This window comes from Saccostrea cucullata, unplaced genomic scaffold, assembly GCF_032062105.1.
Source record: "Saccostrea cucullata isolate Sc308-1 unplaced genomic scaffold, CSIRO_AGI_Scuc_v1 ctg7767, whole genome shotgun sequence".
NCBI lineage: Eukaryota > Metazoa > Mollusca > Bivalvia > Ostreida > Ostreidae > Saccostrea > Saccostrea cuccullata.
The window spans coordinates 1-55,318 of record NW_026933049.1 but is presented as its reverse complement, the minus strand read 5'-3'; the positions used below and the strand labels follow the sequence as shown (position 1 = coordinate 55,318).

The window sequence follows — 55,318 nt, the reverse complement described above, 5'->3', positions numbered from 1 at the left end:
ACAGCTAGCGTCCAAACTCGCACGGCCCGAAGAGTAAAGGGGTTTTCGTGCTAAACAGAAAGTTAATATATTTAATATCATTAACAATATTCACCAAATTTTTTACCTTTTGACTTGTTTCTATTTCTAAACTTGAAAAAAAACACCTTTCTGAGAAAGAAAGAAGTCCATGAAATCATTCTAAATGATCTGCCATTTTCCAGTACACTAAGGGTCATACCCAAAAATGAGTTGTAAAAACAATCAGAAATTGGATAAAAAATGTTAAGGACATGTGTTTCAATTAAAAGAGATTAATAGACTAAATCATTGAAAATCCTCTTTTGCTTCTTTCCGAGCACCGATGACATAATTTATTGAACAGCCCTCGTATACTCGTAGAACCCGTTTGATTAGTTAAGTTTGGTTAGTGTTTGTCAGATGAGGTCTTTATATAACCCATGCTGTGTGAACCTGGATGTGTTGAACTGTCTCCCCTGCTGCGTGATCTTGGGATTCAGGGATGTTTGTAGCGGCGTTGAGAGCAAGACCGTGGGGTACGGCAGTATAATTTTTATGTAAAAATGCTGCAGATAACTAACCAAAATTGTATATAAAGCTTTTGTTTTAGACGGGAGTAATTGTTTACGTGGAGACTGGCTAAATGTAGGGACATGGTTGACCGGTGGGGACAATTTGAACAATCTGGTGGACCGTGGATGACGTTAGGACGTGGTGTTAAGCATTCGTGATAACTATGATTGAATTTTTGGCCGATTTGATATTCATTGTACATATGTAAATAAATTGATTGTTAATTTTATAAATCTTTTTGTTTTTTTTAGGTCTTCCAACATATTATTTGTTTTGGTTTGTAAATTTTAATTTAAAGAATCCATCACAACACTTTGTAAGCGGGACAGTTGAAACGCGAGAACTGTTCGATAAAAATTAACATTTAAGGTCTTAGATCTAGTAAATGAAAGGTGCCTTTCAGATCCATCAAATGAAAGATATGGAAAAAACGAACGGTATTTAATATCAAAGTCCATAAAACAATACAAAATAAGAGCAGAGCAAACTCGGAATTGCGAAACATCAGAGGTGGGATCAGTTGCCACGGAGGAGTGAGCATCCCATGCTGACAGGTCACACCTGCCGTGTGCTCTTTGTCATGATCGGGCAATAAGGGAAAAATCAGTCGTCAAATCACTGTATAAATAATGGTCTAACAATTAGTAAGAAAAGTCAGTGAGCATTTGAATCAGTAATAAATTTAATTTGCTGACAAGGTCATTGTATCGACCATAAAACTTACAAATGATCACTTTAAACGAGACTGCTGATATTCTTGTTTCATCAACTCGCTTGTCAATGATTTACCTCGTTTTAGACATTTTATACGTAGAACATGTTCTTGCATATCGAATCAACTGAAACAACTCCGAATTCACGTGATGAAGATATATTGCCTGAATAAGGGAAGTTGACGATTGTTAATTTAGTCATCACGTTTATCATAAACCTTGGTTGTTAGATTACCATTAACGTCTTTTACAAGTAAAATATCCAAGTATGAAACAGATGTGTCAGATTTTGTGATATCTTTTATCTCAAATTCACTAGAATATATCGTATCGACGTAGTCCGGAATGGAAATTACCATTGTTAATTGACAATACGTCGTCGATATACATGTATCTATTTGTCGTGTTAAAAGCGATGGAAAGTGTTTTCTTCTTTTCATGCATAAGATTTTGCAAAATTTCTGCATCATATGAATACGAAAATAAGTTTGCTAATAACGGAGCGCAATATAAGAAGTAAATTCCTTTAAGGCTTTGATATTGAATACTGTTCATTATCTCCATATCCTTCTTTAATGATGCTTGATAACTTTAGCGTGGTCTACTACTTAAGGTGTTTTGGGCCACAATCTGAAGATTAGTAAGAATTGAAAAATTATATTTTAACCTGTCATTTCTTATAAGAAAATATTAAGAAAACCTGTCGTGAATATGGAAGTTTTATCCATTTCAGACGACGAAAATATATCCAGTTTGTCTACAGTCTTTCAGAAAACGGTAATTTTAAAGTTCTATGTCTCAACTTGAAAATATTGTTAAATTGAATAGTTTTCCTGTGTTTTCACGTCGAATTCCTTTAAAATACTTTATTTTCAACATAATTCTATTGTAGCTGCAAAGTACAGGAAAAAGGAAGTTCTAATGGATCTAGCATCAAAGAATCTTGACCTTAATATTTTGAGTTCGGAATCATTGGAAAGATCAGAAAAATATACACATATTCTGAAGTCTTTTTTTTTTTACCTAATAACTCCTAAAATGGCGTTGCTCATTACATATATGCATGCCAACGGACGCAAATGGCGGTTGGGTGAATGTTTACAAAGACTACAGTCTATCATATAGTGTTTTTGTTCTAAGGGGGGTTAAAACGTACATGTAGCATGTTTTTATCAAATTTCATTCAAAATATTGCATAAAAAAGACAAAGTTGACAATCATGAAGAATACAAAATGATACAAAATTTGTTTTGTGTTACAAAATAATTAACTTCGTTTTAGAAATTGTTCAAACGATACGTAGAGTATGCTCTTGCTCAACCATTTCACACGATAAATCATAGAATTTGTTACTTGTAGAATGTGGACAAATATTTCCTAATCTCTTTCAACAGCACATCAATTTTACTAGTATTATTATTTTACTTACAGCCAAGTGGGTGTTGTCATGATCAAATATTTCCTGTTAACACGATGATTCTATAAAAAGGAAAGAAAATTCCCTTTAACTTTGTTTGAAGTTGGTATAGTAAATTTCAATAAATATTGTATATTGTACAGAAACACATTATATTTGTTTAAATTTCTTTTATGTAACACATTATTTAGACTAGTGGTACTGTGAGTACTGAGCTCACTAAATGATACACCCTTCCTCCCATATTACTTAAAATGGCAAAGTCTATGCTTTGCTCTGGGAGACAAGAAATAAATGTCAGATCAAAAAGGAAAATAGAAGGTGCACAATGGTATTATGTTATAAAGAGTCTGTGAAAGTATCATTTAATTTTATTTACTTGCTTGGGAGAAGTTATGGATAAGAGATGGCTACCCTTCAATATTATAGAAAGAATGGCCATGTTTATGTTTTGCTAAGGGAATCCCAAAATATGTATCGCATCAAAGAAGTGAAAAAGGAGTTCACAATGCAAGTAGATAACAAATATTTTGTGAAAGTCTCATCAAATTTCATTCGGCAGTTTAAGTGGAGTTGTGGAAAAAAAGGTGGATACCTCAAATCGTAACAGACGGACGGACGGGTATACAGACAAACGGACAGCTATACAGACGTAACGACATCCCGATCACTATATATCATCCCAGTTCTTAAGCGAGGGTATAATAAATGCAGATCTACGTGGTATTCTTTTGGGGAGTATGGCAGAAGGGTAAGCGCGGGTAAATTAATACCAAGTAGCCCAGGGGCTGAGTCGGGTTCAGCTGCTAAAACTCTAACGTAATCATAATACATTATTTCAATCTAATGGTTCACCATATCAATCATTAAGTTAAATTTATGGAACATCAAATTACCATATATTTAACTATTGAGTAGATCTTCAAATTATTATACCAATCTTCAAATTACTAATACATATCTTAAAATAAATTAAAAATGGATTGAATTCAATCTTACCAAACTTGATTTCATTTAGATAGGTATGGTCAATTTTATAATAGATATGATTGTAATTGTATTTTTAAAGATAGATACAAATGCCATAAGTGAGATACTGACAATAACAACTACTCCCCATAAAAATGTGTTGCACAGTTTCCTTTCTTGTTCAAAATGCAACGTCAGAGGGAGTTTCATTATTTTTAATAGGAAAAGGAATTGAGCCCATGTATAATGGATTTGTACCTATATTCAAATCTATTGCAGATATGTTTGTGTCTTAAAATCAATAGTAACCATCTTTGATTACATCTAAATGATATTCATGTATAAGTAAATTTTACCTATTTTCAAATTAATGGGAGATAGATATATAATTCAATTGAATTTATCTTTGATTGAATTGAAGAAGTGTAATTTCGTTAAAAATAAGTGCATTTTATTTGAATCTAGTCTTAATCAATTAGAGAAAGGAATGATTATTTACACTTATCTTTAATTCAGTTGTACCTGTCTTTAATTCATTTGTATCTATATTTAATTCATTTTGAGGTTCATTATTATTTTGAAGATATGTTCAATTTTAGGGATATGTGCACCTTTAGTGTTCCGTTTAAAAAAGGGAAAAGGGGTTAAATTTTAGAAGTCATTTAAAGAAGACTATTATCTTAATATCTAAAGACTAATTAATTAAAACATGAAATTTATTAAACAAGGAATTAACTGAAACACGTATGACCCTCCTATAAGTAAAACATATTAAGATAACCTACCTTAACCTTGGTTCCAAATCATACTGCAGTACTTCTACATCAGACTAAGTTTAGAATGATCACTTCGATTACATTGTGTCCCCTTTTATTCTATTGGATTGCCAAAAATAAACTTGAGATACTTTTAGTCACGTGTTATAGAATTAAGAATATTGCATTTTTAACCTAATAAGGAAATCATTAGTTTAACAAGATGCCTTGAAATGCGTTTTTCAAATAATTACCAAATTAGATTATGAAGGCGTACTTAACAATGGTGAGTACATTACACACATGCCTTAATGTCATCTGAGTCCCATGGATTTCTCAGGTTCTGAACACCATGGTCCCCCCAAGAACTAGTCTGTGCTTTTGTGAGTATTCTATGATTACTATACAAAAGAATTTTCAAAATGGTAATTACACTATTCAATAAATGTTAGCAAATGACCAACTTGTACCCACCCTGAGCAGGATGCCTTGTACAACAAAGCAAGGGGTGTAGTATCCGTGGGGGCCTGCCCCTTTTTTCCCAACCTTACTTACACTATAGGAAATGTTAATTGAAAGCCTGGTTGGCCCCCCGAACTTTAGAAATGTACCGAAAATGTAGTATAAGAATTGGTAGTAGTTCACACTGAGAAAAAGTTAACCTACAACCCCCCCCCACCCACCCACCCACGAAATAGGATTTTCGACTTTGGGCAACTTTTTTTTTTTGCTTGTCAACGTAAGGTAAGTGAAAATTTTTCTTATCTCCCTGGCCTCCCCACTTTCAAAAACGATGCTACGCCACTGAAAGCATCAGCCATATTTCCTTTGTAGAGAGCAAGCTGTTTATTACACCATTTCAACAATCTGCCTTCTAGCTGTCCATGAGTAAAGAAAAAGGAATAAGCCACATTGTATTTAAATTTATAGTCAATCGAACTCAACAATGGTATCAAATAGACTGGATTTAAATTTTTCGTTGGGAATGGTTGTGAATAAGTCGTCAGCTTGGTAAAACTTGTGATTTCATATTGTTCAAACGTTTCTTGGAATTTCTAAGTATAAAAATCTGAATATATTGTTGCTCAATACTCTCTATGATTACTACTTTCAATATATGGTTGTCAGAAGATAAATCTACTTTTGAAATAAAACATCTTGTTGTCTTATTTAGGTTTATTCTAGTCTCAATACAGTGTGAATTACTTTTTCGGGGTTGTGGCATTTTTGGAATGTTTTTGGAGTATTTAAGAAGCCACAACTCATTCTATTGAATTATGGTATTGTGCTTTTAGTTTGTTGTATTTTTAACTGTTTAACTTTTTTATTTGTCTTCTTTGCATCATACTTTGTCATTTAAATGACCTTTCCAAATATCTAAACTATTGATTGTGTTTTCTAGTGTCAATCTGAGCACCACCTTAACAGTTCTTCATGAATACTTATTCGATGAATTATAAAAAAAAAAGCACAAACGGAAATACTTAACTTAATATTTGTACGGCGTTCGACAAACCATGGAATTACCAAGATAAGTTCAGGGAAGAATGCAGAGTGGAAAACGATGAAAATGTAAAAACAAAAACTTCATTTGTTTTCAGTGTTTTTTTGTCTTTATCTGAATTTATCACTATAAATTAAATAACTTCTAAGCAGAATGTTAAGCGAGAATTTTAATTTGTTAGAAATTCATTCTGTTTTTGTGTAATAGCTTCTTAAGTAAGCATTTTTAAATCGCTAAAATTAATTCTTGCTTAAAAAATAAAATACTGATTTTTAATGACAACTAGCTAAATTTACGTATCGCTAAAATTTCCACTCAGACATTATTTCTATCATATTATAAAAAAGAATATACCATGGTTATTTGAATTTTGGGTGAGAAGGAAGAGAAAAAATATATTAATGATAGAATACAATAATACAAATATGTGAAGAAGGTAGACCTGGTACTTCCAGAGGTGGGGTTATGTGTGATGTAAGGGTGTGTTCCCCGAATGGCTATTCGGGAAAAACAACAAGTAATTATCACTTTCAATTAAGGGGCCCTCTAAAAGGTACAAGTAGACTTACCTGTGTTTACCTGGATAAGCAATATTTTATAAATCAGATATATTCATTCAATTCTGTTTTAATTAAGAGTTTTTTTTTAATTTTCTGAAATATACTGAATAAAAAAAATTAATAAATATAAATAGATAAAACTAGGATTTCAGAAAAATAAATTTTTATTGTACTTTAATTTTATTTTTTTCCAAACTATTCAATAGTATTGATTATATAGAGAGGGTATTTATAGGCTTAAGCCTGTTGCCCAATCTATTCAGTTTACTGAATAAATATTGTTTAAATTAGTATTGATTGGGAATGTTTTTTACAAACTATTATCCCCTTTTTGTGCTACATTTTCAAACTCTTTTAAATAAATTAAAATAAATGATTTTTTTCTCAAAATAGTATAGATAAATAAAGTGTTTCTATAAAGTTTTTTCTGGTTTAATTCATTTATTTAACATTTTTAATTATTTAAAAAATTCTTTTCAATCATCATAAAACACAGAAGTTTATGTTTCAATTTTATAATAAATATAGACAATTCGAGATAAAAACAGATCACATTGATTTTTAAGAACTTCCTAAGTTAATAAGCTAGTTGATGAAGCACCTGTTCACTTTGAAATTTTTAATAAGCAAAACTATCGTAATAAGTGCCAAAGAAAATGATGTGCTTAACTTGCCTTTAATGATGCAGTCCAAGTTGTAAGTTTTACAAGAAAAACACAAGCTACAGAACAGTATATATACAGATATATGGAGATGGACTAAATGACTTGTAAATATGTGTGATATGAAAGTGAAACTATAAAATGTGAAAATCAGTGCTGCTAAACAATAGAACTTCAAGATAATTTATAGTTTTTAAATATGTTTTGTCCTTGTAAAATTCTTGATTTAAAAAATATGTATACAAAATATTTATTCATCCTAGTGCTCAAATAAAGAAAATTGATTAAAAAATCCAATTGTTTTATTTAAATTCTGGTAGATTATTCATACAAGAAAGTCTACCTGTACCCCTTAGACGGCCCCGTAATTTTCCGAGTAGCCATTCGGGGAATGAACCGAGGTAAGAATCCCTTGTTGACTGGTCACCCCCTCTGTTTGTCCTTATAGATCAGGTAGACAGAACAGGTAGGTTTTAATTTTTTTGCTGGAACGTTTACAAATTGAAGTCATTATGCCCGGAAATAATCTTAAAGGGTAGTGTGTAATTATGCTTTAAAAATTGCGAGGAGGTTATGGTCAGGTAAACTCGAAATATCAGCATAAATAAACAACATAATTTTAAACTTTACAGTTTATTTACAATGATAAATAATTCAGTACAAACTTACAGTAAGAACCAATAAAAATAGAGCAGAAAATGATGAATACATGCAATGTATTAATAAAATATCCAATAAAAAATGTAAATTAAATATTTTAAGTTACTGAAAAAGAGCCATAGCTGCCTTACCGAGGATTCGGCCGACTCAAGTATTTAAAAGGAAATCACCTGTTTCTATTAATAGATACATGTTCCTTTTCAATTCAAAATCAAACTACATGAATGTAATCATTTGTGGACCTCTGTTATATTTTTATAGTTGCAAGTTTGTTACATGACAATAATTCCAATCTTCATTTTATCTATTGATTTCCTGTGTTTTGATTGGACGAGAACACGTTCCAGAAAATTTTTACACATCGATAAACAAATTCTTTCAATCAGAACTACTTTCTTGATGACATTACTAGGTTATCGTATAAACAATGAAAGCAGTTATTTCTGGGTCTGTTCTGGCTAAATAATGAATACAAGTCACAAGAAACTTTAATTTTAATTAGGGCTTAGACAAAACTGGCAACATACTAGACTGCCTAACTGATGGACGCCGTGAAAAAGTTTATGTCTCTGTCCGATCACGAGTGTGAATTTTAAAAATCGCTGTCTCAACGTTCATACGTAGAAAATAAGCTTAGTCTGCATCGTTTTGACAGGAAAAAGAAACGTACCTCAAACTCTTGCTCTATAAGCATCAAATTCATTATAAATTTCTATATTGTTCCTCAATATTTGAATAAACAGGTGCAAATTGAAGGCGTCGTCGGTCTGCAAGTTTCGCTTTGAGAGTTGTTGTTTATGTCAACATGGCCATGGTCAAAGACGAACTATTCTGAAGTAAACTCGTAAATACGATATTTGTTGACTTAAACAACATTCCATTAGTTGTTATAAGTTTATTTATCGATTGTTTTGACAATTTAAGTTGAACTCTATCGAAATCCATCTCGATTACGTTCCTTTGCGGTAAAATGTATTCCTACGCCGTCCAGAAATAACGGATTGTATGGAGGCCTCAAAGAGAAATAATTTAAATATTTTCAAAAATTCGATATTGGAATTATAAGAATTAAACGTTCTTTTTGAAAAATTTATCGATGTGTAAACTCTTGACATTTTACTCACAAACTTAACATAAAAGTGCTTCGCACTTTTATTTAGTTTGTGAGTAAAATGTCAAGAGTTTACACATCGATAAATTTTTCAAAAAGAACGTTTAATCCTATAATAATTTTACTTCTTCAATACCCTTTTTCTGAACAAAATTGTTTGAAAATTAAAAAAGAATAAAACAAGCTAGCAGCTATATGTATAATAACTTTGGGTCATTAGAATAGTTAAAATAGTGAATAGTTTAATTTTACCCCAAATACTTTCAAGGTGTAATGGTGTATAATATATCTCTAACATTATTTATACATAAATTATAAAATAATAAAAGAAAACATGGTAAAAATGCACAGAGAGGAAAAAAATAAAATCGTAGACAAGAAACACATACTGTGAGACTCAAACTCTCGATCATGATGTTTTCAATCAAGCAATTATACCACTACGCCACGAAGTCGTAAGAATGACATGGATAAATTTAAGACAGATTGTTGAATCTTGAAATAATTTTAGAAGAAAAGGAGTCTTTATTACATATATTCAACATTTTTAATATGAAGACCATTTTTAACCAAAAATATCCAAATGTAATGATGTACATTCATATCCAAAAAAAATTACTAGTATTCAGAAGATGTTTTTCTGATTAAGGATGGTCTTTTGCTACAGATTGTCGTAGTTTAGGGGGTTCCTCGGTATTTAATATCTTCTCCATATAAACTGAAAGATTTTTATATCTATATATAATATGAGGGAACTATTGATATTTGAATATTATTTTTGTGTGATTTGCTTTAAGGCATGTATAAGGTAACATGGTATAACAAAATTTTGGTTAAACAATGTATTTAGAAAATTACTACTAGAGTAGGCGAAAGTGACTATCAAATGCGCTATGGCTCTTTTAAAAAATCATCGATAAGTTGAACGAGAAGCAAATAAAATATGATACATAGAATTCATTCAGCAATATTTTTAAGGATTAAATTCCATAATACAAGCACATGTATCTTAGGAGTGAACTAAGAAATCGGACAAATTATTTGAGACATTTGATGAGTGGAGCATATAAAGCAAGGGTTCAGCGTCAGGCAGCATTCTAAACTAAGATACAATTATGCAATGCTTCATGGTAGAATTTTGAAGGTGTTATCAAAAAAAATACTACAACAAAGACATTTTCAAATTTTTGATCATGAATCCTTAAATTTTACATTGATTATTTTATTATTTTTGCAATCAGCTATTGTCTTGATTTTATCAAGGCTGAACCTGTGATTATTCTTTATATGTAGGCTCAGATTTGTACATTTAGAAATTTGAACCCGCAGACCATATGCTTCGTGCTTAGTAAGCCATAAACTGGAACGCTATAGGAATTATTCCTTGTTAATAGTTTAAATATACTTAGCTTTATTAATTTTACTTAAGTAAATTTATCTCTGAACAGGATTTTGTCAATTTCAAATTTGTAAGTGTTATTTCCTTTTTTATACATTCATGAATTGTGAACAATTGGTCAAATCTATTTTTAGTGAAATCCGTGTCGATCTGTGAGAACTGCATACAAGTGACTATATTGTTTAATGCCCTTTTATGTTTTATTTCTTTTATGGCGAATTCATTCATTGATCATGTTGATTATTTATTCTTTATCTGATTCCCAGGGAACTGGGCCCAATGAATAATTGAACCCTACTTGTACCAACTCTGTTGTTCTACATCTATATAACACGGTCACAATACGAAATATATATTCATATTATCAAAATACTATATGTTTTATCTAATTGTATAAGTGGATTGTTTGTTCACATGAGGCTGAAAAGGCAAAGGTGAAACAAAAAAGCAAAATATGGAAACGAGACTTAAACAGCCTGCAATAAAATCGATTTCACCAGATTATCAAAGCTGATAAAAAGATTGAACCAGTTTATAGCAGCTGAAATAAAAATTGAACCAGTCTTTATAAGAGCTGAAATAGTTTGAACCAGTCTATGAACACATATGTAACAGATGAATTATGTCAACGTTTATGTCTACATATAAAACTCGTAAGGAAAATGTTAAGAACAAGTAAGACTGATTCATGTAATTCGTTGATAACACAGTAACATTAACATTGAAGACTTGACTGCTGTTTTCAATAAATTATACTGCTTTGAATCAAGTTTTGTAGAATCTAGATTACCCAGTAAGTTCAGAGGAATTCTCACATTATGGTTCACATACTTAGAGTAAATTAAGGATCGTTAAATCTCTCTGAGCTGGTAAAATCAAATGTCAAATTCTGTACAGACTTCATTTTGAGTTCAATAAACACTGACTTCTTTTCGGTGCATACATTTGGTTTACAAGGCCCTGTACAAGAATTCAATAACCCAATCATTACCCCATCAGCTAGTCCTACCCTCAAAGCGAACTACATGTAAAGTAGACCCTTTGGTGGAGTCCCTGTCCTGCCACCAGGGGGAGCCAGAGGATCGCCCGTTCTGAGGGCAGACTCCCCAGCAGTAAGTTATAGGGTCTTAGTTCTTAATATGTATGAGGATGACTATATGTTATTCTTTGTTAACATTTAGGATTTTAGATGAGAATTGCTCAATTTACTTCTAACGAAATAAAAAGTTGCATTTAATTTAGATTTAAAAGTTATTTTATTTAACTTCATTCAACAACACATTATGACCCCTAATTAATGTATAATTCCTCTGCTATCAGCTGACTACTAATTATTGTATAATTCCTCTGCTATCATCTGCCCCTAATTATTGTATAATTCCTCTGCTATCAGCTGTCCCTTCAGTGGGTTGTGAACCCTGTGGACAAGATGAAGTATGACCAGATGTTTAAGGCGGCTGATGCTGACATGGATGGTTTTATATCAGGGGAAATCCGCAGTATATTTCTACAGAGTGGTCTCCCCAACACAACACTGGCACACATCTGGTGAGTGAGAGATGCTATTTGTTGGGCTGGGTATCAGTTAGGAATTGCAATATATATTTCAATATTTTTATGCGCCCGGATCGACAGATCCGAGACGTATATTGTTTTTGTCCTGTCTGTTTGTTTGTCTGTTTACCTGTTTGTCTTTTTGTCTGTTTGTCTGTCTGACTGTTTTAAATTGTAACCTTCGCCATAACTTTTGAACCTTGAGGGATAGAGACTTCATATTTGGTATGCATACTCTACCGATGAAGTAGCAAAAAGCTCTTTCAAATGACATCAAGGTCAATGACACTGTGACCTTGACTGTGACCTATATGCTAAAAATAGCTTTTTCAAACTTTCACCATAACTTTTGATCCATGAGAGGTAAAGACTTTAAATTTGGTATGTTTACTTCACTAAATTTTTTCTTTCAAATGACACCAAGGTCATTAGGTCTATGATCTTGTGACCTTGACTGTGACTTATCTGCTAAATAGTGTTTCACAAACACATCTTCGTTTAAAATAACATTTAAAATGCACTTATCTTACTTTATAAACATCATATTAATGATAATTAATGCCCCCAATCCATAATCTTAAAGACACCTAAATAATTGCAATCAAAACCAAATCGGAATTTTCATTTCAAGCTAAAACAAACAGTTGCATAATCAACCACCCCAAAATCACACGTGTCACGTGCATTGAGGCGTAATTAATACTGTCAGTTGTATGATTTGGATAAAATTCATGAGACAATCAAGCGGTATGTATACACAAGCAGTTATTTTAATTACGGTCTCAAGACAAAACACAAGATCGAAAAGTGGAAAGAAAGAAAAACTGCCACATTTTGTTTGCAACTATCAGAGTTTCAATGTCACCTTTCAATGTCACCCGAATTTTTTCGCTAACGAAGACACGTCCACGCATGAGTCTGCAGACGCACCACTTATTATACTTGCATGTATAAAATACCTGAAGGCATATTAAAAATATTTTGCGATTGTAAATTTTGCAGATTTGTTGTATCCGCAAAATACCCGTTATACGGAATTTCACATACATGTGTATTCCATGTGACAAGACCTTTCTTTGGATATCAATAATTTTAACCTTTTGACCTTGGAGTTTCACTTGCATTTGAGAAACTTCAACCTTTGCCATCAGCTGCCATACAGGGGCATAAGTGTTTCACAATCACATCTTGTTGGATGATAAAATTTTATTGATTATGTGTTAGATTATAGGAAATGAAAGTGGTAATATACCTGAATTTACTGAAATAAATCATCCCTTCACAAATTTTATTTACAAACAACAAACTCAATTAAAAACAACAAAGTTAACTTAATTAACATAACCATTATAAGAATTTCTCTACAATGGTGTACATAGTAGGTTGTCACAGAAATAGAAAAAAATCCCCATTTCTTTTGATAATAGGCAATAGTTATATCAACACCTTAGCTGCAGCTCTGAAAAAAATTGGGATGGATGACCAGAGAGCTTACAGTGCCACCCACTGAAATAAATTTTATTATTGCGCACAAAATGGTACGTTGATTCTAGATTTTTTCTCAATAAACTGTAGAAGTACATTTTTCCAAACAGTATTAATTTACGCTATGTGCGCGGTCACAATTTTTTTGCGGAAATTTGCCCAAGTGCACTAAGTGTAAGGTATATGATGATAGTCTGAGAAATCCGCGTAATTTTCTACATGCAGATTAAACAGAAATTAAAAAAAATCCACGGAATTATGACCCCGTGGAAAAAAGTACGTCTTCAGTATTTAAGCTGCCTTTTCAAAATATTACAAACCATGTGTTCCCAAGATATTTTTTCACTAATGCCACAACAAAACATTTCTCAAAACCGCAAGTCAATTCAGTCCAATGCATTTCGTACATGAGTTGTACATAGAGTTTTATTGTGGAAGTAATAGAAGAATATGCTAGGAACACACAGTTAAGAATAATTTAATATTTTCTAAAAATTAAATGGAGAAACAGCACACTATTTTGTGTGCAATTATTACACACTTTAGAGCTGAAACGAATACTATGGTTTCATCAGTTTTCGTGGATTTTGTAAAACAAACGTTTTCGAGGATATTTAATTTCATTGACAAAAGCATTGACTATATACAAATCAATGTTATATTTCGTAATTCAGTGAACATTTGATATTGTGGATCTGCACAACAATGAAATCCACGAAAATTGGTGCTCAACGAATATTGATGAAACCACAGTACGTTAAATCAACATTTGAATATAAATGACTTCATTTGATTCGTATTGGAACATTCAGTAATTAAAATTAAAGAGTTATGTTTTTTCATATACATGTACTTGCAAATCCTATTGTTTATTACTATATATCTATGTAATTATAGGTGTTAGAAATAAAGGTCTGTTCAAAGTCGTTTGACATTAAAATGTACATTAGGATTCGTGATTATTTTCAAGAAAAAACTAAATTAGAAAAATTCAGAAATTATCACTTCTTTTTTAATATTTCAATGCCTTTCCAAAGAATCTTTATCAACAATCATAATCTTCTTTACTTCTTTAAATTAGGTCGCTGTAGGATGCTGTATTGCATGCGATTATGTAAAATGCGTAATCATTAAACCAGCATGTGCTCGCCATGTTTTACTGTAATTTTAATGAAACGAAAAAACGGTCTGTTTCCGGAAACTCTGTAATTTTTTTATCTATATATTTAAATTTTAAATATAACATTCTTAAAAAAGTGTAATATAATGTATAATTTTCAGATTTGGTTTCTGCATTTATAAATCTAAACAAACCATTCTGTTTGTTGATCCGAAACATTTTTATCTGCGCAATATAACTGTATAAATCGTTTATTACTTTTGATAGTCATGGCGTTCAATGTCATATATCTGTATAAACTCGGACATACATGAGGTTGAAAGTTTAGCCTAAAAATAATTGAATAAACTTGACATTGTGTCTTTATTGGGCCAGTAGTACCATGTGGACAGAGTTTACAACCTGCCTAATACTTGTATTTGCTTTTGTTTGCTTCTTTTTCCACCGTGATCAGAAACGTAGTGATAAGCCTACAAATTGCATGAAATATGGGTATCAAACATGTGATTGAATATTCGAATACAAGTTTTCCATTCGAATATTCATGAAAAACTATTTTTTTGGAAATGTTCGAGCAACCGTTTCAGCTCTAACACACACATTTCAATGGATAGCACTGTAGCTCTCTGGTTGTCCATCCCAAATTTTTCAAAGCTGCAGCTACATATCAGTACCATGGTAAAAAAAAGAGGAAATTCCAAGGGGGTGGGGAATGAGAGTTTCTTTCTCTGAATTGCTGAACTCTGACAGGTAACAATCTTGATTTATTATTATTGATTTCTGTTCATGAGTGCAATGATTTCTTGTATTCTCATCAATGTAGCAGTTTTGATGTTGTGGTATGGCATTTGATCAAGAGATTGTTGGTAGGAATGCAGAGCAGCTCGATGATTCCCTGTCACCTGTTGACAGATCCCTAGAATCTGCCAGGATATGTCTCTGAGCTGTACATTTATATATTTCCCCTGATCATGGTGGACCAGTACCTGTAGATCATATAGAGCTGTTTGTGCTCTCACTGGGTCTACATGTCTGTAACACAAGATCTCTAACATGTGTATGAAAACATAGGATGGGATAATTAATCCAGGAGTTCCACACTGTAACCCAGACTGCTGTTCTGGCACTAATTCATTGATGTAACAGACTTGATTATCAAGTTCAATATCCCATGCCACAGCATGTCTCATATTTGTAGACCAGGACTGTCCCCCCAAGGACTGATGAAGCATGTACCATACTGCATCCATATTCTTAGATAAATTGTGGACATGTATTACGTATGGTTGTGCTAACTTCACCTTTGTCATTTCTAAAACTGATAGGACTTTTTTATATCTAAGTGTCTTATAGTAAAACATTGCAATGTACAACATATCAGAAATACACCCAAACTTGAATGCTAATTTCAGCATATAACTGGATGTTTTATTAGCTATATACACCTGCTTGTTTACAACTGAGCTTGTATATACCTTGAATGGTGCAAAAACGATTGGAAGCTTGTATAATATAAAAGCAGTGTTCTGGAGTACAGTGACTGTAAGTTTCTGTAATAGGAGAACCTGGTACTGAGTCAGGGGTAAAAATATCAACTTCTCTACAGCACTGAGGTACCTCATACATATGTGTAGGTCTGGTGATAGTATTTTATTTGAATACAATTCATCAAGTAGATCTATTTCAAACAAAATCCTGGAGATTAGCACATGCTTATTTGTATCAACAGATTGTCTGGGATTTTGAAGGACACGTATAACACTGGACCAGATAGATGGAATATGAAGCAGTGATACTAAACCCATCTCGTACAATTTATGAAGCCTAATGAATAATTTCTTTTGTGCTTCACCATGAATATTACTCAGAAACATGTTGTTTTCTGGAATAAAGAAGTTTGGACATACCCCCTCATACACCCATTGAAGGATAAGTTTAAAACAGACCCAGAAACACTGAAGAAGATTTCGTGTATGACATCGAGGTATTGTGTTTTGTTGAATCACCCAGAAAACTGCTGTCTTCATGTGATATGAACACAGTAATTTATCTTCTTCAATTAATCCTTCATTAATAGACTCTTTTAAGAACAGTTTTAGCAGCCCATAGGTTAAGAATTGGCAATGATTCATTGAGTAGACAAGTTTTTGTTCTGCTAAAGAGAAGGAAATTCTCCATTCTTTGTCTGTGTGTTTTCCGAGTTTGTGTCCTATTGCTACAAAGTGGCATCCACTTCTGACTATGTCATTAACAATAAAAGACGGAGGCCATGAGTGACATCTGTTGATCCATTTGGAGGCAGGAGGGGGCCAAACATCACAGACAAAACATAGGGCATGGTCATACTCTACACCCCCGTAAACACCACTACTACACGGACCATGTTCCTTAAAATTAGGCATAACTGTTGAACATGTTATTTGTCTGTATATGGAACTGGATATATAGAATCTGTCATTTATTCTCACACATGCATTCTGTACACATTGACTGTGCGTTGGTGTCAGTAATTCAAGTAAAACAAATCCTGGTGGGCTTTCAGAACAATCACAGAGAATCAGTGTTTTTCTACTTAAGTCATAATTCTGAGCCTGGTCCAAGTCCCAGACTACACAGTGGTCATGTGGCCAAAACATTGCGTCCATATCTGACTCCTCTAGTCTGAATCCTTCTCTGCGACTGCCACTAGTCATCATCCTGTATTCTTTTCTTGTATTAATTACTGGTACTTGAACTCTCATCCTTTCCATGAACTCCTCCATCTCTCTCCTCATGATCACCGTCTCTGAGGACCCCACTTTGTGACTCAGTCCCACAAACACAGACTCTGAGAAATGCTGTAGACCCAAGTCGCTGCATAAAACATTCAAAATAAATATATAAATATGGTTAAAAAATAGTTTTTGATAAGAAAATTGTTTGTTCCACTATTAATACAAGGTATTTTGATTTTAATTCAAGTTTTACAGGTCATTGTTTTTATTGTACAACACCTCAATAAATACATAAATCATACAATGATTTAATTTTGATTGTAGATTTGATTTAAAAAATTAATCTAAATTCTATAATCTGAAGAAATATCGTTTGAAATATGAACAATTTGCGTTTTATATTGTCTTGCATTGAAAATTAAATTAACAGGGTACATGTTATGTAGAAGATGTTTTTTTTCGCGGTTTATAAAGCAGCCATTTGTATAATTTGTCATTTTCACATTATAGAGGTACATGTTCCTGTTTTTTTTACTTACAGCCATTTGTAGAAAGTCATTTTAACATTAAAGTTCTTGTTTCTTTAATTAAAGACTACTGCAAATCACTTTTTATTCACGAGCACTTTGTTTTAGCGTAATTACGCGAGACAGTGGAAAATTTAATTCCGTATGTAATTTTATGATTATATAAAATAACACAATTCGCAAAAAAATTGTCTCGCTAATCAAGAGTCAGTTACTATCTCACTAAAATAAGGTATCGCGAAAATTAAGTGATCTACAGTTTAATTAGAAGTGGAAAATTCCAAATGTATACTTCCAGTTTCACAAACTATAATAAGAAGTGAAAAATTACGGTAATTGATTTTTGAGCCATGAGCACATGCAGTAGTTTTGTGTTAAAACACGTGTATAGGACATAATTAATTAACTGATAATTAAAATTATTGAAATAGGCACCCCCTCCCAAAGTGTAACTCAGGGATCACACTGTAAAATATGCTTCAAGTTGGTCATTAGGGCATGCTACAATAATAAAAAAAATGTATTTTTTCAGCATAAATAAACATTGAAGCTAATGAATACCGGTATGTCAAATGGATTTGGAAATCCCACCAACTTATTTGTTGAATCATACATTACTCTCATTACTCTTACTTTAATCCTCTGGTATAGTTGAGTTTTTTGGCTCACCTGAGCCAAGTTACTAATCTGAGCATTGTGGCCCATAGGCCTATTGTTTTGTCCCGTCAAACATTTGATAATAAGGTTTAACTGTAGTTGGAAAAAAATGAAATGTTTGTCCCAGCCATTTTTTTTTATTTAAATCTTTTTTATTATCCCATCATATATTAAAGTACAATGCTTAGTGCCAGGGTTGGGGCCCTGGATTCACTATGCTTACAGGGTTACAACACAAGCTTATCTTATGATTGGACAATTTTTTTTTGTTAACCCATTCACTCATCATTCACTACAAAGGCATGCATATGTCCATATCAGTAGCTAACAAAGATATTGTCAACAGAAAAAATACACATCTGAAAACTGCAATTCTGTAGGTAATAGCAATTATACAACTTAATCTACATACATGATTTTCGTCTTAAAATGTTATCTCATTCCATCGTTTTTTGAAGCTGTCCATATCTCCAATTTTCTTATAAATATATTTCTCACAATTAGAGTAATATACAATTTCTTGTTTGACTCTCTCAAAAGATAATGTATTTTTCTTTAGTTTGGTTCTATAGATATACTTTTTAATTATGATTTTGCACAAATTCTGCTTCATATGAATTTATTCAATAGGCGCAATTGGTACTCATGGGAATTCTAATAGATTGTTGGAAGACCTGGTCTCCAAAAACCACATAGATATTGTCAATCAGAAACTCAAGCATCTTTTTTATGTCAACTTCAGAGTACTTGTGTGTGCAATCAGAATGTGTTTTAACAAAGTAATTTTGCAAATGAACAATGACCAGGTAAGTATTACTGAAAAAGCAGCTGTTAATGATATCAAAAAGCTTGGACTTTAATTTATCGCGGGGAGTGGTTGTGTATAAACTTAAAAAGTCGTAAGTTTTTAAGCTCTTGATTTTTGTGTATCTTGTGATTCCAAATTGTCCAAAAGTTCTTTGAAATTTTTGAGTATCCACATCTGATTCACACTACTTCTTATATATATATATTGTGGGATTCTGCAAGCCAAAAATAAACCCATACCAGATACACTGATTGTGATGCTACTATTAAGATATGCAATTCAATATATGTTGGAAAAGATTAAAGTACATAAAAAAATCCCCCTACTTAACTTTGAAAGTATGAAAAAATATCAGGAGACACAGATATAAGGTTTTATAGCATAAAAAGGGGGTCATTTTTCAACGTGTGTGGAGTCGTAGAATTAATGGTCTGGAATGTTTTTCTTCAGTCGCAAAATGACCCCACTTGCCGTAGAATATTGACCCAGGGTCATTTTTCTACGTAGAAAAATGACCCCCTGGTCAATATTCTACGAGGGTCACTTTTCGTCGTTACACCGGAATTGATGTTTAGAACTAAAACAAAATCCTTTCTAGGATCAGGAATGGTGTCTTAGAGGACCAAGGCTTCTCATAGGACAATGAAGTTTATAGAGGACTTTCACACTCCGCGTAAAACACATAGTTAATATTTTTATTCAAAATTTATATCAGTCAATAGTGTAACTTGTTTATTTAATAAATTAAAGGTTTCGAATTTTGGTCAATTTGATCAAACAAAACATGAAAGACATCTATAAATATTTCTTAGAAATATCATAACAAAGATTTTTTGCTTTTCTATTCCTGCAATTTTTAACACTGAAAATTACAATAGAGATTTTTTTCGCATAAATACACGAGAATGGAAGTCGGAGAATTAAACTTCTATTATAGTCTTTTTTAGTAAGAGGAACTATAATGTGAAAATGACTTCCTACAAATGGCTGTGAGTAAAAAATAAAATCTTCTACATAGTTACATGTATCTTTATATCAATCAATACAGATAAGCATGTTTTTCTTCAAATTCTAAAAATCCTTATATGATAAAATATTTATTTAGGTGTTGTACAATAAAAACAATGACCTGTAAGATTTTAAAATTAAATACCTTTTGATTTATAGTGAAACAAAATTGTTAAAAAACAACAGTTAAATGTTTTTACACATATTTTTTTTTGTGCAGGGACTTGGGTATACAGCATTTATCAGAGGCTGTGTTTGTGGAACTGTGTCACATAGTTGGGTCCTCACAGACGTGATTATGAGGAGAGAGATGAATCTTCAAATTTATGATAGAACAAGTAATGAAAAAAAATGAAGCAGACAGAGTGATTATAAGTGGGAGTTACAAAGAAGAATTCAGGCTACATGGATCAGATATGGACCTAATGTTTTGGCCAGGTGACCACACAGTAATATGGGACTTAGATCAGGCTCAGAAGTACGACTTATATAGAAAAACACTGGAATTCTCTGTGATTGTATGCCAAAATATTAATAAAACCAGGATTTGCTTTACTTATTATGACATAACACACAGGAAAAGTGTAAAGAATGCTTGTAATGAAATAAATTACAGACTCTATATATCCAGTTCCAAATACAGACAGATTACATGTTCAGCAGTTATGCCTAATTCTAAGGAAAATGGTCCATGTGGTAGTAGAGTTATAAAATGGGAGGAGAGTATGATTTGCCCTATGTTTTGTCTGTGATTTTTTCGCCCCCTTCTGCCTCCAAATGGATAGACCGATGTCACTCTTGGCCCCCATCTTATGTTGTTGAAACATAGTCAGAAATGGATGCCACTTTGTAGCAATAGGACACAAACTAGGAAACACACAGACAAAGAATGGAGACTTTCTTTCTCTTTGGCAGAACAAAAACTTGTATATTCAATGAATCATTGTCAATTTTTAACCTATGAGCTGCTTAAATTGCTCTTAAAAGAATCTATTAATAATGGATTAAGTGATGAGGACAAGCTACTGTGTTCCTATCACATGAAGACAGCCGTTTTTTGGGTGATTCAACAGAAAACAATACCTCATGGGTTTCCACAAAATCTCCTGGAGTGTTTCTGGATTAGTTTTAAACTTATTCTTAAATGGGTGTATGAGGGGCTGTGTCCAAACTTTTTTATTCCAGAAAACAACATGTTTCTGGGTAAAATTCATGATGAATCACAAAAGAATTTATTCAAGAGGCTTCATAAATTGTATAATAAGGGTTTAGTATCACTGCTTCATATTCCATCTATCAGGTCCAGTGTTATAAGTGTCCTTCAAAATCCCAGACAATTTGTTGATACAAACAAACACCTGCTGATCTCAAGGGTTTTGTTTGAACAACATCTACTTAATGAATTGGGTTCAAATAAAACTGCAATATCAGACCTATATCAATGTATGAGGTTCCTCAATGCAGCAGAAAAGATGATATATTTACCCCTGACTCAGTACCAGGTTCTCATGTTACAAAGACATACAGCCAATGTACTCCAGAACACTGCTTTCATGTTATACAAGCTTTTAACCATTTTTGCACCATTTGAGGTATATACTAACTCAGTTGTAAACAAACTGGTGTATATGGCTAAAAAGATATCAACTTATCTTTTTAGCCATATACACTGAAATTAGTAGCCAAGTTTGGGTGTATTTCTGATATGTTGTTTATTGCAATGTTTTACTACAATACACTTAGATTCAAGGAAGCTATATCAGTTATAGAGATTATAGAGATGACAAAGGGCAAGTTAGCACAACCATATGTATTGTATGTCCATCATTTATCTATGGATGGAATACGTTACATGGTTTATCAGTGCTTAGGGGGGCATTCCTTGTCTACAAAGATGAGACATGTTGTAGCATGGGATTTTAGTCTTGAAAGTGGAGTCTGTTACATGAATGAATTAGTGCCAGAACAACAGTGTTCGTTACAGAATGGACACCATATATTAAATATCCCCCTCTATGTGATGTTACACATGTTAGAGACATTGTGTTACAGACATGTAGACCCACTGAGAGCACAAACAGCTCTAGATAATCTACAGGACCTGGTTTACCATGATCAGGGGAAATATGCACCTGTTAAGTACAGAGACATATGCTGGGAGATTCTAGGGATCTGTCAACAGATGACAGGGAACCATCAAGCTGCTCTGTACTCCTACCAACAATCTCTCAGACATACATCAAATTACATACAAACTGCTACATTGATGAGGATACAAGAAATCATGACACTCATGTACAGAAATCAATAATTCTCACGATAATATATCAAGATAGTTACCTGTCAAAGTTCAGCACCTCAGAACTTTTCTTTTAAGAATGAAAGAAAATCTCACCCCCTCTGCCCCTTGGAATTTCTTTTTTTTTTCATTTTTAGCATGGTATTGATATAGCTGCAGGTCTGTAGCTCGCTTGTCTGAAAAAATTGGGACTAATGACAAAAGAGCTACAGTGCCATCCATTGAAATAAGTGTGTATTTAATGCGCACGAAAAACTGCTCTGTTTTTCAATTTATTTTTTCGAATATAATAAAACTATTGCTGTTTCTTAGGACAATATAATGATTTAGTCACCTAGAGTATAATATTGTTCTTCAGAGGTGGCTAAATTGTCGTATTGACTGAAAAAAACAGCAGCTGCTATAATTGTTGTATTAAATGATTCAATGAATAAATGATACAGCTCATTACTCGTTTGCATTTGTTGAAGTCCAAACCAACTAAGTATAAAGAGAGAAGCAGAGTTACAATGAAATAAACCTCACCAGTCGTATTAAATTCAAATGTTTTAATCTATTTTTGTGACCATGAAAGAAAAAAATAATGTCAGGCTCTTTTATGATAGATTTAAAAGGATGGGGGATTACATGTATTGGGAAGAACTGACAGCTTTAAAAAGTCAAACATTTTGTTTAGAAAAAGTATCAGAGGGAGGAGGAGGGTCAAGAAACAACCACCACAAATTATATATCCACTTAATATTAGTATTATGTTTACATGAGTTAAAGTCGACAGCAGGTGTAAAAGCATTTCAAAAATATTTGTATCAATTTGGAATTTCCCAATCTTTTTTAGATCAATGTAGAGAAAATAAATCCTTATATTCACCTGGAACGTCACATAAAGGTAATAAGGTAGTATTTTTTCTACACAGTTGGATCTCAGCTATTCAGAATGATAGAAATTATGCAATTTTATATAATATATATAAATATTCCTAACTGTGGGTACCTTACATATTATTCTTCTTCTACTTACACAATAACACTCTATGTACAAGTCATGAACGAAATGTGTTGGACTGAATTTACTTGCAGTTTTAGGAAATGTTTTGTTGTGGAAGTAGTGAAAACATATCTTGGAAACACACAATTTGTAATATATTTTTAATGATGGCAGCTAAAATATATTGAGAAAAAATCGAGCAACAGCGCACTTTTTGGTGTGAAATAAATACACTCTTTTTCAATGGGTGGCACTGTGGGTCGTCCATCCCAATTTTTTTTTAAACCAGCATGCTACAGACCAGCAACTAGCTATTAATATTACGTTTGCTTATTATCAAAAGAAATGGGATTTTTTTTATTCCTATGAAAACCCACTATGTACATTATTGTAAAGAAAATTTTATTCTTTGTAAATTAAATTTGTTGTTTTTAATTGAGTTTCTTGCTTGTAAATAAAATTTGTGAAGGGATTATTTATTTCAGTAAATTCTTATTCCTTTCATTTCCTTTAATATCACACATGATGAATAGAACTTTATTCTCCCACAAGATGTGTTTGTGAAACACTGATGCCCCTGTATGGCAGCTTATGGAAAAGGTTGAATTTTCTAAAATGCAAGTTAAACTCCAAAGTCAAAAAGTCAAAATTGTTGGTATCCAAAGAAAGGTCTTGTCACATGGAATACACATGTGAAATATGAAAGCCCAAATTCTACCTGTTCAAAAGTTTTAGGCAAGGTTAACATCTTTTAAAAAGTAGATAAAACTCTAAATTCAAGGTCAAAAGGTCAAAATTATTTATATAAGTTGAAAGATTTTGTCACAATCAATACACATGGGAAGTATGAATGCCTCGAAGCCTGCGGAATTTAAAAAACTTTGAGAGATCAAGAGTTTGAGTTTTCAAGAGTCTGGAGTTTTCTGGGTTCATGGGCGTTCCAAACCGGGGCTGGGGTGGGGGTTACTTTTTTTGCAAATATATACAAAATATAGACATTGAAAATTGGATTTTTCCTTTTTTGTTGGTTTAGCCCCCCCCCCTCCAAATTTGCTTCCGGCGGACGCCTAATGGGTTTGTTGACTGGTTTTACCATTAGTCTTATCGGATTAATATTTTCATGCGGTACTAACCTTTTACACGTGCTTTTATAAAACAACGATTTGTTTTCCTATTTTAGATGAATATTAAACTGAGTAAAGTAAAAAATCTAAATCGTCACTTTATGTTTATTTATTTATTCCTTGTAATACGGACATCGTACTACACATAATTCATATGAAAACGACATTTTACAAAGTCGTACATAGCATTAACTATTCCAAACATGATCATTTAACGAAGTTTTCTAAGCATTTGTCCTACAAAAGTCGTCATAGTTTCTACATCTTCACATTTTGTTAAACATTGAAACTGCCTCGAAATAAAAAAAAAAAATCATTATTTCGTCTTGGAATCAATTACTATTTTTCCTTTACACTGCTTCTAGTCGATGATAATTATTTCACAACATAAGATTAATTATAAATTAATTATCACCTTGCAATATAAGTGTCAGCTGAATAAACATCCCCCTTTTCAAGACCCGCATCTTCTGCCTGGATCTATTTAAATGTCCATGTAATGTTGCAATTATATAACCCTAACCCTAACCCTGAGGTATCGAGGGTAAATTCCAGCAGAATATGTATAGCGGGACTGCATTTTGACTTTGAGGGATCAAGATATTTGAGACATCAAGAGTAAATTTTCTAAGTTATATAGGGTAATATTTTGAACTGGAGATCAAAGTTCGTGTCACTAAGACTTACCTTTATAATGTTTTAATAAAAGTATTGTACACCCTGCTTATGAATGGATTTTAATAAAGAAGGATAAGAGCATTTCAACTGTAATTAAAAAAATGTAATACATATTGCAATACAGTTGAAAAATCGCAATATATTGCAATTCCCAACTGATACCCAGCCCTAACAAACATCATCTCTCACTCACCAGATATGGTCCAGTGTTGTGTTGGGAAGACCACTCTGTAGGAATATACCGCGGATTTCCTCCCCTGATACAAAACCATTCATGTCAGCATCAGCCGCTTTAAACATATGGTCATACTTCATCTTGTCCACAGGGTTCACGACCCACTGAAGTGCCAGCTAATTACAGAGGAATTATACAATAATAAGGCGTCAGCTGATAGCAGAGGAATTATACAATAATTAGGGGTCAGCTGATAGCAGAGGAATTATACAATGATTAGGGGTCAGCTGATAGCAGAGGAATTATACAATAATTAGTAGTCAGCTGATAGCAGAAGAATTATACAATAATTAGGGGTCAGCTGATATCAGAGGAATTATACAATAATTAGGGGTCAGGTGATAGCAGAGGAATTATAGATAATTAGGGGTCAGCTGATAGCAGAGGAATTATACAATAGTTAGTAGTCAGCTGATAGCAGAGATATTATACAATTATTAGGAGTCAGCTGATAGCAGAGATATTATACAATAATTAGGGGTTAGGTGATAGCAGAGGAATTATACAATAATTAGGGGTCAGCTGATAGCAGAGGAATTATACAATAGTTAGTAGTCAGCTGATAGCAGAGATATTATACAATAATTAGGAGTCAGCTGATAGCAGAGATATTATACAATAATTAGGGGTCAGCTGATAGCAGAGGAATTATACAATAATTAGGAGTCAGCTGATAGCAGAGAAATTATACAATAATTAGGAGTCAGCTGATAGCAGAGATATTATACAATAATTAGGGATCAGATGATAGCAGATGAATTATTAATAATTAGGGGTCATAAGGTAGTGCAAGTTGCTGAATGAAGTTATATATGGTTAACTTTTTTAACTAAATGGAATTTTTTATTTCATTAGAAATTAATTGAGGAATCTCATCTTAAATTCTAGAAGTAAATTGAGCAATTCTCATCTAAAATTCTAAATGTTAACAAAGAGTTGTCCTCATACATATTATGAGCTGAGACCCTATAACTAACAGCGGGGAAGTCTGCCCTCTGGAGGCGATCCTCTTGCTTCCCCTGCTGGCAGGACAGGAACTCCACCAAGGGGGCTACTTTACATGTAGTTCGCTTTGAGGATGGGACTAGCTGAGGAGGTAATGATTGGGGTATTGAATTCTTGTCCAGGGCCTTGTAAACCAAATGCATGCAACGAAAAGAAATCAAAGTGTTAATTGAACTCAAAATTAAGTCTGTACTGAATTTGACATTTGATTTTACCAGCTCAGAGAGATTTAACGATCCTTAATTTACTCTTCTAAGTATGTGAACCATAATGTGAGAATTCCTCTGAACTAAGTGGGTGCTCTAGCTTCTGCTCTTGCTTCTACAAAACAAGCACTGATACAAAGCAGTATAATTTATTGAAAACAGCAGTGAAATCTTTATTTCAGGGTGTTTTAGTCTCGTTTCCATATTTTACTGTTTTGTTTCACCTTGGCCTTTTCAGCTTCCTGTGAACAAACAATCCACGTATACAATTAGATAAAACATGTAGTATTTTGATAACATGAATATATATTTCGTATTGTGACCGTGTTATATAGATGTAGAACAACACAGTTGGTACAAGGGTTCAATTTTTTATTGGACCCAGTTCCATTGGAATCAGATAAAGAATAAACAATCAATGAATGAATTCGCCATATAAGAAATAAAACACAATAGGGCATTAAACAACATAGTCAGTTGTATGCAGTTCTCACAGATCGACACGGATTTCACTAAAAATAGATTTGACCAATTGTTCACAATTCATGAATGCATAAAAAAAGGGAAATAACACTTACAAATTTGAAATTGACAAAATCCTGTTCAGAGATAAATTTACTTAAGTAAAAATAATTAAGCTAAGTATATTTAAACTATAAACAAGGAATAATTCCTATAGCGTTCCAGTTTATGGCTTACTAAGCACAAGCATATGGTCTGCGGGTTCACATTTCTAAATGTACAAATCTGAGCCTCTATATAAAGAATAATCACAGGTTCAGCCTTGATAAAATCAAGACAATAGCTGATTGCAAAAATAATAAAACTGTTCTTTCAAATTAAAATATCTTAATCTAGCGTTATTTCCATGCATACAATGAATGTAAAATTTAAGGATTCATGATCAAAATTTTGAAAATGTCTTTGTTGTAGTATTTTTTTTTATAACACCTTCAAAATTCTACCATGAAGCATTGCATAATTGTATCTTAGTTTAGAATGCTGCCTGACGCTGAACCCTTGCTTTATATGTTCCACTCGTCAAATGTCTCAAATAATTTGTCAGATTTCTTAGTTCTTAGTACATGTGCTTGTATTATGGAATTTAATCCTTAAAAATATTGCTGAATTAATTCTATGTATCATATTTTATTTGCTTCTCGTTCAACTTATCGATGAGGGGAGTATTTTTTAAAAGAGCCATAGCGCATTTGATAGTCACTTTCGCCTACTCTAGTAGTAATTTTCTAAATACATTGTTTAACCAAAATTTTGTTATACCATGTTAGCTTATACATGCCTTAAAGCAAATCACACAAAAATAATATTCAAATATCAATAGTTCCCTCATATTATAGATATAAAAATCTTTCAGTTTATATGGAGAAGATATTAAATACTGAGGAACCCCCTAAACTACGACAAACTGCATGTAGCAAAAGACCATCCTTAATCAGAAAAACATCTTCTGAATACTAGTGATTTTTTTTTTGGATATGAATGTACATCATTACATTTGGATATTTTTGGTTAAAAATGGTCTTCATATTAAAAATGTTGAAAATATGTAATAAAGACTCCTTTTCTTCTAAAATTATTTCAAGATTCAACAATCTGTCTTAAATTTATCCATGTCATTCTTACGACTTCGTGGCGTAGTGGTATAATTTCTTGATTGAAAACATCATGATCGAGAGTTCGAGTCTCACAGTATGTGTTTCTTGTCTACGATTTATTTTTTTTTTCCTCTCTGTGCATTTTTACCATGTTTTCTTTTATTATTTTATAATTTATGTATAAATAATGTAAGAGATATATAATACACCATTACACCTTGAAAGTATTTCGGGTAAAATTAAACTATTCACTATTTTAACTATTCTAATGACCCAAAGTTATGATACATATAGCTGCTAGCTTGTTTTATTTTTTTTTTAATTTTCGAACAATTTTGTTCAGAAAAAGAGTATTGAAGAAGTAAAATTATTGTCATGTAACAAACTTGCAACTATAAAAATATAACAGAGGTCCACAAATGATTACATTCATGTAGTTTGATTTTGAATTGAAAGGAACATGTATCTATTAATAGAATCTTCGGTAAGGCAGCTATGGCTCTTTTTGAGCATAGACCTAAAACGAAGGGACTGCCGACTTATGACGTCACAATCACTATCTTCTTGCGCTTGCAGCGCCCTCACCGGGATGTATAGAAACAGACTTCCTGTAATGAAATCAATGTAGTCGCATCATGATTTTTTGCATTCTTTAAGGATATAACAACAAATTAGAAAAATCAATCACTTATATTAACTTTCCATGACGAAATGATCTCGACTGACTACTTCGGAACTTATAACTTTACGCTGTGGAGTCGATGGAAACGATTTAATTGCAGACATCAGCTGACTACGACGTGACATCTCTTGAATGCTGTCGATTATATATTTTACGGTAGTACATAATTTATATTCTTATTTTATTTACAAAATAAGGAAACAATTTTCTACCAATATTTTTAAAACAACGACCAATTTCATATCTATGCTGAATTGATATAAACTGATAAAATGATAAATGCATTGTGAAGTGCTGTTCAACAATTTTATAATAATAAATTGAGATGTTCCCGTTGGCAGTTAATGATCTACATAATTATGTATTTTTAAATAGTTAGTTATAACTCATAAAAGATTTATTTTATCGTGTTAATTCAGGATTACAGCATTGTCAGTGATCAAAAGATTGTCTAAGAGATTTTTTTTATTTTTTCCCCACAGGATTTGTACATAGCCTGTCCACTTTTCAAATGAAAATAGGGGTCTGCCTTGAACACCAAACTCTATGGAAAATGTTTGAGAACATGTACCATGCCATGTACCATCTCACTCTGGTATAAAAAGTCAAATGTGAAAGAACAATGATTGGTTACAAACCTGCACAGGATTAAATCAACAAAAGTGCCAAGTGGTGTGTCCCATGTATGCAAGAATGAGTTGCACATAACTGGTTTTCAATGATTTAATTATCATGTTTAGAACTCTAATTTTTTCAACTATACTGTGTATATCCAGATTGTGATTACTATGAACTTTTGTATATCATAACTGAAAGACAAACTGCATCAATATAAATATTAAATACACTGTAATTTAATATGACTGTAATGAAATATTATTAAAATCATTGTTTTATTTTAAACTTTTCCACATTTTTATTTATTAAAAAGGTTAATCAACTTAAAGCAGTGAAAAGCACTGATAATTAACATTAATTATGCATGGTTTCAAATTGTATATGAGAGTTACTTCTTGAAATTTCTGAAGGTGATTTTACAGTTTAAAAAGTCAGCCATTTCAAAAGTGGGTTTGTATAAGTGATCACTGCTTTAGATGTACATGTATGGCATATTTAATGTCTTTTTAAAATAATGTAATCAATCATAACTGCAAAGTACAAAATAATAATAGCTGAGCATCATGTTCAATCTTATCAGCAGCCTTGAAGAACAAACACTAGTTAGTAATTATTGAATATACATGTATAAAAGTTCTACTACCACTATGATTAAACTGTTTGATCTTTAACCCACTGCCTAAATAGAAGTTTTAACAACTTATTAACTTACTGTAGCTCAAAACACACAGGCACTTGTAAATCTTTTTTTTTTGGTCTTTTTATGAAATTATACTCCCTATACCTTGTTCTGTAGTCAAGGAAAATGTTCTTTTTTATTAAAAGAATCATATTTAAATGGGATCAACTTTTCTTCTTTTATAACTATATGCATTACAAGTTTGTGCGCATAAATATTGAACTACCTTTTAGCCCTGTGCTAAATTTCAAACCCATAAAAAGTTTGACAAGCAAAAAAAAAAAAGAGGGGGGTTGTTGTTAGGATCGAACTTCTTTCAGGACCAATTTTTTATCAAAACACTACCACTTTAGCACTTATCCATTTGTTGGTTTAAACTATATATAACGTGCCTGTCGAGAGAGGGGGGGGGGGTTAAACCCACGCCCCAATGACCAATGCCTACATCATATCTTTGCGAAAAAAAAATGGGGGGGGGGGCTATAGGCTTGTCAAAGAATACTCGTATTGATTATAAATGTCTACCTCCTTACTCATGTTACCGTACTATAGTCATGATAGGGTGCCGAACTATCAACGTTGTCAAACACTGCTATTAATCATAAGATCTTTGCTCTTAAAAAAATCCATGTATTAATAGGCTTATCTGTTTCTTATATATGAACTTTTTTTCATCGAGCAGCATCTTGAGCAACCTCGCATGAATTTTAAGAATAACAGCTTCTCTGTGATCATGGTACGTGATCATCTGTCATGTTAAATACTCAAATTGTATAGTTTTTTTACACATCTAAAAACAAGATAAATACCTCAAAAGCTGCTCAAGGAACTCTTTAGTGTATTAGTAAAAAGAATTTGGTACATTCGACAAAAGTTTAATTCATTCAATGCTATAATATCTCGACAATGTAGGTGTAAATAACGTTATCTTTGTAATGCCGGATGTTTTCTATACATCCCGGTGAGGGCGCTGCAATCGGAGGGAGATCGTATAGTGATATCTATTGTGACGTCATAGGAGTCGGCGGTCCCTTCGTTTTAGGTCTATGTTTTGAGTAACTTAAAATATTTAATTTGCATTTTTTATTCGATATTCTATTAATACATTGCATGTATTCATCATTCTCTGCTCTATTTTTATTGGTTCTTACTGTAAGTTTGTACTGAATTATTTATCATTGTAAATAAACTGTAAAGTTTAAAATTGTGTTGTTTATTTATGCTGATATTTCGAGTTTACTTGACTATAACCTCCTCGCAATTTTTAAAACATAATTACACACTACCCTCTAAGATTATTTCCGGGCATAATGACTTTAATTTGTAAACGTTCCAGCAAAAAACTTAACACCTACCTGTTCTGTCTACCTGATCTATAAGGACAGAGGGGGTGACCAGTCAACAAGGGATTCTTACATCGGTTTATTCCCCGAATGGCTACTCGGAAAAATTACGGGGCCGTCTAAGGGGTACAGGTAGACTTGTATGAATAATCTACCAGAATTTAAATAAAATAATTGGATTTTTTAAAAATCAATTTTCTCTATTTGAGCACTAGGATGAATAAATATTTTGTATACATATTTTTTAAATAAAGAATTTTACAAGCAAAAACATATTTAAAAACTATAAATTATCTTGAAGTTCTATTGTTTAGCAGCACTGATTTTCACATTATATATTAAATAGCACTGTTTCACTTTCATATCACACATATTTACAATATTTACAAGTCATTTAGTCCATCTCCATATATTTGTAGCTTGTGTTTTTCTTGCATAACTTACAACTTGGACTGCATCATAAGCAAGTTCAGCACATCATTTTCTTTGACACTTATTACGATAGTTTTGCTTATTAAAATTTCAAAGTGAACAGGTGCTTCATCAATTAGCTTATTTACTTAGGAATTTCTTAAAGATCAAAGTGATCTGTTTTTATCTCGAATTGTCTATATTTATTATAAAATTGAAACATAAACTTCTGTGTTTTACGATGATTGAAAAGAATGTTTAAATAATTAAAAATAATAAATAAATGAATTAAACTAGACAAAACTTTATAGAAATGCTTACTTAAGAAGTTATTACACAAACACAGACTGAATTTCTAACAAATTAAAATTATTGCTTAACATTCTGCTTAGAAGTTATTTAATTTATAGTGATAAATTCAGATAAATACAAAAAAACACTGAAAACAAATGAAGTTTTTGTTTTTACATTTTCATCGTTTCCCACTCTGCCTTCTCCCCTGTACTTATCTTGGTAATTCCATGGTTTGTCGGACGCCGTACAAATATTAAGTTAAGTATTTCCGTTTGTGCTTTTTCATAATTCATCGAATAAGTATTCATGAAGAACTGTTAGGGTGGTGCTCAGATTGACACTAGAAAACACAATCAATAGTTTAGATATTTGGAAAGGTCATTTAAATGACAAAGTATTATGCAAAGAAGACAAATAAAAAAGTTAAACAGTTAAAAATACAACAAACTAAAAGCACAATACCATTATTCAATAGAATGAGTTGTGGCTTCTTAAATACTCCAAAAACATTCCAAAAATGCCACAACCCCGAAAAAGTCATTCACACTGTATTGAGACTAGAGTAAACCTAAATAAGACAACAAGATGTTTTATTTCAAATTTAGATTTATCTTCTGACAACCAAATATTGAAAGTAGTAATCATAGAGAGTATTGGGCAACAATATATTCAGATTTTTATACTTAGAAATTCCAAGAAACGTTTGAACAATATGAAATCACAAGTTTTACCAAAATCACCAGCTGTAAAGCTGACGACTTTTCAACTTATTCACAACCATTCCCCACGAAAAATTTAAATCCAGTCTATTTGATACCATTGTTGAGTTCGATTGACTATAAAGGGGGAGTTTCGATAAGGCCGTTTCTCGGCCCACTTATTTTCATAAAAATAAATTTCAATTTATTTTTTCAAAATTAGTTTAGAATTAAAGATGAATATCTTAATTTTTGTTATTAATATTAACAAAGTTAATACGAGATAAATTCACCTCATATCAGACACAAACTTAGATGTACCCGCAAGTGTGTTAACATTAAGCCTATGGGAAAATATAAGAGGGTGGCATTTATAAATCGACTTTTAGAATATGAAGTGCATGAGGGACACTCACCTAGTTTTGCCCAGTTATTAAATATACCCTGCACACTAATAGTTTACAATATGACGAGTGTCGCGTGTGCACTTCATATCCAAAAAATGAAAATTGTCTAAAATTTGCATACCTAAAATTAGAACCTTCTGGTTACTTGATCATACACCAGGTTAAAATACTAAGCCAAAAGTAGCACATTTTTTTAAAATCAGAAATAATTCTCAAAAATATTAACAATAGAATACCTTTTCGGATACTGTCTTTATTTCCATACTTATTTCGTCGCCAGCATATAACGTTAACGTCACATTTTTAGTTCAACTACAGGGGGAGTTTTCTTAATACCGTCGGCATTGGCGTTCCCAGTTTCAAGCAGATATTTCTTATATCATCTAGTCCCTTGACCAGTAATTCCTTGTCTTCTGTCGGGTTTCAGATGCTGTGTTTTAAGCTAATATGTGTCGACGTCAATGTTTTTAAAGTAAGTTAAAGTTATTTTAGCAATGCCACTATGAGTACTTGATGACCAGACATGCTTCATGATGCATCTTCGGATGCACACTACCAGACTTGGTTCGGATGCTGGGTCTGACTTACCATTTCATTGATGAATGTTCTGAGTAAAAGTTTGACTAAACATGCACCGATGATATATTTAGGGTTGCACATCACCAGAAATGGTCCAGATGCCAGATCTTACTTATATTTTCTGACTGATTGAACGAAAGATGTGAAAACGAGTCCATTCCTTAATATTCTGTATCAAATATATATCAGAAAAAATATTATATCAGCCTTTTTTTCCGAATAGAAACTCGTGCTCCAATCTGCTAGAGAAGGTTCGTTATGTTTTTCCGTGTGGTTAATATTTATGTAGGGAACGATCGAGGTTAACTCATTTACCAAAACTTAGCACAATAATTACAAGTACTTCGGGAAAAAAAAAACCCGGGTTAAAAAATCATGTGCACTTTTGGGGCTGTATCCCGGGGATAGGGAAGGGGGTATATTTAAACTTTTATTTATCACGGGTCAAAAAATTATTTTCTATTTTTATGAGTGCAGCCCCTGGGGGGCAAAACAGCCTTATCGAAACTCCCCCTTTAAATACAATGTGGCTTATTCCTTTTTCTTTACTCATGGACAGCTAGAAGGCAGATTGTTGACAGGGTGTAATGAACAGCTTGCTCTCTACAAAGGGAATATGGCTGATAGTAGTATAAGGAGCCTAGATGGCCGGGTCAACTGAGTGCACTTTTGGGGCTGGGGGGATAGCCGGGTCAACTGAGTGCAGCCCCTGGGGGGATAGCCGGGTCAAGCCAGCCCCTGGGGGGATAGGGGGGGGATAGGTGGGGGATAGGTGGGTCAAGAGAGTGCAGCCCCTGGGGGGATAGCCGGGTCAATTCAGTACATATAGCCCCTAAATATAGGGGTGTTTACACTGTGTTTACATTATACACTACGCTGTTACTACGATTCATAACGCTGCTACTACGATTTTGGCAACTAGTCAAGAATGTCATTATGACGTCACGCATTCACAGTCAAAAGCTCAGCCTAGCCTAAAACCAGTTCAAACTGGATTTCCTCAAAACAATAACAAATAACACACAAGACCAAAACAAAAGAACACAGCAATTTTATTCAGAATGAAAATACAATCATACACTGTCTTCTTAATTTTTTCCCTCTCCTTTTTCTTGAGATTGTTTTTCTTCAGGCGATAAAGGGATGCGACAATGTACATACACTTTATAAATAGGCCTATCTGCAAAAAGTCCTATACGCTTCTTTTCTTCTCGAAACCTCTTTTCTTCCATTTGATGAAAACACAATCCAAGTTGAATTTTCCAGGAACTCTTCTCCGGTATATAAGGTTCAGTCAGGATCTCCAATTGGTATTTTTGATAACCGTAATATCCATTTTTTCTCTCCTTCAGACAGTATTTTTCCTCTCTGGTGTCATGATTTTTTTCATAATCTTCAGGATCCAATTCCACTCTTTTTACCAACCAAAATTTTTTGTACTTTAAATTCGGTGGCCATTTTAAATAATTTCTGTTGCGTTCATAAAAATTCTGGATGGCTTCCTCTTTAGTTTTCATCCATTTTCCAAAATGTTCTCCGTTAATAGACCAACAATACTCCGTTTCCTCTGTCATATTTTTTGTCTGCTCCATTTTTTTTTTACCTGTGTCCAATTCCAAGTACTCACACAGACTGATCGTCGATGTCCAGCTCCGCTTTATATACCTGCTGTGGGCCGTGTGCACGTTTTACCTACGTTTTTTTTTTATGCTGACTACACAGGTAAATACTTGGCAGCGATTCAAGTTTGTTTAGGGCCGTGTGCAAAAAAAAAAAATACGTTTTACCTACGTTTTTTTATGCTGACTACACAGGTAAATACTTGGCAGCGATTCAAGTTTGTTTAGGGCCGTGTGCAAAAAAAAAATATGCTTACCTATGCATTGTGACGTCATCCACTGTATAAATACTGCTTTTCTCCTACTTTCAGCTCATTCTACAGTCAGAGCCAGCTCCCTGCCTGTGGGGGGTCATGGATTCTACTAGAGAAAAACAGTTACATGCTCAGCGATTATTAGAATGGAAAAACAGGGAAAGAGAATTAGAACGAATTCTTTATGAGAAAAGAGAACAAGAGTTAAAGCTCCGGGAAAAAATGCTAAAATATTACAGAGAAGAGCTCAATTAGAACAACAACGACAACAACAACTACAACGACAACGACAATTACGGGAGAGAGAATTAGATCAAATTCTTGATGAAAATAAAGAGCGAGAATTAAAGCTTCGGAAAAGAAATGCCAGACTATTACAGAGAAGAGCTCAACTAGAAAAACAACGACAGCAACAGCAAAGGACTAGGGCGCATGAGGGGTCAAAGTTACCTATTCATTCACCACCCAAACCCAAGGCGATTTCCAAGTATTATCAGATGAGACTGCATAACAAAAAGGGCTCTACAAAATTTAAAGCGCATGATAATAGATATATCGTCCATTTCAATGAATTTCCAGAAGAGGAAAACACAGGATTCGTTCGGCGATTATTCAGAGACATGTTACAAACTTTCAAATCTAAAATGCAGTGTAATCCTAACGATTACCTCCGCCTGAACATACGTCACCCATCTTTGGATTCAGAGATTTGGTACGAGTTTACGCAATGTAAACATTTAAACGAAGACCTCATTTTAGATAAAATAGAAGCCATTCAACAATCCAAAAAGGAGTTCAAACTGGGCGACGGCTCCCTGGAATTCGATCTGTTACATGTCAAGTATCCCGAGGGAAGTGGTGGAGACAGAACCAAACATTTACAAGTGAATAAGGAGACTTTTAAGAACAATAAAAGAGCCATCGTTCGGATCGTCAATCCCTGGGATAAATTTTGTTTAGCTAGAGCCATCGTCGTCACTCGATTACACAGTCAAAAACCCGAACATCCAGACCCCGAATGGGAAAAACAATGGAAACGCATGAGATTAGGAGATGTAAGAGCCAATGACCAGAAGAACCAAGCCATAGCCCTCATGGAACAGGCCGAGTGTGATATCACTCAAGCTTGTGGATATGCAGAGTGGACGAAATTACAACAGGTGTTAGCTCCCCAGTATCGACTGAAAATATTTCAGTTCAAGTCTACTTCGACTAAACTCACCTTAGAGCGCATCTTCAAAGGCTGGGGAGATGGAACTTGTTTGAACATTTTGTTAGACGACCATCATTACGATGCCATCCTATCGATGCCGGGAGTAACGGGGAACCAATATTACTGTGATCATTGCGACGTGGGGTACAGGAAGGTCACAGACCATCGTTCCAAGTGTCCTCATCGCTGTACCTATTGTTTAGGACAACACCCTCAATGTCCCGATGAAGGGATCAAGATTAAATGCCAGGAATGCCATGGAATGTTTAAGAACAGGACCTGCTACGAAAATCATTTAAGACCCCATAGTAAGAAGACCACCACTACTGTCTGCAATTTAATGGGGCTATGCGAGAAGTGTCATTCCTGGATACCTAAGAAATTATTCCCTCATCACAAATGCGGAGGACAGAAACAGTGTAAGATCTGTAAGAAAATCGTCGATACCGATCATCAGTGCTACGTACAACAGAAGCCCCAGAAGAAGAAGAAGAAGGGGAAAGACACCTTAAAGTTTTACATCTATTTCGATTTCGAATGCACTCAGGAAACGGGCATCCACATCCCTAATCTGTGTGTGGCACACCGCGTCTGTCAACATTGCAATCACTTACCCATAGACCAACCCTGTCCTCATTGTCAACACATGGGACCCCGTCAGCACCTATTTCAAGGACCAGACACCTTAAAGAAGTTCATGGACTGGTTATTACAACCCACTACAGGTACTAAGAATTCCACTTTAGTACACGACGAGGCCATCGTCATCGCCCATAACTTCAAAGGCTACGACGGACAGTTCATTTTGAATCACCTGGTGCATTCCTCTTGCCTGAAACCTAACGTCATCATGAACGGCAGTAAGATCTTGTACATGGAAATATGCGGACTGAAATTCATCGACTCCTATAGTTTCTTACCATTTGCATTAGCTAAGATGCCCTCCGCTTTCGGATTCGACGAATTGAAGAAAGGTTATTTCCCTCACTTTTTTAATACGGAACAGAACCAGAATTACGTAGGACCTTATCCACCGGCAGCTTTCTACAATCCGGACGAAATGTCTATCAGTGGACGACGGGCTTTTTTTGAATGGTACGAACAACAGAGGGGAAAAGTGTTTGATTTCCAGAAAGAGTTTGTAGAGTATTGTGTCTCGGACGTCGACATTTTACGCCGATGCTGTGCAAAGTTTAGAGCCACCCTCAAGAGTTTGGTCAATGTGGACCCTTTCCAGGAATCCATCACTTTTGCCAGTGCTGCTAATTTAGCCTACCGTCGACAATTCATGCCTGAAGACACCATTGCCATCATTCCTAACCTCGGGTATCAACCGGCACGACAATATTCGGCTAAAGCCTGTCGGTGGCTCACCTGGATGAGTCAACAGACCGGATGTCACATACAACATGCCAGAAACGGGGGCGAAGTCCAGATCGGAAATTATACCGTCGACGGATACCAGGAAGCGACTCGCACCGTCTACGAATTTTACGGGTGCTATTGGCACGGATGCCCCACCTGCTATCCCAGTTTACAGACCGAAACTCATCCTCATCGGACCCAATATACTTACCAGCAATTACACGAAGAAACCCTCAGAAGGACTTTGACTTTGGAGGATATGGGGTATACCGTCCGTGGTATCTGGGAGCACGATTTCGATCAGCAAGTGCAAAAAGATGTGAGTTTACAGCAATTTGTAGGAAACCTGGACATTCCGGATCCTTTGAAACCTCGAGAAGCCCTGTACGGAGGTCGGACCAATGCCACCCGATTATATTGTGAGGAAGGGGACATGAGATACGTGGACGTTTGTTCCCTATACCCTTACGTGTTGAAACACAGACCATTTCCCGTAGGGCATCCCGAGATCATCACAGACGAGTTCCAGGACGTGAGAAATTATTTCGGTCTCATTCACTGTCGGGTCTTACCTCCCCGAGACCTCTATCACCCCGTATTACCTTATCGGACGGGAGGCAAGTTATTATTTCCCTTATGTCGCACGTGTGCCGAACGACAGGACTCTACGTCTCAAGATCGATGTCAACACACCGACCAGGAACGTAGTCTCACGGGTACTTGGGTGACGACCGAATTACATAAAGCCCTAGACATGGGATATACCTTAGATCGAATCTACGAAGTGTGGCATTTTAAAGAAAGCAGTCAAGAGTTATTCAGATCTTACATCGATACCTTCCTCAAGATCAAACAGGAAGCGTCCGGATTTCCCCCCGACTGTAAGACCTCAGAACAAGAACAAGATTACATTCGACAAGTGTTATACAAAGAAGGATTCATGATGGACATTCTCAGTATCGAGAAGAATCCAGTGAGAAGAACCATTGCTAAACTCTTTTTAAATTGTCTGTGGGGAAAATTTGCTCAACGCTTGTTATTACCCAAAACCAGATACTTGGACGAAGAAGAGGAATTACAGCAACTCTTACAAGATTCGACTCTCGACATCAAGGGCATGCAACTCTTAGACAATAAAGAGGATTCCAATAAGGACAAGATGCTAGTGAATTATCAAGACAAACAGGAATTCGTCGAAGAATGTCCCTTTGGAAACGTGGTCCTGGCTTGTTTTACCACCGCGCATGCCCGCTTACACCTCTACGAGACTTTACAACCTTTAGGAGATCGGGTCCTTTATTTCGATACGGACAGTATCATTTACCAACATCGGGAAGGAGCCTTTAATCCTACCTTGGGTAATAGTTTAGGAGAATGGACCGACGAATTAGACGGGGATCACATCATCAAATTCATGTCGGCAGGCCCTAAAAATTATGGTTACCGGACGGCCAAAGGAACCGAGGTTCATAAAGTCAAAGGAATCACTCTCAACTATCGTACCTCCCAGATCGTGTCCCTAGAGACTTTAGAAAAAATGCTCAAAGGAGAAATAGAGGAAGTGACAGTCCCTTATCCCAACAAAATCCAGAGGACTCGTGATCATGAGGTCGTGAACAAACCATTAGAGAAAAAGTATAGAATTGTGTATGATAAGAGACAATTGTTACCCTCTTATAACACTTTACCTTATGGTTATTGATATGTTCAATGTTGACATTGAATTAAAAAAAAAAATTGAATTGTTGTTTTATGTGTTGTTGTTTTTCTTCTTCTTATTCTCTATAAAAAGGGGAGCAATACAAATCAAAAGTTCAGTCATGACTGAGAAATTGCTAGATCAACCCATGCGTTATCCCCAGTATGCTCGGCTCTCAAAGAGAGAAGCTACTTTTGAGCAGGGATGGCCAGAACCTCTCTTAGGAAAAATACCAGACCTAGCTCGAGCCGGGTTTTACTACAGGGGAGTGAAAGATAGCGCTACCTGTTTTCATTGTGGAATGATTTTTAGTAATTGGGATCCCGAGGACGATCCTTGTGTAGAACATGCTTATTGGAACCCCAATTGTCCTTACATCAATCTGTATAAGGGACGAGGATGGGTGATGAATGTGTTTATTACGTGTTTAGATCAGCAGGGATATAAACCTTTACCTGAGATTAAACCTCTACTGAACCCACAACCAGACGTCCAGGCTCGAGGAAAATGTCACATTTGTTTAGACGAGGAATTACAAATCGTTTTTCTACCTTGCGGACACGTATGCTGCTGTGCTTTGTGTGCTCCTTCCTTTCAGTTTTGCCCCATCTGTCGAGGCGAGATTCAACAGTCCAAACGCCTATTTCTGTGTTAACTATAAATAAGACCCTGAACCCAACTTTTCTTTCATTGATCAACATGTATTCCGAGGAGACACCCCTCCCTTCTTTTCAATTGAAACACGAGTTTACCATGGTGGTTGCTGGACCCTCGAAATCGGGCAAAACAGAATTCGTCAAGACATTAGTGAACAATCTAGACTGGATCACCCCCATGCCCGAAAAAATCGTCTGGTGTTATCGGGAATGGCAACCCGCTTACACTTCTTTAAAAGAGAAGGTATCTTTCATCCGAAATATTCCAGAAGACGACGAGAAATTAGTAGCCAATTTGAGTGTGCCCCATTTACTCATTTTTGACGACATGATGGGAGGAAAAGCCATCGAATCGATTGTGGATTGGTTTACCCGTAAAGCGCATCATCGGAATACCAGTGTGATTTACATCACTCAGAATTTATTTGATCGAGCTGCCTCTCATCGCACCATTAGTTTGAATGCTCATTATTTAGTCTTATTCAAAAATCCCAGAGACAAATCTCAGATCAGTGTGTTGAGTCGTCAGCTAGCTTTACCTCATTTGATGTCTGCTTATCAAGAAGCCACCCAGGTACCTCACGGATATCTTCTCGTGGACTTGAGTCCCCATACCCCAGACCAATACCGATTGAGAAGTCGAATGTTTGAAATGTTGACTGTACACATGCCTCAAGAGTATAAATAAAAGTGTTTCACACTCTTCTGGGTCATTGTTCATTTCCATCTCATCATGGCTCCATCAGCCAAGAGTAAATTAGTGAGAACCTTACGACGTTTACAGCGGGAACGAGATCCCGCGAAGCGAGCCCATTTAATCGAATTAGGGCGTAAAGCCTTATTGAATTGGTTTGCCATGGGAGCTCGCAATTTAATGAAAGGGGTCTTACCTATCAATAAACAGACCCAAAAGTTTATTAATAATCATCGTCAAGATTTAAAGATCATAGCCGATCAATCGGCCAGTGATGAAGACAGAAAAACAGCTATTTTAAAACGCGGAGGAGCTGGATTTCTAGGTGGAGTCATCATTCGTCATTTATTCAAATGGAATAGTCCTAAAAAACGCCGGGTTCGTCGTTTAAAGAGTGTAGTGGTAAGAGTCGATAATAAGAAACAAAGAGTGTTTCCAGATTGGATGGTCCGTGTCGGAGGAGCAGCTCAAAAGAGCAGAAAAAAGAAGAAGAGAAAAGCCCCTCCCAAGAAGAGAAAACCCCCTCCTAAGAAAAAAGCCCCACCCAAGAAAACACCAGCAGGGAAAAGGCGAAAATCTGCTCCTCAAACTCTAGCTCAACGTAAAGCCATGCCCGAAAGTCTAAAAAACGAAATCAATCAGTATTTTAAGGAACAAAGACAAAAGACCATAGGAGAATTGCTCAAGAAACAAGCAGAACTGAGAATGGATCGTGCTATGGGACCCATAGGTAGTCAAAGAGCCAGCGATTTAGAAGTGTTTCCTCGTGTGAATGTGGGCATTCCCTCCTCCTCCCCTGGAATTAAAGTCCCCATTCATGTCCCTAAAATCACACGCTTTCAACCCTTGACATCCTCCACCCCTCAACTACCTAAAGGTCTGAGATATAAATGCCGATATTGTGGAAAAATTTATGTCAGGGAGAAAGCGAGAGATAAACACGAGAGCGACAAACACGGAGGGTATGCCCCTCCTTAAGACTATAAAAGGGAGTGACATGAGAGACTTCTCTTCATTGTTTTCAAAGATGGCCAAGAAGAAAAAGGGATGTTGTACGCGATTAAGAGCGCATGCCCCTCTTTTAAGAGTGTTATCGGACCCTCACTATTCCTCGTCTTTAAAAACGGGGATTTTAAAACATTGTTCTGGAGATTGTATTATGAAAATTTGTGAGATCGTCTACAACCTATTAAAAGGGGTGTTACCTCTCAATTCGGCTCAGAAACGAAAACTAGCTCCAAAGAAACACATCTTAAGGAGACTGGTCCGACCCCAATCCATACAGAAAAGACGAGCTTTATTAGTACAACAAAAAGGAGGAGGTCTTTTACCCCTTTTAATCTCAGCAGCACCTTTACTGTTGGATGCCGGACATTCTGTCTATAAAGCCATTAAAAAGAAGAGGAACAACAAGATACAAAAATGAGTCGTAAAATGGTGTTAGTACCTGAAGTTCTGTTGAATGAACTCAAAGGTAAACTCCCCAAACCTCCGGAATTTCAATCTACTCTGAGTATAGGTCAAGAATTGGATCAGATTACCAGACGTGAAGATTTAACTCCAGAAGAAAAAGTGGCTTTATATGGTCAAGAACTTCATCGGTATAGGAATTATTTACAACAAGCGAGAGAGCCAGGGACTACCAAAAAAACCTCAGCCCCTGCACCCGTAGCAGCAGCAGCAGCCCCAGCCCCCGCAGCAGCAGCTCCAGCAGTAGCAGCAGCAGCAGCACCACCAGATCCCGAGATGGATCAACAAATCATTCAAAGTGTGAATAAACCCATGCAAAGAAAAGCTGAATTATTATTAAATCATTTAAAGAAAACCAACGTCTTGACTTGGAATAAAGACGGAGAAATCAGTTATCGAGGTCAAAAAGTGCCCGATTCTAACATTGTGGATATAATGGCTGAAAACATGAGAACCAGATCCTTGAAAAATCGTCCGGTGCCTAAAGGATTAGATGAATTTGCTCAAGCTTTAAAAGAGACCCGTACTCCCATGGTTTACTTGCAAAATCGAGACCTTATAAAAGCCATGCAGAAACCAGGAAAAATCAGTACACCTAAAGGGGCTTTGAGTGACGACGACGAAGAAGAGGAAGAGAGCGGATTTCAGGATGCTTCCTCTTCTTTTTTGACCCCTATTAGTCGACCTGTAGAGGCAAGATCAAGGGTGTTAAAAAAATTCACACCTAAATATAGTCCCTATCGAGCCCAAAAGCAATTAAAAGCCCAAGAAGAAGAAGCCAAGAAGAAATTAGAACAAATCGAGAAAAATTGGCTTCATTTGCCTAAGAAATGAAGAAGAAGAAGAAGAAGGGAATAGAAGACATTTTAACAGAGATTTATTACGATCCTAAGAGAGGATATGGAGGCATACAGACTTTGTATCGTCAGGTCAAAAGTCTGGGGCATAAGATTTCTTTGAATACCATACGAGAATGGTTAAAAGAGCAAGATACCTATACCTTACATAAACCCATTCATAGAAAATTCCGGAGACAACAGACCAGAGTGACGGATATAGACGAACAATGGCAATTAGATTTAGCCGATGTGTCCAGTTTAAAGAAATACAATGACGGCTATACTTTTTTATTGTGTGCCATTGACGTCTTATCTAAATATGCTTGGGTGGTGCCTTTAAAACAGAAAACGGGGAAAGAAATGATTCGAGGATTACAAGAGATTTTCCGACAAGACGATCGACGCCCCGTCCGCATTCAATCGGATCAAGGCAAAGAATTTACCAATCGAGAATTCTTACAGGCGTTTAAATCCATTCATTTCTTTACCACTCGCAATACGGACACCAAAGCCAGTATCGTGGAAAGATTTCAGAGAACCCTCAAAGCACGCATGTGGCGGTATTTCACTCGGAATAAGACCAGACGGTATTTAGAGATCTTACCGGATTTAGTGTATGCTTACAATCATACTTATCATCGCAGTATCCAAAGAACCCCAGCTCAAGTGAAGCCCTCGAATGTGTTAAAAGTCTGGAAAACTTTATATGGGGAATCATCACCTAAACCAAAACCCCCCAAGTTTAAAACAGGAGATAAAGTGCGCATCAGTAAAGCTAAACGCACTTTTGAAAAAGGATATTTACCGAACTGGACCACGGAAATATTTACCATTGCTCAACGAGTCCCCGGTCGGAATCCTTACGTGTATCGAGTACAAGATTACAACCAGGAGGAATTAGAAGGGACATTTTACGAGAAAGAATTACAACAGATCATTAAAAAAGACGACGTGTACGAAGTGGAGGAAATCTTGGGGTATAAAAAGCGACGAGTCAAGAAGTCAAAGTCCGGTGAAAAGGATATCCCCCTAGTTTCGATTCATGGATTCCCCAAACGGAATTCATCAAATAACACCTCATTGGAAATGTTGTGGAGAGAATATTCCTCGAGAAGAAATTGTGTATTTTGCTCAATTATTCATTTGTATTTCCCTTATCATCACCAGTGTGGTCATGTTAGCTTTACACGATTCTAATCGAGAATATTGGATGGTCTGTGTGAGTTCTTCGGTCGGTTACATCATGCCTAGTCCTACCATGATACATCAAACCCCTAGGGTCAAGAAGACGAATTCACCCAGTTAATCCCGGAATCTAAAAATAGATACACCCCTCTATATAAAAAGGAGACACCATAACCCCAAGAGGATCATTTCTGATCTGAGTGAGGGACAGAGCACATCATGGATGTTTTAAGCTCAGAGTATCGTTGGAAAATAGTAGAACCTGAAGGGACTAGTCACAAAGGAGAATGGATGAAAAACAAAGAGACATGTATTCAAGATTTCTTTGATAAGAATCCAGGACAAACAGGTCTCAATGAAATCTACCTGTATAAGAGATTCAAGTTACCAGACCGCCAAAGGAGCAAACATATACTCTTAATAGGAGCCAGATCACCTAAATATGGAGAATTCAAATGGAAAGTCAATTACGTCTTGGCTCACCGAAGAGAGGGACCTGAAAGCACTTTGATTCAAGAAAAATGGATGAAAAAAGCTGGAGATTGTATAAAAGACTATTTGGAAGAAGTGGTCGTAAAAGGATACGATATCATGGACTGTGCTTGTGAAACAGAATATTTGTACATGAGGAGACCTTTTCCCATACAAAAAGAACTGAACAGAAGTTTTGAATGTTTGTTATTATGATGTTCTTGTTCTTGTTATGAATAAAAAATAAAAAGAAAAAACCAAAAAATTCTAGTGTTGTTAGTTATTTTTCCCTATATACACAAAACTAAACGCTCTATATACACACAACAGAGCGCTCTCTATACACTAGCTTTGTCATGATGACGTCACAATCACGGATTTGAATCGCTGCCAAGTATTACCTGTGTAGTCAGCATAATAAAAAACGTAGGTCTATCGTATGTTTTGCACACGGGCCGCTGACTTGAATCGCTGCCAAGTATATTACCTGTGTAGTCAGCATAAAAAACGTAGGTAAAACGTGCACAGGCCCCGCCCCCCACAGCAGGTATATAAAGCGGAGCTGGGAGTACCCTGCACTCATTATTTAGCAATCATGTCTTTTGTGTGGAGAATTATATATTGGATTGATGTAGAAAAGACAATATGTTATCACTGCAATGAGAAGACGAAAGAGATACATAAATTGTTGCTTGGTACTGGGGATGTAGTAAATGTAGAGGACCTATGCCACACTGGATGGTAGAAGACCCCCCTTCCATGGAGACTTGTGGTTGTAGCTGGTGCCTGAAATATTTCATCTGGAAGAAAGGAATTGAGAATATACCGTCTCCTCGATGGGTGAAAATGACCAGGAACAGACCTTTGAAAGAATGTATGATGTGCTACCAGGAAAAGACTCAAGGAAAATGGAAATGCGGACAATGCCGTCAGTATCCCTGTTGTGAAAAGTGTGTGAAGAAACTCTTTGAGACTTCCTACAAGAAATGCCCCCTATGCCGATATGAAGGACAATAAAATCATTTGACTTTTTTGTATTTTTTACTTGAATAAAAAACTTGTTTTGTTTTTTAAAAAAATTCTTTGTTTTGTTGTTTGTTTTAAAAATAAAAAAAAAATAAAATAAAATAAAAATCGGGTTTTATCAAGAGGTATATAACAAAACCCTCTCTCATTCTGAAAAAGGACACTGAACAAGTCAGACGTGTTTTTTGTTTCAAAGATGCAGTATCGTTGGTATTGTGAGAGTCCCATTAGTCAGTGTATGTACATGCAAGGAGGGTGGATGAAAACTAAAATAGGAGCCATCATGGATTTCTATGAAAATCATCCAGGCTATTCCCTGGAGAATGTGTGGTTGGAAAAAAGAATGAAAATCCCCTATCCTCTAACAGGATCTAGAGTGAGGGTGAAAATCAGTCAACATTATCAGCAATACAAATGGGTCACTTGTACTCAAAGGAATCGTCTGACACCCATCAACACCATTCAGAATGAAAGTTCATGGTACTCGGACATTGGAGATTGTCTGAAATATTATTTCAAGATGGAGAAAAAAGGACTTGTATTGTCGCATCCCCTTTTCCTAGATTAAAGACTCGATGGAAAAGAAAGGACATTTGTTGACTCGAGTGATTGAGGACCGATCATCATCATCAGAAGAAGAAATAGAAGTGTAAATCATTGAATAAAATGTTTGAATTTTAAAAAAGTGTTGTTATAAATACAAAGGTCTTAAGGTCTAGGGTCTCAGTCTTAGATTGAACATGGCCGAGAGCAGTGGGTTTTACATGACTTTACCCAGTGATGGGTCTATGACCTCTTTTTCTAGCAATACGACCGCTCAATTTAAAACCTTATTACCACAAACAGTGGATTTAACCGACGGAGAATGGGAAGTGGCTTTAACAGAAATGATGTATCCCAATTCATTGAAAAACATTACAGAAAAGGAGGCTTATTTTGACATCCTGGTTCCTCAGTCTTTTGCTCACCATATCAAAAACCCCAATGTTTATGGCAGATTTAAAATGAAAACCTTAGACCCAATGCCATTACGTCAATGTCCTGTACTGCTCGATTGGGCCCATACTAAACGGCCTGCACTCGTTGAACTAGATAGCAAGATGGAAATTCGACGAATTCACTTCAGATCCGGGCCTTATGTTCACCCCAAGGCTTTAACAGAGGAAATAAGTCTAGGACTACAGAGATCATTGAAAAAAATATGGAAAACCCTTAGTGAGGGAAATGAGGAAAAATCTATGAAATTAGTATATTACGAGACCTATGATCGAGTGATGTATGAAATCAATGAAAAAATGCTTACTCCCTTATGCATTCGTTTCCCCACATCCCTAGCTTATAAGCTAGGCATGGACAGTCAGAAAGTCATTCTTCAGAACGATACAGAAAACATGACCAAATGGATCAACATTAGTTACTTGGGAAACAGTACTGTGGATTTATATGAAAATCTGAAATCCATGTATGTCTATTGTGACTTGATTCAACCCCAGACGGTAGGCTCCAATGCCTTGAAATTATTAAGAGTGGTGCCTTGTACGTTTCATTTGGAGGATTCAAAACAAGCCAAATGGGAACCCATTCGAGCGGAATATTTGAAACTAAGTAAAAAACATTTCGATACCATTGAGATTCACATCATGACTCCTTTAGGACAACCCATGCCCTTTGTAAGTGGTAAATCAGTGGTGAAACTTCATTTCAGAAAAGTCTACTGAGATGAATGTACCGTTATGTACCGAATGTACATCTTATTGGGTGTGGTGGCTTGCCTGGTCTGCTGTCTGTATTGTATTCAGCCCTAAAACATGGGGTATAAAAGGAAGTCCCCCGAGGACCTAAAGGTCAGTTGAACAAGAGACATGAACCATGCAGTATCATCCCGGATTACTGAGACAAAGAGGACACGGTTGGACTTATCATAAAGGTTTATTACGTCAAAAAGGCGGAGCAGTAGGTTCTATCATCTCTGGATTGGTGGGAGCCCTTCCCTTGGATAATCTATCGGGAACTCCTATTACAGGATTACTCAAATTGGGTAGGCTTTTAACTCACATGAAACCCCAAAAAGGAGAAAATTTTTTAAACTTTCTCTCGGGAGCGATTCCTAACATACCCCTACCGGGCACAGGCTCAGGTTTGACTCTCAAAGACGCGACCAAGTTAGCCATGGGGTTACAAAAAGGTCGAGGATTTGTCAAAGATTTACTCCAACATGGGAAAAAACAAGCCATCATGGCCGGAGTGAAGATAGGCCGGGATGTAGTGGGAAAAAGAAAAAACATCAGAAATGCTCTTTTAACCCACGGACTCAATGCGGCCAAAAATACAGGTCTATTTGCTTTCAATCGAGGAGTCTCTTTACCCTTTAGAAAGAAGAAGAAAAAAAAAGGACAAACAGGTCAAGGAAGAAGAAGAAGAAAAAGAAGAAGGCAGACAGGAAGAGGGAGAATCCTGTTAGCCCGAGGGGGTCCTAAGAGAAAAAGGAAAAAACAAGGAGGAATTCCTAAAAGAAAACGTCATTTAGATGTGTTTGACTGAGAGAGAGAGAGAGTATAAATAGGACAGTCCAGGGAACAGAAGGTTCATTTGTGAAAACTGAATCCTAGTAGACACATCATGTTACAGCCCGATTCCTGTGCGTGTGGAATGAACAGTTTAGAATTGTTTCAAGTCCCTCCGACTAATATTGCTTTAAAAGACTCGAAATGGGAAGAATATTACCCCATTTCCAGTACTTTAGATTCCGACACCGCTCCCATCGAATTTGAAATCAAAGGACAAGGAGATCACTATCTGGATTTATCTCAAACCTATGTACAACTGGTATGTAAATTTACCAAAGACGATGGAAGTAATCTGACTGGGGCGAACAGCACTTCGAGTCCCGTGAATAATATCTTACATTCCATGTTTACGGAAATCGATGTCAGTCTGAATGGGAAAATAATAACTCCGGGGACGGATACTTATCCTTACAAAGCTTATCTTGAGAAATTATTGTCTTACCGACCCAGGCGACCGTTTCACTAACAAATCGCAAATCGTAAACGTACGATAACGTTTACGATCGCCACACGTACACGTAAACGAGCGTTTCACTAAACCTATCGTAAACGTAGCACTTACGACCGACGAGTTACGATCAACTTATTGGAACTCTTCTGACAAAGGAGGTAACTGTAGTTACAGCAGACGATTTATGTCAACAATCATCGCAATATGGAAGAGAGGAAAGCTAACTGGTCCGAGGTAGCTATTGAGACGCTGGTGGACCTCGTCACAGATTCTGAGCGATGGGCTGTAATCCGAGGGAAGTTTAGCCCAGCGCTTACAATCCACACAAAACAGAAAGTCTGGATTGACATAACTGAAAGGTATCTCGATCGTACTAAAGGACATTGATACTGTCAGCAACATTTATAAATACATTTCTACAGTTATTTAAAAAAATCATTTGTTCAACAATCATAATCGTTTTTCAATATTTTTACCGAACTTTAAATAGCTAGACGTCAATTTATGAACGGGAAATTTAGTAAAATAATTTTAACAGATAAAAATAGTAAAGAAGAAATTAGCTTATATCCACATGTGCTTGTTTCATGCAGTGAGCTTAGTTTTCTACTGTTAGTGTTATTATATAGTAGAAAACTAAGCTCACTGTATGAAACAAGCGCCTGTGCTTACATCAGTATAATCAATCATCAACATGCAATCATCAAAACTTGAAGTAAGTTATGTTGGAGTATAGTGTTTTTGAGTTGACAAAAGCTTTATGTTTTATTTTAAATATTGTAATTAAAATGTAGGGTTAATGCAAGCTCCACCTGCATCAGAGCAGTCAAGGACGTGAAGAAAAAATGGCAGGATATCCAGAGCCATACCAAGAAAAAGGAGGCCAACAGGTACATGTAAGAGGCAGTTATTTTACCAAATAAAGATATCATTTGGTAGAATATACATGTATATAAATAATGTAAAATGATGTGAACAAAGCTGGGATTCTTTGGAATGGAAACAAAAAATAAAACCATGCAATCAAAATAAAAAGGAGAACAATAAAATAGAAAAAAAAATAGATCAGTTCAAGTTTGATGGGTCAGTCCATGTAACAAAATGTTATTTAATTGGGCAAAATAACTATCAAGAACTGATGAAATACTTAGATTAGTTATATAGGGAAAAATGTATTGTACTGTCACTGCATATACAGAAAGCTACTGTATCTGTATTGACCATTAGCCTTGCCTGTCATTCGGCACTTCTCATTTTGGCTTACAGGTTTTAATAAATTGCATTAAGCAGGTTCAGTAGCGCCCTTGCTAATTGGCCAATCTTTTCAAAGCTGCTTGGTTGATTGGTGTAAGAAGAAGGTACAGTTTGAGCTTGAATGTGCCCTAAACATTTAATGTTCTCAACAGGTAATGAAATTGGCTTTAACAAAAGTTGAGTAGATGAATATGATAAATCATGAAAGAATATGGCATAAAGGAGGACATTTCTGGAAGTAAGACGTCAATAATTTGGTGCATTTCGAAGTTCAATGCAAAAAGGCCCTAAAAGACTCATTTTTGTGGGAATTTTCCTTTAGAAAATAGTGTCTGCCACCGTCGCCCACTTTAATTCTTGGATATATTATGTAAACTGCTATGAAAAATCACATATCTCAAAATCTTTCCGGGCGACGGTGGCAAAGTATGTTTTCTAAAAGAAAATTCCACTGAAAATTGATGTCTTCTGCAACTTTTTAAGAAAATACGGGAAAATGCACAAGTTAATGACGTCACAATTAGCATTAAGGAGGTCGTATTAGGAAAATGACTTGTATATTCTTACTGCAGGGAATTCCCATGATTAAGAAAGAATGAATTTTGATTTCTTATATTACTTTCATATTTTAGAAAAATATCGGGCTTAATTTGTATTGAAACTGTACCTTCTTCTTTAATGAAGAAGCACAGAAACATGAAATCTGCTTAAAGTTATAGTTTGTAATTTGTATACTTTTTTGTTATTTAGAAAGTTTATTATAATTGATCAGAACTGTGAATATAAATTAAAAAAGTACCATTTTTAAACATCTATCGACATGTAAATACAGGTTAGTACATGATCAAATCTACCATACAGCCCCTATGGCTTTATGAATTTGATCATATGTCATTGAACAATCAGTATTTACATCAGGATAAAAGTATAAAAATGATCCTTCTTAAATATTTTATAGGAAAGCTGAGCTCAGAAAGACTGGAGGAGGACCACCTCCTCCAGAACTGAAGAATTGGGAAAAGAAGGTAATTGACTATACATGTAATTGTATTCTACAAATTAAAAAAACTTAAAAGTAAACGTATAATCTTTCTTTCTTGAGGGGAAAGTACCTGAAATGTTTTTAATTCTATTCCAAAATAAAAAAAAAATAAGTATTTGAAATTGGCATGAAAAAGATATAAACTAATCTGATATTCATTTGGTTTCAATAAATAAGTATATTCATCACGTTCATATAAATTAGAAAATTATGTATTTAAATTCCCCTTTTTTTTTTTAGATCGTATCTATCCTCTCAGAAGATGTCATTTCTGGTGTAGATGGGGGGGGGGGTTGACTCTTTGTGCACAGCAAGTTTTCCAACAGATAAAAAAAGCAAGTATAAACATCAATGCAGTTTTTAGCTCACCCGGGCCAAAGGCTCAAATGAGATTTTCTAATCGAAATTTGTCAATTGTCATTCATCGTTCACGTTGTCATAAACATTTCTCATTTTTCATCTTCACCAGAACCACAATTTAAATCAATACCCCCAGGGGTAGGGTGGAGCCACAATGAAAATTCAAGCTTTTAGGGGAAAAAGTCACAGTTGGTCACAATGATATGTAAGCATCCTTAGTAAGTGTAGATTAAATTTAGTTCAAATCGCTCATCGCTAGGACCACTATGGCATGTACATGTGCATGCATAAGCTTTTCAATACTCAACTGATTTTTGCTTTTTTTCCAAGTCACAGTGCTCAGATAAGCAATATAGCCCTTGGGCATCTTGTTATTTTTAACTTACCGTATAATCCTTATTAACCGCCCCTGCCCCTATAAGCGCCCCCTTAGATCTTTTTCAATTGCCCCATGGGGATCCGGGTTAGAATAGGTCCTCAGTACCCCCTTGCTTGTCGTAAAAGGCGACTAAATGGGGTGGTCCTTCGGATGAGACCGTATAAACTGAGGTGTCCGTTTGTCACAGCTAGGTGTTGGCAGGATAATGATCCCTCCCTGCTCAAAGGTCCTGAGTGCCGAGCATAGGCCTAAATTTGCAGCCCTTCACCGGCAATGGTGACGTCTCCATATCAGTGAAATATTCTGGAAAAGGACGTTAAACAGTATACAATCATCAATCAATTGTCAGGAAATAAAGGCCCCCTGTAGTACAATGATTTAAATTATCTAGAAAGACAAGAATAGTATCAAAAGCATGCAAATTTTTTAAGGAAATGAAAATGAAACTTGTTGATTATCCAATTTCTTGGTGGAAAATGATTCATTTAGCATACCTGGGTGGATTATCTTCATTTAAAGTAAAGTTAAACATTATTTTGCAGATTCTTTGAATTTATTATTTTTTTAAATTTTTTTTTAGCTCACCTGAGCCGAAGGCTCAACTGAGCTTTTCTGATCACATTTTGTCCGGCGTCCGTCTAGCTGTCCGTCTGTCTGTAAACTTTTCACATTTTCGACTTCTTCTCAAGAACCACTGAGCCAACTTCAACCAAACTTAGCACAAAGCATCCTTGGGTAAAGGGGATTCAAGTTTGTTCAAATGAAGGGCCATGCCCTTTTCAAAGGGGAGATAATCATTCATTTGTTAAAAAGTAATGGCATTTTAAAAAAATCTTCTCCAGAACCGCTGGGCCAGGAAAGATGAAACTCATGTGGAATCATCCTCAGGTAGTGTAGATTCAAGTTTATTCAAATCATGACCCCCGGGGCAAGGGTGGGGCAAAAATGGCCGACCCAAGTTTTAAATTAGGAATATATAGGAAAAATCTTTAAAAATCTTCTTCTCCAGAACCACTGGGCCAGGAAAGATGAAACTCATGTGGAATCATCCTCAGGAAGTGCAGATTCAAGTTTGTTCAAATCATGACCCCCGGGGCTAAGTCGGGGCCAAAATGGCCGACCCAAGTTTTACATAAGGATATGTAGGGAAACCTTTTAAAATCTTATTTTCAAGTACTTCAAAGCTATGATTAGTGATATTTATATGGAATCATCCTCAGGTAGTGTAGATTCTAGTTTGTTCAAATGATGACCGCCTGGAGGGGGGGGGGGGGGGGGGGGAGTAAATTCAAGCCCGATGTGTTCAGGTGAGCGCTGTGGCCCCTGGGCCTCTTGTTTGAAGTTAAGATATGATATTAAATATTACAAAGAGAATACCAAAATAACCACCCCCTTTTCGCAATTTCCTAAGCGCTCGGGGCCGTTAATAGGGATTATATGGTAAGTGGTATGGCATTGCTGTTATAAATGTGAGTGAATATAATATAAATATAAGGTCCAGTTATGAATTGATTTTTTGTTCGGACACTTATGTCCCCTCTCTTTTTGTAGATACTCAATCCGGACAGGACCTACCAGTGTCAAAGAGGAGATATGGTACTCGTATATGTTTCTGAAAATAATTTTTATGAACCGCCATATTCATTATCTCGAACTCAATGGGAGGACCCTAAAAAAATTGAGAAATCCTAGGATTCACTATATCCAGAATAAAATACAAAAGGAAAAAGTAGTCAGGACTTCTAAATTCCTTCAACATATCCTTGGTATATTAGATATCATTGTTCGAGATACTGAATTCAACTGTATTTATTTCTTGGTCAATAATTATAAGATATACTTTATCTAATTTTGTTGATTATAGTTTAACATATGATACAAGTGGTAACTGAAGAATTACATCTTTGATAATACTTTGCCTATATAAATTTTAGAGGAAGCAAATCTTGAACCTGCAATGGGGATGGAAGCACCATCATCATCTGTTTGGTTACTTTTCATTATTCTCTCTTTCAGGGAAGGCAAAAAAAAAAATGAGGCGATTTAGAAAAATTATTTCATTAATACCAATAATTCGATTTAATTGCTGAAAATTAAATCGCGTTATTAGAGAGGCCCATATTTGGGGTTATTTGGGTTATTAGTGTTTCCCCGTTCTATCATCTTTCGAGTTTTTAGTCTACCCCTTGCGACTTCCTTTTCCGTTAGAGAACCCAAGAAAGCAGAAGTATCCTGCATCTCAAGTTGTAAATTTGTTTATTTTTTATACTGTGTTAAAAAATTTTCATGTTTTCGGTGAAATTTAAGGAGAATATTCTTAACAATTTTTATTTTCGTGTGTATATGCACCATTAGGTGTATGATTCTTCGGATGTTTTTCGATTTTGAAAAAACCACATGCGTAATATAAAACAGGAAAGTTGTAAAGCTGAGACAATATTTGAGCAATAAATAATAGTAAATAAATAAATGAAATAAATAAACATATAACATTAATAATTTTATGATTTCTATAATTATATTATTTCTTACTCTAAAGTCGGTAGTTTCAGAAAATGCCTAGAGGTAAACCGGCTGCCAAGCCCGCGAAGCGGAAATCCGCTGCCAACCCAGTGCCAGCATCGACTACAAGTGGACCCAAAAGAAAAAGGGAATCGGTGACCCCAATAGAGGAAAACACGCCCTGTACAGATATTATTACTACTTCAAGCATGGCTGA

General features: G+C 35.1%; 4 protein-coding genes across 4 annotated transcripts; 3 read left to right on the top strand and 1 right to left on the bottom strand.

The window, feature by feature from the left end:
- Positions 1–15,252: 15,252 nt before the first annotated feature.
- On the bottom strand, positions 15,253–17,755 carry LOC134237108 (uncharacterized). The gene is made up of 2 exons (XM_062719208.1): positions 17,736–17,755; positions 15,253–17,335 (listed from the first exon to the last, which is right to left on the bottom strand). Exons 1-2 carry the CDS (start codon positions 17,753–17,755, stop codon positions 15,253–15,255), a joined length of 2,103 nt encoding a protein of 700 aa, XP_062575192.1.
- Positions 17,756–36,968: 19,213 nt separating this feature from the next.
- On the top strand, positions 36,969–40,208 carry LOC134237107 (uncharacterized). The gene is made up of 2 exons (XM_062719207.1): positions 36,969–37,569; positions 38,074–40,208. The coding sequence occupies exons 1-2, from the start codon at positions 36,969–36,971 to the stop codon at positions 40,206–40,208; spliced, it is 2,736 nt and encodes a 911-aa protein (XP_062575191.1).
- Positions 40,209–43,855: 3,647 nt separating this feature from the next.
- Positions 43,856–45,061, top strand: LOC134237105 (uncharacterized). Its single transcript, XM_062719206.1, has one exon. It carries the CDS (start codon positions 43,856–43,858, stop codon positions 45,059–45,061), a length of 1,206 nt encoding a protein of 401 aa, XP_062575190.1.
- Positions 45,062–49,561: 4,500 nt separating this feature from the next.
- LOC134237109 (nuclear apoptosis-inducing factor 1-like) lies at positions 49,562–54,587 on the top strand. The gene is made up of 6 exons (XM_062719209.1): positions 49,562–49,923; positions 50,359–50,454; positions 51,777–51,843; positions 52,101–52,195; positions 54,151–54,195; positions 54,534–54,587. Exons 1-4 carry the CDS (start codon positions 49,769–49,771, stop codon positions 52,155–52,157), a joined length of 375 nt encoding a protein of 124 aa, XP_062575193.1. The 5' UTR covers positions 49,562–49,768; the 3' UTR covers positions 52,158–52,195; positions 54,151–54,195; positions 54,534–54,587.
- The last annotated feature ends 731 nt before the right edge of the window (positions 54,588–55,318 follow it).

What these genes read in the sequence shown, in the direction of transcription:
- LOC134237108 (XM_062719208.1), bottom strand. Translation starts at nt 17,755, where the DNA reads ATGACTTTCTACAAATGGCT. An exon ending in ATGACTTTCTACAAATGGCT is followed by an intron (nt 17,336 to 17,735) that starts GTAAGTAAAAAA and finishes TGTTTTATGCAG; the next exon opens with CGACTTGGGTCTACAGCATT.
- LOC134237107 (XM_062719207.1), top strand. Translation starts at nt 36,969, where the DNA reads ATGAGATTAGGAGATGTAAGAGCCAATGACCAGAAGAACCAAGCCATA. An exon ending in ACAGAAACAGTGTAAGATCT is followed by an intron (nt 37,570 to 38,073) that starts GTAAGAAAATCG and finishes CATTTGCATTAG; the next exon opens with CTAAGATGCCCTCCGCTTTC.
- LOC134237105 (XM_062719206.1), top strand. Translation starts at nt 43,856, where the DNA reads ATGAAGAAGAAGAAGAAGAAGGGAATAGAAGACATTTTAACAGAGATT.
- LOC134237109 (XM_062719209.1), top strand. Translation starts at nt 49,769, where the DNA reads ATGGAAGAGAGGAAAGCTAACTGGTCCGAGGTAGCTATTGAGACGCTG. An exon ending in AAGAAAAAGGAGGCCAACAG is followed by an intron (nt 50,455 to 51,776) that starts GTACATGTAAGA and finishes AATATTTTATAG; the next exon opens with GAAAGCTGAGCTCAGAAAGA. An exon ending in TGAAGAATTGGGAAAAGAAG is followed by an intron (nt 51,844 to 52,100) that starts GTAATTGACTAT and finishes TTTTTTTTTTAG; the next exon opens with ATCGTATCTATCCTCTCAGA.